Source organism: Stegodyphus dumicola, chromosome 4, assembly GCF_044657685.1.
Source record: "Stegodyphus dumicola isolate Sdum_Otavi_A_Nest chromosome 4, ASM4465768v1".
Taxonomy (NCBI): domain Eukaryota; kingdom Metazoa; phylum Arthropoda; class Arachnida; order Araneae; family Eresidae; genus Stegodyphus; species Stegodyphus dumicola.
This window is the reverse complement of record NC_140771.1, coordinates 177,678,994-177,751,082: the sequence shown is the minus strand read 5'-3', so window position 1 is coordinate 177,751,082 and position 72,089 is coordinate 177,678,994. Positions and strand designations below refer to the sequence as shown.

The 72,089-nt window shown below is 33.0% G+C and overlaps 2 protein-coding genes across 2 annotated transcripts in view; one reads left to right on the top strand and one right to left on the bottom strand.

The window, feature by feature from the left end:
• LOC146997757 (uncharacterized) overlaps nucleotides 1-6,622 on the top strand; it is a 24,626-nt gene extending 18,004 nt beyond the window's left edge. The window contains exons 3-4 of the mRNA XM_085814391.1: nucleotides 932-1,081; nucleotides 6,354-6,622. Coding sequence (XP_085670517.1) covers nucleotides 932-1,081; nucleotides 6,354-6,622 — 419 coding nt within the window. The remainder of the gene's footprint in view (nucleotides 1-931; nucleotides 1,082-6,353) is intronic.
• A 22,090-nt stretch (nucleotides 6,623-28,712) lies between these two features.
• LOC118198457 (protein shifted-like) lies at nucleotides 28,713-71,789 on the bottom strand. The gene is made up of 9 exons (XM_085815825.1): nucleotides 71,626-71,789; nucleotides 54,455-54,594; nucleotides 52,889-53,135; nucleotides 50,635-50,739; nucleotides 48,510-48,605; nucleotides 46,638-46,733; nucleotides 41,387-41,515; nucleotides 38,789-38,884; nucleotides 28,713-30,151 (listed from the first exon to the last, which is right to left on the bottom strand). Exons 1-9 carry the CDS (start codon nucleotides 71,750-71,752, stop codon nucleotides 30,111-30,113), a joined length of 1,077 nt encoding a protein of 358 aa, XP_085671951.1. The 5' UTR covers nucleotides 71,753-71,789; the 3' UTR covers nucleotides 28,713-30,110.
• Between the last annotated feature and the right edge of the window lie 300 nt (nucleotides 71,790-72,089).

Below are 72,089 nucleotides of genomic sequence, written 5' to 3'. Positions count from 1 at the left end.
GTAGCACACCAACTAGCATCACTGCAGCCTTCACTTACTACTCTTTAGGTGGCATCCGAGGTTGTATAGTTATTATTCATTCTGATTACCATATTGACTGGCTCAGGTTTGAAAATCGGATAAGTCAGGGTTGTTAGTAAGTTTCTATTGTCTGTACGACAAAGAAACACTCACTTTTATATAAAATAATTTATTTTGTAGAGAAATAATTTTTTTAATATGGAATCATGACAAGATGAACATAATATGAAAATTCCATATTTTGTTAGCTGCAAAATCATTTAAGGTACATGTGTATTTATAATTTTTTTTTTTTTTTACTTTCCTCTCAGCATATTATGTTTTGCAGACATTTTGTAGTTATTTTTCATTATCTTCACCTTTACGAAAAAGTCAAAACCAATTGCCAGCTCTTTTGGAAAACATTTACGAACATGCTGTTTTCTAATTCAAGATATTGCACAAATAGTGACTGTGATTTTCAAAATGCTGTCACATTAGGAATTTTATACAAAGGCAAATCAATAAAATTAAAAACCATGGAACATGGGTTAAAGTACTTGCATTTTTTGAGAAATCTTTTCTGTAGTTTTGTTTTCTTCAAATTGGCCGCAATTTATTTCGCTTAAAAAGTATCAGAGAATTGCAGAAACTTGACACCCTCGGAAGCGTTCCCTTTCTTGTCCATGCTTTGTTCACGTACTGCTTTCCTCAGGATTACTTTTTTTGTAATTTTTCATTGGAGATACAGATTATCAGAATGGAGCATTTTTTATATTTGTGAATGGCATCAAATCCTTCGAAAAACATTCTTCATCAATAGGTATTATTAAGTAATAGTTAAAAATGCATTCGTTAAATGCGCATTTTTTTTATTATTTCTGATTTTGGTTTTAAATAAATCTAATAACTTGAGCCTTTTTTAATATAGGTTCAAAAAATGACCCAACAAATATTCTGAATGTTTCTCTTGTGGTGAAACAAGAAGTAGAAACTGAAGATGAGGATGCTGTTCAGGTCTGCATGCCTAAGACAAATGTACAAACGAATTCTGTTCTTCTAAGGAAGAGGAAGTTCATAGGTAAGGATTTGATTGTATCTTGATTATTCTCTCTGAAATAAAATAATAGGAAAATTATGTCAAATATGCACTTAAGTTAGGGATGACATTCTATGATTGCAGTTAAATTTCTCTAGTTTGTATTTTCAAATCTATATTTTGTGTTATTTAAATACCACTGTTTTATGGGACTTTACTACATGTAAGGTTAGGATTGCTTTGGGAATTTAATTATTTTTGCTTGTAAACAAAAATTTAGCTTTAGTTAAAGATTTTGATGCTAGTCTTGGCAGTGTCTAAGTAAAATAAGCAAAATGTTCAGATTTTTGTACCCTGTTGACTCCTGCCACTTTTTTGGGCTTGTTATTAAGTGTCTGTTTTTGCCTGGATATCAGTCAGTTATAATTACAGGCACGTGCAGAGGCGAAATGTCTTTTTATGTAGCATAACTTTATGAGCTGGATTCGGAGGATGTTAATCTACTTTTTATGCGAAGAATTATTACAGACCTAGCAGTCTAATAATTGCAAGGAGTCAGTACAAATGAGATATTTCATTTATTAACAGAAATAATTATCACATCATTCTTATTTTAAATCCTGAATTAAAAGAAGTAGTGAAAATTTGTCTCCTCTGTATAAAGTAGCAATTTTCTTTGTAGCCTTTCTAGAAACTTACTTCAGTGCTTTCTTCCCTCTGTTCTAATTATTGGATTTGTCATAACTTGAATTGCATGTGTGAGATAACCTGCATCCTTCCATCAGACTTGCTAGCATTTCTTCAGCTTGCAGCCAAGGCTAAATCTAATTTAATGTGAATCTAAAGTAGATTTAGCCCTACAATTACTAAATTTAAAGTAGATGAATCTCCAGGTGTACTTAATTATGCATATTGAGCACCAATGATTTGAACCTAGCTACCGTATTTGTAAACTCTAGATCTATGAAAAAAGTGAACACAGTAAATATATGCCTGTTGGGGAGATATTTAATGATATAAGAAATGAAAATATTGTATTGTGACATTGATAAAACATAAACATAAGTATTCCAATGTGGAGAATGTAATACACAAATTACCAATACAAATAACCACTGTAAGTAATGTAATAATGAAACATCACAATCATGTGTGTATGTATGCATGTATATATTATTATTATTATTATTTTACTAGTGGGTTATTGAATGTATTATCTCCTTGGAAAATAAAGTAGTCAATTTAGAATTCTATTGTAATGAATTTAGTCATTGGTGTATTTAAAATTGAGTAATTAAAATTTAAAAAAACCTAAGTGCAACCAGCAAACTAAGTAATTATCGTTATTGACTAGAAATTAGTTGACATTTGGAGGGAAACAAACTGATTTCTGATCACATAACTAATTAATAGATATAAAGTTTTTCGTCTTTTCCTGAAGTAAGAATCAAGACTGAAAAGGCTGCTCAATAAGACTGAGTTTAAGTTATTCAAATTACTAATTAAAGATCAGTAATAATAGTACAACAACATGTGTCAACGTGGACTAGCATCTCACTGCACACCTTACTGTCGAGGGTTTTACATTTTTCCATATACTCTTTGTGGATAAATACCACGACAATCCCACCAGATACGAGTACAAAGCATGATCGTTTTGTTAATCAAATTGCACTTTGCGACACTGCCAACAGGTTCCATCGGGTGCAGACCAACCCCTTTTTCTGCCTGTGTTCTTGAAGTAAATCCACTTTTCATCACAAGTGATGGTCTGCTCCAGAATTTTGTCCTTGCATTGATATTTGAGCAGATTAGTGCAGACCCTAACATGTCTGTCTTTATCTGCTTGAGTCAACTTATGTGACACCCAGCGACTGAAGTTTATGCAATGCATAGCGCAACTAATGTATAGGGCTAATGTAATGTTAGCAAGCTCTCGAGTGGTTGCATACTGATTTTTTTCCAGAACTTCTCCCAGACAGGCTTCATCAATATCATTAGGGCAGCCAGAGCATTCTGCTTCTTTAATGTCATAGTCCTTGTTTTTGAACTTTTGATACCAAATCTTCACAGTGTCATATGGTACAACATTAGTTCCTACAGCTGTACAAATGATTTGGTGGCATTCTGTAGCTGATTTTTTGCATTAGAACTGGAACTGGTTCTAATCTCGTAGCATGATAGTTCCATTTCAGACACCTTGTTCTTAATGATAATGATATTTTTTTTACAAATTGTAGAACACAGAGCTCTAAAGCAAGTCTCTTTCTTTCAAATGCCGAAAATCATTTGACAAAATGCGATTAAATGTGACAGCACGAACTGTTTACTTATCTTCTACCTATACATGTTTCACTATTGAGCTTCATATTTAGTCTACGAAACTATTGAACACTCTTCTGCCAGTTCAGTCTTCATTCCAGCTGTTCTGCCTCTGTTCCATTAGCTGACAGTTGTTGCTATCTTAATGTGCGAGTTTGGAAGTAGTTGTATGATTATGATTCTTATGTTCGAATCCAAAGCTGCATTTGTTGCTGTTTCATTACCAAAAACTCTAGTATGTGTGAAAATCCACTGGAGTTTCAGCCTTGCATCTTTAGGCTTGAAGAATAATAGTCTGAATATTTTTACTAGTTGAATTTTGCATTGTTGTCCCTGAATGATGTGCCGGCTGGAAGCTATATTGCTATATGTTGTCAGAGACTGTTTGAATGCAAAATTGGAAGTCCCGGATCCCTATGGAAGACCGTCAGCAAAGAGGAACAAAAGTAAATAAATAAATAAAATGGCTATTAAAATCATTAATAATTTAAAAATTAAATATTTAATTATTACCAAATTAATAAGTATTTAATTAATTATTATTATTAAAATAGTTAAATAATGAAAATAAAAATTAAATAAAAAGTAAAGAGATAAATTAAAATTTAATAAGCGATTTGTAATATAATTTTATTTCAAAAAATAACATTTTCTAGATCAAATTTCTACTGAAATTGTTGTTCAGTTATATAAACGAAGTGCCGGAGCCTTCTTATTTAGGGCTCCAGCTAGAATTATGATTTATCCCAAAAACTAAGAAGTACTGGAGCTGTGCTCCAGTGGGCTCCGGCACAATTTAAGCTCTGGCTACTTGGACAGAAACCAGCACAACTTGGAAGACTCAGTTGTTTAAGCTTAGCCTTTGTGACCAGGTCTGGATTACATCATTCCATACCACTTCATTGGATCTGCCACCTGTACCTCTTTGGAGCCATCTGTAAACAAAGCTTGATTTCTGGGTACAGTCGATGGTCTGGCCTTAATGTTAAATTCTACCAAGTGTCAGGGAGTTAACACGACTCTTGACTTTTAATCTCTAGTGACAGTTCCATAGTAGTGTGTTCTGTTTTAATGTTTAGTGTCTGAATAATTGGACATTCTCTTTGTACCATGAGATGATGTGTGGGCAGCCAGCTAGCACATTCAAAGGGTTAGAGCAGATTTAAGGGTGCCCCTTGTATTATCGCGAAGTTTTTTGTTTTATTTATGGTAACCTGATTAGTTGAATGCTATGGAATCCCTATTATGACGTAATTGGTTGTGTGATTGCGGTGAATTTGAATGATGGGAAAAGATTTGTAAGAGCTTGTGGTGTGTATTGTTTAGGAAGTATATTGCTGTTTTGTGGTTTAGAGGGTAAAATGGCTGAATGTACTAAGATTAATTTTAAGTTTCTATGTGATTTGGGATGAAAGGGAAAAAGAGCATTAATTGACTGGTGTATAAATGAAGCTTTACTTAGTAAAAGTAGCCATTATTAAGTTTCCTGTTTGTTAGAAGGAAATGTGTATGGTCGAACGCCGAAAGATACTGGCAGTGCCGAGGATATTTTTTACTCTTACCTTTGTGAATTTATGTGGCGACACCAGTATACAGATTCTAGTTGAGATAATTTTAGGCAGTTTTTGGATGCTATTAAGGAATTTTGTTTGTTTGAAGACAGGGAAATTTCTAAATAAGGTAAGTGGATATTTCCTTTATGTATTCCTAAAATGAATTTCCTTTTATATGTTATTTGATTGTTTGATTTAAAATGTAGTTTATTGAGATTATATATTTTGTGTTGGCTGCTCCTTTGACTTTTTAATTGGAAATAGATTGATGTGTACAAAGTCAAGGGAGTGCGCAATGCCAAGTTTGTGCAATTCTCTGATTTTTTTTAAGTGAAAATAGGTGTACATGGATACTGAGTTTGGGAAATTTTTTTATTTGTTATTTTGGCTTTGTGTAGGGGACGATTTTTTGCTTCAAAAATCATCGCTACACAAAGCTAAAATAACGAGTCAAAGAATTGCACAAACTCGGTATCCATGTACCAACAAAAATCGCAAAGTTATGCCAAGGATCACCTGTAAATATATTTTTACCCATTTAAAGAATTAGAGGAAGATGTGTGGTATTCCCAATAGATGCTCTAAAAAATGGCCTATTAGCCTATTTTAGCACATGGCCATTGCTCTGAAGCTATGGTGCCACGCATTAAGAGTACTATTATAGTTGGTGAAATAATTCATTCTGAGCAAAATATCCTTTTCTAGCACTTTAGCCCAAATGATCCAATATAAACTTGACTTATTCAACTTTCAGAAATAACACCATGTGGGGACATGATATTTTGAGTTAGCAATATATTGTGCTGCACGCAGCACATATGTAATGTTGTTGTCAATTCCATCTGGTCCTGGTGCTTTGTTGGGATTTAGTGTTCTTATGTTGCTTCTTATTGTTGGCATAGGCTCAGTATCTGGAATGTAAATACTATGAAATAAACTCGCACGTGTTCTAATTGCCTCTTGTTCGAGTGTAATAGCCAGTTCCAGATACTGAACATATGTTGTGCATGGCAAAATAAGGATTTTGTGCATATTCCATATCCTTAAATGTAAAATCATTCTGGTTACATGAGTTTTATTGCTATTCCTTTAATTTTACCCTCCAGTCTCTTTGTTACGTGCAGCAAAAGTTTTTTCGTACATAATTGATATCAAATCCTTCAAAAAGACCACATTCTTAAGTTGCTACAAATGATTTATATTTATAGATGTAATCATAAAAGTGGTTACTTGTAAAAATAATGTATTAACATTATAAAAATATCTTTTAAATCACACCTATAATTTTCAGTTTAAAGTGGATAATTTGTTGTCTAAGAATAAAAAATTTAAAATATCCAGTTTGCTGTGAAGGAAACAAAAATGCTAGAGTTTGAAGGGTTAATTATACATTTTTAAAAAAAATCTTTAGATATGTATATATTTCTCCCTCCTCTCAGGTATTACCAAAGAAGAGAATAAAGTAACGAAAAATGTAGATGAATATAGATCTAGTAATTGGAGTTTCTCAAATTTAAATTCAAAAAATAACCCAGCTAATATTTTCAATTATTCTGTTGCTATAAAAGAAGAAATTGAAACTGAAGATGAGAATGCTGTTCAAGACTATGTGGCTAACACAAATAATGAAATAAATTCTGATGTAATAAAGAATATGAAATTTACAAGTAAGGAATTTGTTGAATCCCTAGTATTCTTTGTGAATTAAAACATTAAGAAAATTATGACAAATATGCTTTTAAGCATTATTCTTTTGAGACGCTAATTTGCATTTAGATATGCATTTGATTTTCTTTTGCTCCGAATTTGTATTTTCTCTTATTTTGATAAGCTATAACACAATTGGTTTACACTATTTAAGTGTTATTCATTAATTATTTTCAACAGTATATTAATCTTTGAGATCCTAAATAGATTATTTTGCACAGAATAGATATTGATCTTAAAGTTAATTTTTTATATAGTTTCACCAATAGTTAAAGCTATTATTAAAAGTTTATATCATGAGTTGTCCTGAATATAATATATATGAATACAGATGTATATATTTACGAGCTTTTTTACGAGCTTTCACAGGCACAAACAAACCAACTTTCAAAGAAAGAAGTTTGTTGAGAGTTGAAAAGAAAATATACCCACGGAACGTAATAGATGTTGCTGTTTTAACCCTCTGAGTGGCCAGGGTTTTAGCTAAGAAAGCACAAATTTCCCAAACCTACTATGAGAACAAATTATGTTTTCAATTTTAATGTAAAAACTCTCCTGGTATTACATGCCTGGATTTGTGTACTTTTGATATATTGGCTTAATTTTTTTGACATATTTTAATATGCACGTATATATACATTCTTACAGATATCAAAAAATCTTCTAGGCCGTATATATACAGCCTTGCTGCTTAGAGGGTTAAAAAATTTTATATTTACTTGTTACGTACTCCTAAGCGCTAATGAAAACCTCATAAAGGGAGGAGGGGCCAACCCGCGCTAAAAGTGAAGCACTGCTTTGAAGCTTGGGTCACCAGATGGGGTGTTCTTTGTTTACGTTCAGAAGCTCGCTTGACAAGATTCTGATAGTATTTCGACACACGACAGTTCCATAGAAATCGAAAAAGGGACACTTTCGCATGAAAGAAACATTCATAGTGTGATGGATAATAGCAATTTGTATAGTTTAGTGACATATACGCAAAAATCACATCTTGGTTATTTTTCGATAACTAACAACAGCGATTTTGATTATGAATTTGTTTTATAAAATTATAAGCTGTTGCACTACAAAAATATAGATTTTAAGAAAAATGTTATGCTTAAAGAATGAAAAATACCTTACGGTACATTTAAAATTGTATACGTCTTTCGATACCCTTGATAGAGTATTCGCTACTTTTATTTTATTTTCCAAACGTCAAAATGTTTTAACTAAAACAAATTTTTTTCACATCCATATATTATTGTAACATGTACCTTTTAAAATTTTTTAGAGGAGAGGCTTTACTGCTGCTCATTTTAAACCCATCGTTTTAATTTTATATATCTGAAAAATAATCACTTTGGGCTTACACGTTTTATAAATATAAAATTATGTATGTTAAAATGTATTAATGTAAAATGTAAAATTATGTATGTGTAATTAGGCACATAGGTCAGATTAAGTTTTTATTAAATAGAGTAACGCATGCAAGGGCTATCTGCCTAAAGAGAGAGATGCCATCGTGGATGAATTTTGTAGGAAAAACTGACCTTTGAGTGGGTAGTAAAAATAATACTTATAATTTTCATTCAAATTATATTCATATATATTTTTTATGTAAAACTTTTGGATGTATGCTAAATTAGTGTAAATTACTTTACACGAAAAATATAGTGAATGCACAGAAATTAAAGATTTGTACATGCCGGAAATGAAAAATAGGAAATATGTATGGGTATTTATGCATGTGCTTGCAAAAAGCATGTATCTGCCTTTGACAAAATACTTAAATATTCATTAAATTATTTATAAATGTATTTGAAATGAAGAATTTATTCACTTATAAACAACTGTGAAAGCACTGTGAAGAAATCCAATTATTAAATGTATCTAATTTATAATGATTATAAATGTTATCTAAATATATAATAACCTTAATATTGAATTGTAAACATAAATTGAAGTCCTGTTGACAAATACATTATAAAACTATTTAAGCAAGAATTATTCGTATTGGAAAGCAATCTGTTAAAAGGTATTGTAACGCAAATGCTATGAGATGCACACTTAAGAACGTAATAAAGAGTTTGGGAATATGTATTGTTGAAATGAAGGGTGAAAAAAAATCTTATAAGTATAATTAAAAGAATTATTCCCCTTACATTTTATAATAACTCAGTTACAAGTTTTAAATAATACTTTAAAAAAAAAAAAAAAAAAAAAAAACTTATTTTATTCCCTTTTAGAAATGTTCAGAGAAAGTCAAATACTATTTAATACCTATTTAATTTTCGCTAATTCCTAATAATTCTCTAATTTAAAATGAACCGAATAGAGCATTAATTATAAATTGACTTACATTTTTCGATTTAAAAGATGCCTCAGAAGCCAAAAAATCATGTCATATTTAAGAAAGTATTTTAGGAAGAAGCGCTATAAATAGAAAAGATATAATGCATAATTTTAATATTAATAATACAATAAACTTTGATCTTAATTTTTGTACCTTAACCGAATAAAATCGAATTACCTTAACTTTTTTTTCTAATGTAATTAACGAAAACTTGTGAAAATATTTTATTCAAATTAAACCATTCTGAGAAAACTGTCCTGTGAAAAGTATAGCATTTAATTCCGTTCAGAATGAAATGTTGTTTAAAAATGTGTTGTTTTCACATACTTAGGACTCTGAAGTGTTGTAGAAAAAGAAAATATATACATTTATATGTATATTTACGACGTAATTACAAAATATTTACATCCGAACGCGTCAAATCCCATAGAACTCAATGGTAAATGACCTAATGTTTTGGTCACCACGTAGGGATCGCCGGTGCTTCAGAGCAGGATACGGGAGAAACTTGTTTAGGGCGACTCCATCTTACTTCCTACCTCCATGGAAAACCCTGTTATCACTTAGTTTTATTTTTATAAGAACTACAGTAGTGGCATTTTCTAAATTTGATGAAGGTTTCACTTTTTTTGAAAACCCGATCCGAATTCTGATATATACGAGGGCTATCCAGAAAGTAGATTACGTTTTGGAATAAAAAAATAAACAAAGTATAGGAAACAAATTTTATTATATACAGATGAAAGCCACACTCAAATACTACTTTTCTACATAGTCACCATACAAATTAAGGCATTTATCGTAGCGATGTACGAGCTTGGAAATTCCTTCGTCGAAAAATTCGGCCGCCTGCGCCTTCAACCACTTCGTTACCTCTTCTTGCAGCTGTGCGTCGTCATCAAAACGCATTGATTGCAATTTCGTTTCACAGTTCACATGTTTCACCCATGTTTCGTCACCAGTAACGATGCAATCGAGTAAAGAATCACCATCCTTATGGTAAGCGTCCAAAAAGTTCAACGCTGCAGCCATTCGCTGATTTTTGTGGTCCTCTGTCAAGATTTTTGGAATCCATCTTGCACAAAACTTGTGGTAACCAAGCTTTTCGCTGATGATTTCGTGCAACAAACTTCGCGAAATTTGTGGAAAACTCAAAGAAAGTTCCGTTATTGTGAAATTTCGATTTTCACGGACTTTAGCATCGACTTTTTCGAGAAGTTCGGCGGTCACTATGCTGGGTCTCCCACTTCGATCTTCGTCGTGAACATTGGTTCGGCCATTTTGAAATCTTATGACCCACTGACGCACTCCACCTTCAGTGATAATGTTGTCCCCATACACTTCACGAAGCTGCCGATAGATTTCTATCGGTTTACAGTTTTTTGCAGTCAGAAACCTTATTACTGAGCGCAGCTCGCGGGATTTTCAATTAACGCAGACATTTCAAACCGTCACAGTATCTGAACGGAGCACAGCACGAACCTCTCACTAGCACGGCTAGATGCAGACTGAGCTGCGCAACGCTCTGACCCCAAGATGGCCACGCTAGCCCCGCCCCTAGTGGACACAGACGGAAACGTAATCTACTTCCTGGATGGCCCTCGTATATATATTTTTTTAATAAGTCTGCTGTGTATGATCCCATACAATACTGTGCTCTTATTTATGACAAAAGAAAAAGAAAACCTGTTCAAATAGACATTTATTATCTTTAGAAAGATGCTTTAGAAATTAGTGTTGCTGGGCCAACCGCTTACACATCTCCTACAGGCTCCTCTTCGTAAATATTCACTTTACTGAATGATGAGTTTTCAGAGGTAGAGTCAAATCTGACCCATGTAAAGATTTACTAGCTTCAATTCTTAAGCTAATAAATTCCTTTAATTTTAATTAATTCTTAAGCTTTACTTCTGAAGGGCTATTAATTTCATTTTGGCATTTTGCGTCATCCACTATAAAATGGCATCCCTCTTTTCAAACTGTTGCCACCAAATAATATAGCTCTGTATTATATTTGAAGAAAATATATAATGAAAAATCTGCATGGGTGTATGTATGTTTTTTGCATTGTGAAAAAACAATGGTACCTACAGACAAAATTTTGTAGTCCTCCACTTGAATATACGCATCTGGAAGCTCAAATTTGGAATTTGTTTTATTATCTATTTCATATTTTGATTTGATTGTTTTCGATTTTTTTATTAAGAAACTCAACGATTTCAAAGCGAGCAATGACAGCACTGTATGGGGAGTACTATTTATCTCATTGTGCAAGACTATATTGGAAATTCTAAAGATATGCTCTTTTGAAATTATTTTGTGATATTGTTGCTGAATTGAATTTTATAGTTTAAGTGCAAAGTATAACACACGGAACATTAAAGAACCTCTTTGGGCATAATATAAAATCTGAAAGCATTCAGAGTTCTTTTTTTTATTTTTATATTTTACTTATAATGTACAGTGTTTAAAATGCATTATGTATTCGTTTCAGTATTTTAATTGTTTATATGGTAGTTTTTAAAGTCATAGTTCACAAACATTGTTTAAAGAGCATTTTACAAACATATTCATGGTACAGTCATTTGAAATGTAATTAATTCATAAGTGGAGAGCATCTGTATATGTTGTACATGAAATGTAGTAGAGTAGAATGCCCATTTATCTATTTGCAAGTAATATTTTTGGAAACTAATTTTAAATAATACCAAATATATGATGGATATTTTTAATCTGTTTTGTGACCTTGGCTTTTTAACTGTTAATCTGTGTCAAGTAACCCAATAAAAATCTCGAAACGAGCCAAAAAAAAAAAAAAATCTGCAGAATTATTATCTACAATATCAGTAAAATGAGGGTAATTTTGAGGCAATGAAATAGTCAGATGAGATTAATAAGTATTACTTGGAATGCATGTATTTGTAGTCGGGATAATGAAAGGAAGGTAATATAGGTACATTCAAGTCATTATATTTTTAGCTCATTTCGACTTGGTATTCATATTATAATTCCTACAGTATAGTAGATGCTGAATCAGTGAACCCTAGGTTACATTTGTGTGTTTAAATAAATAAAGGTTTTTAAACAAATCATAATTTATTTCTTACCAAAACCAAAAATATAATAACATAATAGTTTTTTTTTTTTTCTTTTCTTTTCTTTTCTTTTTTTTTTTTTTTTCAAAATTTGTTGTGTATCTCTGATTATTTAAACAAATATAAATAATGTTGTGCTTATATATTTATTTATAAATATGTCTGCTATAAAAAATATAATTGTTTCAGCATCTACAGAACTAAAAATGTTTCAAACATAAATAATAGATCTTTTTATTTTTAGGCCATTTGTGAAAAAGAGGATTTCATTTTTTTAAAACCACAACAGATTTTCAACAGAACAGGGAAAGCTTTTCAGCTTCATATTGTTGTTCCTGGCACATGAAGGAAAATATTGATGGAATATAACTGTTTAAGTGCAATGCATTTGCTTTTATATGTAAATACACCATACTATAACAAAGTATTTGTAAATTTTATATTGATCTTTTATTAAATATTTTTGAACAAATCTGTGTTTGTTTTGAGGATATTTTATTTAAATTTATATTGTATAATTAAGGATATAAATTAAGGTATTTATATTGCTTTAGGAGTAGTTTTAAATAGCTGATCCTAATTTAGAAGGCTTTTTTGAGTTAGCAAACACCAAGTGACAAAACAATCTAATCACTATTTTGCTTTTTTCCCCATTGACATCTTTTAAAAAATGTTTCTTATAGTGTGTACTATTAAATAATGAAGAATCTGTATGTATAGATGTTCCTCACATTGTAAAAAACACAGTACGTAAATCTACTCAAATTTTGAATACACATTTGTCCTTCACCCAAACAAACCCAAAGTCAAAATTTTGAATTTATTTATTTCACAATTGTAAGAATTTAAGGAATTTCTTATTAATAAACTCAGCAACTTGAAAACGATTAGTGGCACTGTTCAGAATAAACATTTTTATATCATGCACCAGAGTATTGCCATTCATCAAAATGTAATTCTTTCAATTTTAGTCAAAAAACTGAGCAATTTGCTGACACTATTAGTAATAAAATACTGTAATCTTCCACAAGTCAGCATGCTGTCATCCAGTTAACCATAAGATATTTAACTTTCAAATTTAATGTCACTGTTTACTGAGTGTCAAATTAAACAATTTTAAGCAAATGCAGTTCTTGAAAATATTTTAACTGTGTTTTAATCTGAATTGGTTTAATCTAAATCATGAGATATTTAATCAGAAATATATTTTTAAAATTGCACTAACTGATTAAAATAATTATGTATATATATATTTTCATTTTTATAATAATTACTTTATGCAGCTGGCTGCGGAAACATCTATTTATTTTTTTTTTAAGATGTTTGCCTTTCCGCATCTTTTTAAAAATTTTAGCATTGAATTAGTCATCTCCTTTTCCCAGTGTTGTATATTACCAGTGTTCCCAATTTGTTTATGAGAAATGAAATGTTGGAATTATTTTCTAGAAACCTTTTAGTCAAGTTGCAGAATTGCAATGTTTCGGGTGTTTGAGACATGGCTGCTACCTCAAGTTCTTTTCGTGTATCTTCAAAAAAAGGTGTGTTATACTGACCCAGAATTTTAATATGACAGTATAATGCTTAAAATGAATAAAGATATTAAAAAGTTCCCTCCATCATGTAAAGAAGCATTTAAAAAAGAAGAAGCTGAAAATAATGATGAAACATGATATAGAGTTGCCAACTTTCCCGATTTACAATATATTTCTCCCGACTTTTTCTTATTCTTAAAATTTCTCACGATTTTTATGCAACTTGGCTTAATACTTTGTTATATGAACAAAAAAAAAAGTGCTTTTGGACGTCTGAAAGCAATTGAATTTTCTCTAGATTATATCTAAAACAAAACCTTGCGAATCAGATAACTTCTGCTTTGTGAGTGAGAGCATTATACGTATCCAGAAACGTCGTTCTCCAGTTCTCCAATGGGCATCGAGCTCCACTGCGTGTCAGCTGGCATATATTAGTCAATGAGGACAAAGAGTTATTTTGTTCATTTTGTCCTGAGTTGTGTGAGTACACGTGCCTTCGGGAAATAGTTTTAGAAATTATCATCTTTTGTTACGTCTGCGAGAAATGTGAAATACTTGTGTACGTTTCAAAAATCGTACACAGTGGACTTTCCTTCCATTATTTCCTCAAGGAAATGTAATAAATTTGCGATGTGTACCGCCTGTGGTTGCGATTTTTTGATTTCGCATGGTAAAAGGGCGGATGTTCTCAAACATTTGCATACACAAAAACACAAGGATCACATGAGTTGTTTTTAAAAAAACGAAAAATTAATTTTTTCTTCGGAAACAAAGGACCAAAAAGTTATTAATGTAGAATGTCTGTTCTCTGCCTTTTTACTGGAGCACAACCTGCCACTGAATGCATCAAATCACGCTGCAGCTTTATTTAGAAAAATGTTTCCCGATAGCGAAATCGCTAAGAAATACTCAAATGCAAGAACCAAAACAGGTGCAATTGTTAAAGAAATGGGTTTGAAAAATAAATCTTCAGTTATTGATTGCATTAAAACAGCTTCGTACAGCTGCATTAAAACAGCTAAAATACCATTTACACTTTTAAATTGTAGTTCAGTCTGAAGAAGAGGATCTTTAAAAATAATAGCACGATATTATTGCTCACCAGTGGTTGAGCGGTAATGTTGCTGAACACTGGTACTGGTCTTTGATTTGAATCCCAGTGAATGGGTTGGCTGCATGGGCTTTTTTGTGGTTTTCCCCATGAATATATAGGGGATACAAGCCAGTTTCTCTTAAAAGTCTTCCATAAGACATCCCTCCCATTAGTGGATACCATTGTGTGTGGTGTTATAATAAAAAATAATAAGAAGATTCTATAGTACTGATCTAATAGTTTAAATTAGCACCTATTAATACTTAATTTTAATTTGAGTATTTTCCTTCTCTATTCTAAATGTATTGCATCATTTTGAAACTAATCCATGTTATATGAATTTTACATAATGCTGGTGACATGAACAAACTGAAAGAGCCAGCAATAATTTTATAGCATTTTAAATTATCCAATCAAGTGCATTAAAACAAAAAATAATTCATTCTGAATTAAGATGTCATCCTAAACTTACTTTCTTTCTGCACTAGGCCTAAATAAATTACTGCTTCCTGCATCTCTTCTTTCTGCAAAGCTATCAAACATGTAAATATTCTGGATATAAACATAATTAGAGTGCCAAGTGAATTGTGGCCGCAAATATCACTTGAAATAAAAAGGAATATTTAATCTGCTTTGGCTGCAAGTTTGCTTTTTGTTATGGATCTAGATCTTCCATATCTATGCTATTAATGTTAACTGCAACATTATTACTGCTAAATTATTACATTACATATATGTTATATTGTCCAGTTTCATGTAAGCAATTTTCTGCTGCTTCATTAGTGAAAAACAAAGTTTTACATTTTTAAATTGCACATTTATATTTGTAATTAAAACATTATGGGCATTTGATTGATGTATGATAAATTAAATTTCATAATTATTACTATGGATGAATATTTTCTTAACAGCATGTTAACAGAAATACTACTGATTCTGGGCACCTTAAAAGTAAACTAAATCTAGTCATACTTGAAATAAAGTATGATTAGATTTCCCACAGGTTATAGAATTTTGAGGTGGGAACAATTTGCTGTAGTTGTTAATCTTCTTATATATCTCCCAAAAGCTGCAGAAATAGCTATAGCTAAATTTGTGTTTCTAAAACTTTTTCACATTTGGCTACTGAAGTTTCTGTAATCCTTGGTATAGTTGCAAATAACGAGAGCAAAACAAAGAAGTTTGGTTGATCTAGCATTGAAAAGCAAATATAATTTGCATATTTTTCAAGTATCAGTCATGAGCTTATACATTTATAAATAGAAAATAAAATGTAAAATTAAATGTATTATGTTTCTTTTTAATGTTATTTTAGAAAGCAAAATTTAGATGAAAAGAAATATATGCATAGATCAGAACAAAATTCATCCAGATGTTTCTAATCAAATGATAGAAATGGAACATCTATTTCCATCAGTTGATGGAAAAGTGAGCAGGAAACTATTAAGAATCAAATTTTTTAAAGGCTGACCGAAAATAAGGGTTAACATTTGAGTCATTTATTAAACAGATTATTTTAAGTTAAAACTTTTATAAGGGGGAGAAAAATCAGAATTTGTTATCATAAAGCAAATTCTGGTTTAAAACCAGGCCAACCTGTAAATATCATGAGAAGATTCTTGTCACAAAATTTTAAAAATTTCTTTCACAGTCTTCTGCTTTGAGTAGTTAAAAATAAGGTCTTTCCACTGTAAATGCTGATTGCATATTTAATATCTCCATTGTTAACTTATCTGCAGATCAAAAGTTTGAACATATTAATTATAAGTTTTCATAATTTAAAGAACTTTCGAGTCCTAAAATTTTGCTTCCGTACCGAAGGTTTTCAGATTCAATAAAATGCTTGATGATTCATATCTGCATTGTATTTTCTGTGAATTTCAATACTAAATCCATGAATTTTAATCTAAATGTAAAAGGAAAAGCTCTCTTTGTAGCATTCATTCCAGTCCAAGTAGTAGTATTTCCCAAAGCTGCTGAAAGTGGTGAAGTAATTGCTATGATCGAAAATGAATGCATCAACTTTTAAATGAAGGCTCATATAGTTTGAACCATAAACATCCTTTATCCCCAAATCATTCAAAAATAAAAACTATGGTTAAATCTTCATATATTCTCTCTCAGCTCAGTTATAAAAGTACCTTATCCTGTCTCTTGCGAAGTGTATCATATTGTATGCCTACTCCAAAATTCATTAGCTTGGTATTCTCTTCCTTTTTATTTGTTTCAAATCTAAACTTTGCTTCATATCCTGTACCTAAATATTTATTTTCTAGATTCTCTGCTGTATTAATGAACAAAACTTATGTCATAAAATATTTAGTTGAATTGGTCAGTAACCTAAAATGTACTTCATCATGGTTTCTTTCAGTATAAAAAAAAAAAGAGTGTGAATTTCATCTCTCATATATAGAAAATGATGATATTTATCTCATTTAAATTTCTGATAATGAAACATGCCGAAATAATTACTACTATCTGTTGAAATATCAATTCTTTGCTTGAGTGCTTTTTCCCATTTGTTTGAACATTTTATGTGCATCAGTATACATATTTTAAAGTAATTGATATGCATTTATTGTATATGAGGATAATAACAAATTAAGTTGTGAATTCAGAAAGATTGAATTCTCTTAGTTATAAATTATATTAATTCTGTGTCACTTCACATTTGAACTTGAGATACCTAATTCCCTTCCATTCCTTGATATTTTGATGACATGTAATAAATCTGATTTATCAAATAAAATTGAAAGATATTGAATAAAACAGGCTATTAAAGACAATTTCTAATTGTCTGAAAAACTGAAATTGTCAGCTATAAAAAAGGTGCCATGAAGGGAACTTCTGGACGTTTAGTGTCAAAATGACCAAAGACTGCCTGATATTTTTATTGGAAGAGGTATTACAAGGAAATCGAAGATTTTGTATAAAACTTCTGATACTTGTCTGCACGTTGGGAAAGGAAATGATAGAAAGAAAGCTGTAATGGTGTTAGTACCAGTTATTTCTGAAATATTTACTAAAATAAACTTTAATATTGTTGGTGTGCCTACTCCAAGGACTACTGCAAAAAATATATTACGTCAGTTCTGTGTATGCCTTTAAATATAATATGCTTGTGCTATTACTGTGACAGACGTTTCTTTGCTATCTATGATTGGTGCTTTCTTGCAGATCTTCAGTCACATGGGTTTCCTCAAACAAATCAGGGGGACCTCTTATGTCTTTGGAAGTTTTGGAGCCTTGAGGAGCTCTGTTTATCATCCACAAAGTAATCCACTTTGATGATTCCATACAACAAGAATATTAAGAGTTGTATGCATAGAAGCAGCTTCTGATTGGGAGAAATATCTACCAGCTTGCTCTCATAACAGTCATATTGTTGGTGTGCCTACTTCAAGGAACTGGTTTCACATTTCACACCATTAAAAGTTCACACCATTCATGGCAAAACCCTACTAATTCTGGTTACTTTACTAGTGAAAAATGGATAGAACCAACAGAAGAATGTTGTCTGTTATGATTTTGAAATTATTAATCGAATGAAAAAATGTCAAGAACTGAGTACATGAAAGAAGTTCAGCAACGAAGAAAAACATGGTATGACTAGAATGTAGTGAAAAGAGAATTTGCTATAGGAGATTTAATTCTAGCTTTGACTACAAATTGGCAAAATAAACTAGAATTGCACTTGAAAGGCCTTGGACAGATAGAGCAGAAAATTTCAGAAACCAATTATATTGTCAGATTCGAGATGCGAATTGAGCCAGATCAAGTATATCACATTAACATGTCTAAATCATATTATAAAAGAATGGAAATGATTAACATCAGAATTGAAGTGGATGGAAACTAAAGGGCCATTCCCACTGGAGTTTATCTGAACTAATGGATTCAGTTCCATGTGTCGACTAGCTCCGCTCTGCCTGCAGTTCCAAATTTTTAAACTTGCTGCCCTATAGGAAAACAAACTGGTTTTGGATTTGAGTTGGCTACGTCAGTTGTCTCCGTTAGCTCAGATAAACCCCAGTGGGAATGGCCCTTTAAAAATGAACATTACAAATACATATTACAAACAATGCATTAAATTTCTTGACTATCATAAAGGAGAATGGGCTGAAGAAAATATTGCTACCTGAACAAATAGAAGACTTACGGCAGATTTTATGGAAATATTCTGATTGTTATTCAAATAATTGTGTCCAAATAATAGTTTAATCAGCCGTAATACTAAGGTTTTAAATTATGAACTAATGTGAATAAGGCCATACAAACTGTCACAACAGCAGACTAAAATTTAGAAAATTCTTCATCTCAAAATTATAGAGCCTGCGGAATCAGACTACAGTTTTTCCATGATTTTGTTAGGGCTTATCAAAATTTCCCCGCTTTGTACCGACTATCTTAAATGTAATGCTGGTACTAGAACTGAATACAATCTCTTACCTATTACCGAGGAATGTATGGAAACAATGGCAAAAGCAAAATACTATATTATGCTGTTAGACACTACATGTTACTGACAAATTCCATTAACTGAAAGAGCCCAAAGATACATAAGAATTATATCTAATTTTAGGAGCTTCAGACCTTTGTTCTTGCTCTTCGGATTAAAGAATGTCCCATATATTTTTAGCAGAATCATAAACAAGGCTCTGACTGGATGTGAATAATTCACTGTACTATATGTGGATGACATTGCCTTTAATTAGAAACTGGAACGGTCGCATTAAAAACTTAAATTCTATTCTAGACAGAATAGAGAACGGGAATTTACTATTAAAACCATCAAAGTGTAAATTTGCAGAAGATCAGATGAGATACCTAGGCCATTTTGTAGAACAAGAACTAGTATGGATGAAATTAAAATGTTAGCTGTAAAAGATTATCTTACATTTACGAACAAAGCAGAAGAACGTATTTCTTTAGGATCAGTAGCGTATTATCGTGAATGCATACCGAGGTTTTCCAAAATCCCTTCACTTTTCCCCTACACATTGAAAGGGGTAACAAAAGAGGGAAGGATCCAATGGTCTGAAAAATGTGATCAATCTTTTAAAAGAATTACTGTGCAAGAAACCTATTCTTTATGCTCCCGATTTTAGTAAACCATTTATTATACAAACTACCGCCTTTGACAATGGATTGGTTATAATATTATCTTAATTAGATGATGATCCAAATGGAAATCCTGTTTTTTGTGTAAGAAAAAAATTATTGTATTACAGGGAAAGGTTATTTAATTATAGCAAAGCACACTAGGGCTATCTGCCTAAGGGGAGGGATGCCTTCGTGGTGGACTTTCTAAGGGAAACTGACTCGTATTCATGTTACACATGGGGAAAACCACGAAAACGCCCATGCAGCCAGCCCGTTCGCAGGATTCGAACTTCGGACCGAACTACCAGTTTTCAGCGACTTTACCGCACGACCGCTGGGGGCTTTACAGGAAAAGTACTGTGCAGCTATAATCTGTGCCATTAAATAAGTTGCATTTTAATCATGACGATCAGCAAGAGTTTTTGATCAAAACCTTTTATTCTGGTTACAATTTAATACCAGATTTAATTTCGACTGATGCTCTTGGCACTCGCATGACAACCTTATAACTTTGTTAAAGTTATTCATGGTAAGGAATCCCTGCACAAATGAAGTAATGCAGTGTTTCATGCCTTGTATAATCATGTTTATATTATCATTTAATATATGCTGAATTTATGCAATTTGAACATTATCCATTTTCCTCATAATTAGATATTGTATTAACACTTTCGCCGTCCTATCCTGTCCGCGAAAATTTCCCCCCCAGCGGCCGTCTGTTTTTCGTAGCCTGTATTGTTGTTTTCTCTGTACATCATAATTTTTTTTCGTAGTGGCGCGTTTTCGTAGTGGATGAATGTCATTGAATAGTAAGTAAAATTATAAGGAAATAAAGCATAATGGAAAAATAATATCTCTGCTCATTTCCTAACAGCAGGATAATTTGATAACATCTGAACCAGGCGGTTCACTCCTGCCATTTTGTTGTTGTAATCTTTTACAATTATTGTATTTTTTTTTTTTTTTTTTTTTTTTTTTTTTTCCGTATTCCAACATCAATCATCGAGTTATTATGGACTGTACTCATCAAACGTATATCCTTCTTCAGTGAATCTTCGAATTATGGTAACTTGGCGACCAACCCTGCTACAGCAGCCTGCTAGTTTTTTTTTTTTTTTTCCTCTTTACTCAACAGTTTTTCCAACAATCTGCTAGCCGAATTATGCTTTATGCTATGCTAGAACTTTTATCGAACAAAAGTGCTTAGTCATGACGAAGATTAGGTGCGAAATTGGGAGAAAGTGCAGAATCGCCCACTGCTTCGCGCGTTTTTAAGAATTGCACATACGCGGTATCCATGTACACGTCGACCTATTTTCACTTTAAAAAAAAAAAAAAGTGCCAGAATTGCACAAAAATGGCATTGCGCACACGCTTGACTCTATCCATGTACACATCGACCTATTTTCACTTAAAAAGTCAAAGAAAATTGACAAAAATCCAATTCTTCTTACTCTTGTAAAAAGCGCGAAACAAATAAGTGGGCGATTCTGCACTTTAGCTGCGAAATTGTTTCTAAGTGCTTATTAGCTAAAATCCCGATTGGAATTTTCCGGAAAATGTCACATGACATGTCTCATGATCTCTCATTTCTCTGAGACAAAATAATCTGTGATTCGAACTGTGTACTTCTCAGATTATTGCTAAAGTCCTACCTAGTAACCTTTATCACCTTACCAAAATGTCGCCAAACTACCTGTTACCATATTCCAAAGATCAGCCCCTTCTTGTCTTTCCAATTCACAACCTCATTTTTTCTCTTTTCTACTGAGTAGACGTTGAAGCCATCTCTCACTGTCTTGTATATTATGTAATATGGCGCGAATATTCATAAAACCCGGGGCAAATTCAATTAGAAATAGAATGCCTGAATAGTGTATAGAACTATTCAGGCATACTCTAGGAGGTGCTCTAGGAGGCATACTCTAGGAGGTCTAGGAGGTACATTCAGGCCTACTCTAGGAGGTATTAGAACAAACAAAAATAAAAACTCAAACAAGTAAACATTTAGAAAGCGTTTTAAACGTTTAAAAGTTTCCAAATGTAGAAGAGCGCTCGAGGCGCGTTACGGCCGCCCTGTGGAAGTTTCACTTGAACGCCCTAGACGCGTTACGGACGATGAAGAGGTTAAAATATATGCTTAAAATTTAATTTTTGCCTGGAATTTGGAAAAGTTGAGAGACCTTGCCTTTTTTATACAAACTTCTTACTAGCCGAGAGAATTTTCAATCTTTTCGTCGGGGGGAGAGGTTGTAATAGCGCTTAGATAACGAGCCTTGCTTGGGCTTTTCGTGATTTGATTTTCTGCTGAGGGCTTCGTGATGATCTCTTATGGTCTCCTTGCTTAGAGCAGTTTGATTCGAGCAGTTAACTGGCCGATGGTAACTTTCGAGTGTTTCAAACAAAAAAAGGGGAAAAGATAATAACAGAGGGGGTGAAGTGGTATCGTTGCAAATGCGGTCAAGAAGCGAAGAATGACGTTAATTACGAAGGGGACAGTAAACGGGTGCGTTAGATGATATAAGGGGAGATATAATGTAAAAGATTTTTTTAAATCTCGTTCAGTATTAGTGTATAAGGAATAGAATCTTGAATGGAGCTAGAAGTGGATGATTATAAAACAATTACAGATACTTTTCATGTACACTGCGGGGGAAAAAAAATGCGACATTTCTATATCTCCCGTTCTACTGGGACGATTGACTCGAGTTTTTCATGTCTCGAAAGCGCGACTTAGGATATGTATTAGATTTATATATAGCACTGTTCTAATATAGGTATTTTGACACAAAAATTTGATTTTTTTTCTGAAATAACATGCCAATTTTTTTCCATATTTCGATGCTACGACTCAAATTACGCCAAACTATCAAGTTTCGTAAAAATGTCACGAGTAGTCTTTAAAAAAATTAGCTCTCAAAATTTTAGCTCCTCAATGTTAATTGAGTTTGGTAGATATTTATTAATTTCTCTTTTGTTATTAAACTTATTTGATTCTTCCTTTCTCATTTCGAAATTCAGGTTCATTCCAAATAAAATTCACCCATTTTTTATGATTTATTTTCAAAATTTGTATTTTTAAATTAAGTTTTATAAATTTTTCAAAAAAATTTTTGAATTATAATCTATAAAATTGCCATCATTTTAAAGTAGACGGATTTCTAAGCATACCTGCAAAAAAGTACAGTTTTTTATTCAAAATATCCGAAGATATACGTGAATTTATATATTGGCGCGTTTTGAAATTTGGCATATTTGTTGAAAGCGATAAAACATTAAAAAATGTGGTTTAGACACTTTGCTAGAATTATTTGAAAGTAGGAACGAAGTGACTTTTTTTCCGCTCCTGCATAATGTAAAAAGGTAAGGAGGTGCCTTTTTTTCGCTTCAGCATAATGGAAGGGAAAGGAAAATTGGTTGCGATATATTAAGGAGTTCGCCAAATGAATTATTCATGGCGCAAACTAAAAAAATTATCCCAAGATAAATTTTTGAATTTCTCCGCAAATTCCGCATTAAATTTTTTTAGTACCTAGGCATAATTTGAATCGTAGACTCGAAATAGGGAAAAAATTGGCATGTTATTTCAGAGAAAGTCCGATTTTATGTTAAAATACTATGAGTGTACATTGCCTGATGAAATTTTCCCGACTATCAGCGAATAATTAATTTATATCTGTTGTTCTTTCATATAATAATAGTTTATTGTTTATCAGTACAAAAACTGAGGAAATTAAAAAAAAATAATTATAGTACATTAACATCAATAATAAAGTATTTATAACTATTTTTACTAATAGTTTCTTTAAATATCAACATCATTAATGTAATTAATGAAAACCATTTGAAACCAAAATAAGATTTGCGTTAGTATAATGGCCCCATTGCTCTGAATATTATTGGAATAATTTAAAGGTCAAATCCGATGGTATCTTAAGATGGTTTTGCAGTTCGAAAAACGAAAATATAATTCATTTTGATTCATCTTTCTTTTCTTTACAAATGCCGAACATCTGTCTGCAGTACACTTCATCAAATAACGAATAAGTGTTTAATCCAGAGGGTAATAATGAAACATTGAATCTTAAGAGGTTATCACACTTTGCTACAGGCCCTGCGAGATGGGACTTTTCTGAGAAACGATGTTCTGGTAGCACTGATGTAAATGGGAAGAAAAAAAAAAGCCCCGCCTGAAGCGAAGTACCGCCTAGCTACGGAAACGATGTTGCGGCTAGGCGGGATTTTTTTCATACCTCACTGAAAATGTCTCGACTGGACCTCTGTCTCGTGTAGAGACAACCAATCAGACGAAAGTTTTGCTTCTGAAGCATCACGTGATCCCAATCTGAGCGATAATCGATTAGTGTTTGGCGTTCAAGTCTTTGTAGTAAGTGAAAATGGTAACCTAGCTACGTGGGTTTCCTGGAATTATGCTGGTTCTGAGAATTGTCCCTTTCGGCGTCAAGTCCCGCGTAACCGAAACATAATGTGATTGAGGTTTTAGTGTAACTAAGAATCATTTTCTGGATTCCCATATTGAATTTTTCCCAGAGGTATTAAAAGTTGCAAGTAAAGAGTAGGAGCAACGTGTATAAATATATATAACGTAAACGTACTATAAAGGAAAACGGACAGGAAAAAATGATGATTGACTGCTACTGAACTCTAAAGGGATGAAATGACAGTTAAAATCAATTAAAATTGAGGTAATTATTAAGCAGAGATGAAATGACAGTTAAAATCAATTAAAATTGAGGTAATTATTACTTATTATAATGGAATGTAATATTCGAATATGAATTATTTGAATATGTAAGGAAAAATTTATGACTGCGAAAATAGAAAAAGGTTTTTGGGGGGGGGGATGTTTCCTTTCTTACAGAATGCAGATGAATTCATTTTTACTCACTAAAGTTCATTAGCTAATTAATCTGTCTTGTATCTAGTACCTTAGTTTAGTGATTTGTATTAATGTGGCATTCTCTTAAAAACTTTAAATGCTCCAAGAATAATTAGAAAAAGGCCTAATTCTCTTCTTACCCTTAAATACTTCATTTATAAAATTGCATTTTCAGATATAATCATGTGAAATAATTCTCTAAATATCACTCACTGCAGAAAAATAAGATACATAAACGGGTTGGAAAAGGAATCAGCTTTGAGATTCTTTTAAAAATATGCTGAAGCTTACAAAAAAAGTCTAGGAAGCGAAGCAATTCCGTAGAATATTTTATAATTCTTTATCACTGATTTGCACTGTGGCAACATGTAAATATAATTTAATGTGTATGTATGTACTACATATAAACATACATACACATTTATATACGTATATGTGTGTGTGAGAGAGAGAGAGAGAAGGAGGTCCGGGGTTCGAATACCGGGTAAACGGAGACCAAACCATTTTATAAGTATATATAAAATAGGGCAATTTTCAAGTCATGTATATAGAGAGATAAGTAGCTATTACTATATTTTATTTATACTTATAAAATGGTGTGTATAATATGCATGTATATATGTAATTGAAAAACTTCTAATTGTTTCAAAAACCTAACCATTTACATTGATATTACATAAATATAATTACATGAATGACCATTGTATATTTAAGATTTTTTCATAGATATTTTATACCTTGTTCCATTTATATGTATCAGTATACATACAGATATAATAATTTAAGGATTCCAGAGTAACGGATATGTATATAACCAAAAACAGCATCAATAATGTATTTTTCAGTATTATTAACTTCATTCTTAAGAATTTTCTGCAGTTTAGTTTGCGTTATTTAATTCATAAGTCCCGAATCAAAAATAATTAAATGTTTACATGACATTACAAATTTAACTAAAAAGCTGCGACCACAATGTATTTGTAATTTGATACACGGTCCTTACTCGTGAAGAGGCTGAAAGATATTTGAGTTAAGACTATTTTCTCAGATACTTCGTATACATATAACGTAGCACTTCAAGTGCAAAACTCAATATTTATACTACAGATTCCTTGATGTAACAAATATGTAAAAAAATGTTATTTGCCTTGCAGTTTATCGTTGAATAATCCATTTTCATTGTATAAAATTGCATTCATTCAACGAATTCATTTCGTTTTCTTATTTTCCTTTCTATAAAATTGAATGCAGAGAAGTTAGATGTTTAAACGACCCCCACATTCCGACTCCGAAGTGGGCAATCTCCTCGTTTTCATCATCCCCCGTGTTTAGGGTCATTTGTAATTTATGAGTTGACCGCATTTGATCAGCATTCACTCATTCGTGTTCTTTTAATGCTAATAATGCTGTTTATTTAACATTATGGGGAAGTTTCGGAAGTAATTATAAGTAATAGTGAAGATGTTAAGTGATTGCTCTCTGCCAGCAATAATCTTTGGGAAGTAAGAGAACTTTGATGTAAAAGGAAAATACGGAGTAAGTTTTTATTGATCAAATAAAGCTTTAAATAATTTGTTTTAATTAGGTTAACTACGAGGGCAACCCCAAAAAAAAGGTCTCCTATATTTTTAGATATACTAAGAACCGTTTATTTTCTATAATTGCTACATCTCTTTAAAGATTGAAGAATGCTTTATTTTTCAACATAATCACCATTTCAGTCGATGCATTTTTGTAGACGCTGTGGCAGTTTTACAATGCCCATGTCATACCAGCTTGCCGCCATGCCCTTCAGGAAGCGTTGACCCTCATCTTTCCAAGAAGTTCAAGAAGTTGTCCTTTTCGTCTCCATAGCGGCGAAGAAATTTGCGGGAAGAATCAACCCGTTGCTGTTTGTGGTCTTCTGTCAACATACGCGGCACCCATCTTGCACACACCTTCCGATATTGCAACTTTTCCGTTAAAATCCTGTGGATGGTGCTTCTGAAAACCTCAGGAACCAAAATGCAGAAAGCATCCAGAGTGATCCTCCGATCTTTACGCACGAGTTCCTTAACTTTCGCGATTGTCTCGTCGGCAATTGACGGCCTCCCGCTCCTTCTTCGTTATGAATTTCAGTACGACCGGCTGTAAACTCTCTACACCACTTGCGAACGTTTTTGACATCCATGCACGACTGTCCATGCACTTCCGTCAATAAGCGGTGAATTTCAACCAGTTTAACGCATTTTGCATTCAAAAATCAAATAACTGCGCGCACTTCGCACTTGGCGGTAACGTTTATCGGGAGCTCTATTTCGAATGGCTGCCAAGCCAAGACTGAGCATCCGAGCGAAGCGCCTGCATGCTTATGTGGTAGTGGAGAAAGCACCACTCACAACAGTGTTGCCAACTACCGTATTAAAACTTTCTCTACGTCCCCCAAAAATAGGAGACCTTTTTTGGGGGATTGCCCTCGTATATAAAGCTCATAAATCAATTATTATAAAAAAAAATTATTTTAAAGAAAAGTTACACATCATCGACCCTTTTGACTTAGGAACATTTCTCCTTAATTAATATTACGCATACCTATCAGCTATGTGTTCTTAATACATGTGAAATTAGTATTAGATTATTCACTGGAATTATAATTTGAAATAAATATAAAATTATTATTCAGTATCAAATGACAGGCATGGCCAAAGTGTGGCTCTTTGACTTGCTAAACGCGGCTCTTGTGTTAAGCAGTAGTTTTATTTATTAAATAATACTATAATTTGACATATTGGCCTACGACACACCTTTATAACAGTTAATAATTTAATTTTTAAGACTTGAAATTTCTGAATTCTAGCATGTGGCTTCGACTCAACTGCAGTTTGATTACCCCTGTCATATGATATATAAATTAGCGACAGAATTCGAAATTCAACCAAATCGGGGCTCAGCTGCCTTAAGGGAAATAATAACAAATGCTAAAATGTATTTCGCAATACATTAACTTTCTGTTAATTTATAGTTTTCAATAGTTAAAATAAATTTACCATATTGTTTATTAGAAAATTAAATACTTTGATCAAAAATTTAAATACCAGATCTCTCGATACGGGTTTCAAGGGTTTGTCGCTGGTAAAAGATTGAATTTTATTGCTACCTTCTGTCTTAAGTTATATTTCCACAAGAAATGTGAATAATATACAATACACAAACATCTAAAAAGCTGTACTTAAATCTGCCTGAAATTATATTAAAACGTGAGAGTTAAATCTGCTAAAATATAAGCTTCATGAAGCAATATGTAGAAATTGTTCCTAGTATTCTTATGTATTTTAAAAAAATTTTCCTTCTTTTTTTTCCCTCAATGCACAAACATCTTAAACATTGTACTTAAGCCTACCCGAAATTACCTTAAAACATGAGGATTAAATCTGGTGAAATATGAGCTTCATGAAGGAATATGTAGAAAATGTTCGTAATATTTTTATATGTTAGGGAAAAAAAGGTGTTCTTTTCTTCCTTTTCCATCTTGTTTCCTCTTTTTTCCCCAAATGCACAAACATCTAAAAAATTGTACTTAAACCTGCCCGAAATTACCTTTAAACATGAGAATTAAATCTAAAATATGAGCTTCTTCATGCAATATCTATAAAATGTTCATAATTTTCTTATATATTTTAGGGGGAATTTTTTTTTTTTCCTTTTTAAATTGATCGTAAGGTAAAATAAAACAATTTCTTTTTTTCTTTGAATTTCTTTTTTCATATTTATCCTGTTCCATTTCTTAATGAACTTTATTAGATAAACCTTTCAACAGCAAACTGCGAGCGGATAACAGAATTGTGTTTCAGCATGTATGCATGACACACATGTAAAGTATGCAACGAACAATTTCATATTTTTCTGGAAAACTCGAATTCAAATAGCATGTGAAAAAAAAAAGTCGTACCATAGTACGAAGTCCAAGATTCGGACACCTCAGGACTTCAGCGATTCCGGAATTTTCTGGTGTAGAAATTATAAAATTAAAAACATGAAATGATTTTTATGAAACAATAAAGCATTTATGGTCTTAAGGGAATCAAAATTTACAAAAAAAAGCTCGGTATTTATTTATTTGATTTATAAACATTTCTTTCTGTGCAAGTTATTAAATATTTCATATAATTTCTTGTTCCGTTGCAAAGTTTCTGTAATTTGCCGAGTCAAAGATTTCCATTAAATTGGGAATCGCAATTTTTTCCTTCTCAGCAACTTCTTTGCCACTTTCTTCTCTGTCGGTTGCTTAGCTGGCAACGCCTATACTCTATTGGCGATATATCATGAAACTGACTACTAAAAACATGCTGTTCCACTAAATTTTGTCTTTCTTCTGTCACATACTGCGGGAGTTGTGCCTGAATTCTATAAGCTGAGTTACTGAGTATACTTACATCTATTTCTTGCATGTACTTAAGGCTTATCTGAGTCTCGAATAAATTCATTCCCGTATATACTTAAAGCTTATGTGAATAACAATTCAGTTCTTACTAATTCAAACAACATTAAATGTAACCTTTTGGCATATGAATATCATTTACGGAATCTATTTTTTTGCATGTGGAAACAAATTTCTGTTAAATTCCTCTTTTTCAACAAAAATGCTGCGCAAAGTAGCTGGCTAAAGTGTTCATCCTTATGTGTTGTTCACTATTGGATTTCACCGTGCTGTTGGGTGTTCCATTACTAATATTAAAAATATATATATATATCGCTGCATTCTCAAATTGTCATGAGCTGATAGTCACGTGGTGATGAAAGTAAAAAATGATTGCCAGATTGGCGTCATAGATGTAAGTTATTTACCAGCGAATCCATATTAAATCAGCCATGAACTTTTGTAGAAAGTTTCTGTTTGAAATTTATGCTGAGCGAAAAGGCAGTTACAGAGCCATCAAATTATTGATCATATAGATTTAAGCTAATAAATGATTATGTTTCTTCAACATAAGTGTTTTAATTAGTATCGAAATGAAATTTAGAATCGGGAACTCTGACATACTTTTATTATGAAAAATGACTGCCGTGCAAGCTTGAAACATTAAGCATATACTAAAGCAAGAAACTACTTCTGGAATCTTTCTCCTCTGTGTTAGAAAAAAAATGCTGTTGACCCGGAGATCTGGATATTAGATCATTCTAGATTTCGGACTTTGTGTTATATACGAAAATACAAATATTCAAAAGGGAAATCTTCGTCCAATTTTGCTTTTCTTAAAACTGCCGCAATAAGGTATTAAATTCAGCACATTTAAAAACCTGCAAAACTTGATAGGCGCATTTTTAAGTGGCGAAGCTTTTCCTCTTTGAAAATTGTCTTGAACATCGTTTAACTTGCATCAACAAATCAACACCATATGATGTATTGCAGAGCAGTCAGCTGATGAATCCTACGTACTGGAATTAATATTTAATGTAAGAGTTTTCTTTGCCACCTTCTTTTTGGCCTTCCTGAAATAAAACCATACTGTCAAAATAAAGCTATGTTTTCTTTTATTAAGATTACAATAAAATTGATTTTTAAATTTTTTTTATACAAAATTGTATTCCACAGCTGAATATTCTATGTAAATTTTTTAACCCTAAAAGTTCACAAAAGCGATTCATTTACTACATTAAGTGGCCATTTTATTATGATCACCCCATAAAAAGTTTTTCGTGTCGTTGATTTCCTCATAAGACTTAGACTCGATTATTGACCGAACTATTGCCAAGAGCAACGTTGCCGGTTCCAGAAATAAAGCCCTGGGGCACATGACGTAATGAAATCTGGATGTGGAAGCAATCTCAAAAGAAAAAACGGAGAAAAGAGAAGTACCAAAAGGAGCAAGTCAATTTAGTCAGACCAGTTCTTAAAACGTGACGAGCGATCAGTTTTCTAGAAGAATCCAAGACAATGCAAGTTCAATGACAACAATATAATACACTACACTACAGCAATGGCTTCAATGACAAACTCAAATTCTTCAATACAACCTCAATCAATACAACTAAATAACACAATTCAATGCAAGGATACAACACAATTCGCTACAGCAATTCTACAACAACCTAGGCTACAAAGTTACAACACAACTATTTGATCACAACAATGCAAATTATATCACAGCAATAGCTACCACAATTTCTAAGAACAATATTTAAACAGCAGAAATACTTCTATCAAGATCAGATGCATTAGAAGTATAAACAGCTACCAACTGAGAACTAAGTGATGAAGTTGTCATCTCCTCCCAGGAAGGTGTGTGCTGCCAGTGGCCTGAAGCTTCGATCTTCGAAGAGAATTTCTTAATTAAAAGCTTGAGAGTAATTTACAAAGTCACACGGCACAGCTTTGTTGAAGAATTTTTTATTGGATCTTCTGATATAATCTGGAATTGTCTCAAGCTTTAAATCTCTATGTAAAAGTTCATTACGAATAAGATAGTGGGAGTCAGTAACTATGCACAGAAATTTGTTCTGTACAACTTGCAATTGATGAAGCTGAATTTGACTTTTAATGTGGTTGGACCATGTGAGTCTTTGATTTAGAATGATTCTTAAATATTTAGCCTCTGTGACCAAAGGAACAGGTTCTTGGAAAAGGAAGAGTTCTTTAAAAACAATGTGTAAAAGTTATTTCCTCAATATTCGTAGAGAGCTATTTATGCAAGCTTAGCCCTCTATCGGCCACAATGTAATGCCATAGCTAATTTGCTTCAAACTATCAGATGGTCATAATAAAGTGGTCTGTCGGTGTATAAATTATTTAAATAAAGAAAGTTGTAACTCTGCAAAAGGACCAACTAAAAAGTACGATTAGTAATATGACATTTGTAAATAAAAGACAAAAGCTGTTTTTGTTCTTAATACAGTTATCCAAAATATAATTTGACCTAAATTTTTGTTTTATTAGTCCAAAGGGGCTTTGTCTCTGAAGGACTATAGCTTTTGTTTTGCGATTTTGCGTTGAATCACTATAAATGTCCTTTTCACTTTTCAAACTGTTGCCACCAAATGTTAGAGTCCTGCATTATATTTGAAGAAATTAAATAATGAATAATCTGCATAAATGTATGTATTTTTCTCGCATTCTGATAAAACAACGGTACATAGAGCCATCGATTTTTGAATGACGTAATCCTCCTACGAATATGGGCGTGTGGCACACCAAATTTGAAATTTGTTTTATTATAGATTTCATATTTTGTAAAACTTTAACGAATTTTTGAGTAACAAACTCAACGATTTAAAAGCGAGAAATGGCAACACTCTACCGGGGAGGGGGGAAACCTTTTTATCTGCACCGCGCGAAACTGTGTATCGGAAATTCTAAAGATATGCTCATTTTAAAATTATTTTGTGACATTGCTATTGAACTGAATTTCATGGTTTAAGTGCAAAGAACGTGATATTTAATAAATAAAGGTAACACACAAAACGTTAAAAAACTCCCCTTTGGACGTAATTTAAAATCTGAAACCTTTCAGATTTTTTTTCCTTTATAATTTCATGCCTCAACGAATAAAAAAATACCGCATTTCTTAGGTTCAAAGACGCAGTTTTCCCCTGCGTGCGATCTTTAAACTCGAGGTGACTCTGATTAGCGATGGCGTCTTCGAAATGCAGGATGGTAACTAGTAGCTGCTGATTCAAAATTCTCTACATGCTCAGTGAAGACATCTAAAAGCCTAATTTTGTACTAGCATTTATCCATATCCAGCCCCCCCCCACACTTTTTTTAAAGATGCCAGAGAAACAAATTTTTGAGGGAAAAAAAAAACCTGTCTTCCGTAACTCACTTTGGTATGTTTAGTCATATTCAGCCACCTGACATTTCAATCATCAAACCATTCGAACTCGGGCCTGCGATACCGAAGGGGCCGAGTTCGAATCCTGAGAAGACATGGATGTAAACTGTCTCTCCCCTCATAAGAGGTAGCGGTGGCGGCCTAATAGGTGCGCACATAATAAAATGATCACCACTTCTGGCCTTAGTAGTGTCGCAAGCCTAAAAATAGCTAAAACCCGCCATTTAAAAAAAAAAAAAAAAAAAAAAAAAAAAAATTCTTGAATCAGCAATATGGATCATAGCAGTTTCATTAAATCAACTACTGCAACAACTTTCTGCCTAATTTCTGGTAACGTGATAGAGTAAAAAGGGTCCTCAAAGGTTATCATTAACGAGTCTCAGAGAAAAAAGTTCTATGGAATCTGGTTTGGAGATCCGAGAAGCAAAGATTTATAACACAGATTGATTTTGCGGACTTTGACGAATGCAATTATGAGTCATAATTATGTTCAGGTTCACTGAAATTGAGAATGTATCTTTTTCATAATATGTGAGATGACTGTAAGAAAGACCGTTTCTTCTTAATCTGCTTTTACTTTATAAAACACCCTTCATTATGGCTGCTAATAGTACATTTTATCCGTTTTTAAATTACCTGAATCAGGGATCTATATCCCTTATATTTATTCTGTTAGTCATTATAGTTTTAATTTAGAAATTTAATGTTGCGAGCTATGATTTTGTGACTCACTTTAAATAATCATTCTCAATGAGTAAGAAAAAATTAGAAATCTGGTGTAAATAATAACGACACACAATAAAACAAACAGCTGTATAAAGCTCAAGGGAAAAGGAGATATAAGCAATTCCTTAGCACTCAAAAAGGATCGTTCCCAAAGCACTAAAACAATAAACACTAAAAAGCAATTTGCTGAATTTTTGTGCAGTTGAGTTGAATTTTTGTGCAGTTGAGTAACAATAATTATGAGCTAATTGATAAATTATCTTGGATCTCGGAGCCATATTCATATGGCACTGCACAGGCTTCTGGAAGATTTGAAAAAAGTCGTACCTAGAGCTTCGAAATTGTGTCTTCCCGAGTCTTCCTGGAATTCACCAAGTTTTAGAATAATCTCCAAATGTGTGCAACTTGAAGACAAAAATTTTTGTTAAAGCCCATTAGGAATATTTTCGCCAATATTTCGCATTTTAATTGAGCTAATTTTTATAATCTGAATGTTGTTGGACTCAGCATAGAAAGATATACATTCCTAGACAAGAAGTAAACCCTTATCTACAAAACACAGAGCAAAAAATTGGATTAAACATAAAATAAATTCTAAAACCATTAGCCAAAATGAAAAAATTAATAAATAAAAAAAATCTTAAAAATTTCAGATTTTAAATTACGTATAAAAGGATGTTTTTTCAATGTTACCTTTATTTATTAAATATCATGTTCTTTGCACTTAAACCATAAAATTCAGTTCAACAGCAATGTCACAAAGTAATTTTAAAATGAGCATATTTTTAGAATTTCCGATACACAGTTCCGCACACTGGAGATAAAAAGGTTTTTTTCCCCATAGAATATTGCCATTGCTCACTTTGAAATCGTTGAGTTTGCTAATAAAAAATTTGAAAGTTTTACAAAATATGAAATCGATAATAAAACAAATTCCAAATTTCAAATTTGGGCTTTCAGATGTCCATATTCGCAGTAGGATTACGTCATTCAAAATTGGATGGCTCTAGGTACCGTTCGTTGCTTACATACATTTATGCAGATTCTTTATTATTTAATTTCATCAAGTATAATACAGGGTGATAGTATTTGGTGGCAACGATCTGAAAAGTGATACAGCCTTTTAAAGTTTTCAACGCAAAACGAAAACAGTAGTCCTTCAGGGATAAAGCCCATTTGGACTAGTAAATAAAGCAGTCAAAATATCACAACAGTGCATGAAAACAACAAAGCAGTCAAAAAGATTTAAATATTAGCAACAATATTTTGTGGCATAAAATAATGCAATTATATAAATGCTCGAAGATGTAGAATCGTACTTATTTAAAGAATTTCGAAGCTCGTAGAAAGATATATATATCAGTAAAACTGAAAAGGACCCACAAATGCCACAAAGTGCAGAAGTCACCACAGCCATCAGAATATGAGAAATATGCAATTTTATCTAATGAATGCTATAAATTCAGAAAATATTTGCCTGTATACTAAAATGAAACAACTCGATCTCATTACTAAATTTTTAAATTGTTGTTAACTACTTAGACTAAAAGTCAGGACTTCGGAAATAACAATTTAATAGCAGAAATTTGAATTGAATAAAATTTAATCGCTCGATTTAATCGATTAAATCGCTCGATTTACGCGGTACTCCTTTTACATGATTTCGTCTTTACTCGATTTAAAAATTAACGGATTTATAAAACTTGGTAAAAATGTATATTCGGCTGCATATACGCAAATACATATAGTATTTCATTTTGAATTCATTTGAATTATAAGTCATTTTTGAATTTCATTTCTTTGGTAACACTGGGTACAACAACAAGGATTGGGATTTCACGTGTAGTAAACGTGTAATCCCCGTAAGTATGTATATGTATTTCACAACAGTAAAGCTATTTGGCTGATGTGAACTAGTGTTTTAGCAGCAAAGCTTTTTATCTCAATATTTGAATGTTTATTGGTCAGTTTTTAACATTTATAATTTCCGTAAATTTTTTAAGGCTTTATAATGCCAAATAATTTGGAAAAAAAATTCAAATAAAAAGAAACGTTATTTCTTTAGAAACAAAAATTAAAATGTTAGATCATCTACATAATAGAGAAAGAGTAACAGATGCTGCTAAATTTTACTCCATGAAGGAAGCCACAGTAAGGACAATTTAAAAAAATGAAGACTCTATTAGAAGTGTAGCAGCTGGAACTTGCAGCAGTAAAAACAAAATTTCATATGTAAGAGATGATACAATGGAAAATATGGAAAAAGCATTAGTGATATGGATAGAAGACCAAATTCCAATTGATACTAATGCTCTTACAAATAATGCTTTAAAGATTTATAAAGCACTTAAGAATCAGTTACCGTCGACTTCGTCAAATGAAAAAAAGGTATCTTTTTCTGCAAGTTATGGTTGGTTTGAGAGATTTCAGTGGCGGCTCGTGGCTAAAATTAGTGGAGGTGCTGTTCCAAAGAAATTTAACCTTTGTTTTAAAATTGTCTGAAAGGAAACAAACATGTATAAAAAGAAAATTTATTTTGAAACATCAGGAAATCTTACAATAAAAAAATTAAGCATTTCTTAATTACTTTAACCAAAATTTTTACAGTTCACTCTTTGTCTATTCATTTAAAAATGAAATCCATTCTTCTTGTTTTACTTTGCGCGAAATAATCATTAATTTTCTCCTTGATCTCTGGATGACAACTGAGGAGATTTTTCTTTAGTGAAAGCAATGCAAGCGTATTTAGTCTTTCCGAATTCTAGTGCTTCTTAGAAAAGTTTTTAATGTTGAAAAGCAGCGTTCTGCCTCTGATGTAGTCATGGGAACTCTCAAGAGAATTTTTATCAGTTTCGTAATTCCACTAAGAACATCATCTAGAATATTTTCGAAGATAAATTTCAGTAGCTCATTTAGTTTGCAGTATTCATGGATATCACACCTACAATAGAATACTTTTAGTTCAGTTTCAAGCTTTTCTTTGTCAATCATTGGATATGCTTCAGTGGTCAGTACTATTTCTTCTGTAGAATGTTCATTCCTAAAACTAGCGAAGCATTTCTTGTGTAACAATTTAGAAGCTGCTAAGTGTTTAGTGGAAGAATATCTCTGCATTATATCAGTACATAGTATAAAGTCACATATTTCCTTCTTCTATTCTTCTGCCATCGGTGTCTTTAGAAAATTCTCACAGTACTTTGAGTTTCTTAATTCTAAGATAGCAGTTTTGGAATTTGTTATATATTCGTTAACTTTAAACACACTAATTTCTCTGAATTGCATTTGATTGTATATTATTTCAGCATGAGGTATCTGATGAAAAAGCTCTAACCAAAACTGGAAATTATCATCATTTAGATATTTTAAAATTCCTATTGCTTTTGCAATAGGAACAGTTGTTTCATTTGTTGTTGTTCTGCATTGGATGTTGATTGAATTTCAGAAAGACAATTTTTTAAAAGGTTGCAAATTTTCATGAACTCTGTTTATGGTCCGTATGATGAAGTTCCACCTTGTGGAGGACTACCACTCGCGCGGAGTAAAAAGAAATCACTTTTCGAACAACATGCCAGAATTTCGGCGACAAAGTGGGGGATGGCTACTGACATAAAGCTTAAGGATTATGTATTGTCAAAGTATAAAGAAAGAATTAAAGACTAAAGGGCACACTATATTAAATATTAAAAATAATAATAAGTGGAAATTGGGAGTGCTGCAGTTCCACAGTGCTTATTACGAGTCGCCACTGAGAGATTTAAGCAAAGACATCCTTTACATAATCTAAGATTGAAAGGAAAAAGTGCGTCTGCTGATTCGGATGCAGCACAACAATATCCAGCAAAATTTGCTGAAATCATTTCCACCAACTCTACACTTCTTATCAGATCTTCAATACTGACGAGTCTGGGTTGTTCTGGAAAAAACATGCCTGAAAGAACCTGTTTAGCTAAAGCTTGCAAATTAGCTAGTGGTCATAAGGTAGCGAAAAGTCGTATAACAATTCTTTTCTGTTGCAGCGCTTCAGGCGATTATATAATGAAACCATTGGTTATTAACAAATCAAGAACACAACGCTCATTTAAAGGAATAAATATAAATAACCTTCCCGTTTATTGGATGGCTAATAAGAAAGGGTGGGTCACTGCCATAGCTTTCAATGAATGATTTCATAATATGTTTGTCCCATATGTCAAAAATTATTTAAGTAAAAAGGCATTGCCTTTTAAGGGCTCTTCTATTAATTGATAATGCACCTGATCATCCTCAAGATTTACAACACGAAAAAGTAGAAGTTGTCGTTTTACGAAAGAATACAACTTCCTTATTTACAGCCGTTAGAACAAGGAATAATTTCGACTTTAAGTCATTGTATATCAAACAAAACTTCAAGTATATTTTAGAACAAATGGAGAATGATGAATCTCTTACTCTTATGGATGCCTGGAAAATTTACAGTCTACAATCTTAGATTACAATTTACAATCTTAGATTGTGTAAAACATGTTGGACTGCCATATATTCAGATTAAACAATCAACGCTCAACGTATGTTGGAAAGCAATATGGCTGGATGTTGCTAAAGATGAGAATGATAGATTACCATTAGAGCATGAATTTTCTCAGATCACTAAATTGGTCCAAAATATAGGAGAAGGTTTTTGAGGATTTAGCTCAGGCAGATATAGAAGAAATAATGGCTGATGAAGAACTAAATGAGGATGAGTTAGTTAACATGATTCATGAAACAAATAAACATGATGAAGACAATGATTCTGATGAAGAGCAATCTGAAACAGTTGCGTTCACAGCAAGAGTCATAAGCGTAGGACTTATAACAAAAATTAGGTAATCATTTTTTACAATATGACACGAATGTTGAACGAGCTCTCTTATTCCAACGGGAGGTTAGTAAGTGCTTAAATCAATATGAGGAGGTTTACAAAGATTTAGGGGGGGGGAACCTAGGCTGTTGTTAATTACGGATTTCACCACAAAGTCTTCCCTTATTCGTCAACCATTGAAGCTGAATCTCGTCAAGAACGCTCAAGTGACATCGTACCAATCAAGAAGAAAAGACTAGGTTCATGAAAGTGATGACAGTGATTAAACCTATAATAATTTTTTGGATGATCTTATATTTCTCTAATATAAAATAAATTAAATATGTACTTCTATTACCTACATATATTTGTTATTTTATGAACGATGTATAACTGTATTTATTTTAAGATATCTTACTTTTGTTTTATGTAAATAAATAACTAAATTATGCATATTTAGTGTGTTTTTCGTTTTACACGGTTTTACATAGCAAAATCAAAGATTTCGATTTACACGGTTTTGTGCGGAACCTATCTTCCGTGCAAATCGAGGGATAATTTAGATACATCAAAACAAATATTTTATTTTTTATAGTAACACCAGAAAAGTAGTATTTTTTAAAAGTTTTTATACATTTTGGAGAGTGTGCGTATATCTACTATCCGCGTTTTGAGAATTAGATAATAGTAGAAGATAACAGGTAATAGAAAAAAATGAAGATTTGTTGCCTTTGTTGTTGCACAATCACTTACTCCTATTGCACTTGTTGCCGAACCAGCCTTTGTCACAGACACATCTCTTGTTGTGGCAAATCCCGTTGGCACATTTCTTCTTGCAACTTTCTGAAACTAATAGGTATAAAAAATTAAACTGCTGAGTAGCTATGATTTTGTGAGCATGCCATGCAACTCGAAATCACTAAGAAATTCCTGTAAGCTCTTAAGCTGGCAATAAAATAGCAAAAAGTAAAATTTTAATGCAAATATAGCTATAGGATGACTCTTAGAAAGGACTTCAATTGGTTTAAAAAGTAGATTAATTCTTAAATAAATGGAAAGGGAGAAAAAAACTTAATTCAAATTAATAAATATGCATTTTACAAAACTACGCAGAATTACGTTGTAGCAAATTCAAGCATATTAAATTACAGGTTTTTAAAAATTCATAACTTACTTAATATATATCAGCATTTATTATTTATACGAAATATGAAAATTATGCAAATAATTAGTAATCACAAACCAGATTAGATAAAATTCTTCGGTTGCAGATTAAAATAAAAATTTCTGCTACAATGGGCAAATGCATGATAAATAAAGAGATTTTTGGATCAATTTAAGTGGTAGGAAAAATATAATTATTCTTACAACTACACTAAAATTTTCAAAATTGTTTAAATAACCAAGGTAGGAAACAGATTAATTATATTTCTCTAAATAAACTGGTGTGCTTTGTTACAACAAAGAAATACTCTAAAAATAACACATTCTTTAAATAAAATTAAATAATTTACCACATTACTTAAAGTAATCTCTAAAGTAGTTCATTTCAGTCTAAAATAAGATGAATTTTCTTTTTTGGTAACTCTAAAATGCATAAAATATTTTTGTGTCATGCATAAAGGTTTTGGACTAAATTTATGAAATTTATTTAAATAAGAGAAGACAAATGCATGAACTTTTCTTCGATTGAACTACGTACAAATACACTTTTCGACTGAACTTTTTACACTGAACTTCATACAACATTTTTGAGTTTAATATGAAAGTAAAAGAAAATGACTAAAAATCAAATAACATAAGTTTAATTTAACATAAATATAATTTTTTCGTCGGGGGATGGCCAGAAAAAATGTCAAACTTAGCAATTCAGATATTGTTTTTAGCATACAGTGTAGCTAGAAGAGATATATAAGTAATGACCAACAATTAGCGCTTTGTTTCAAAATCCGCTTTTTTGTCAAAAAACAAATGTTACTCTCCTTTGAATCAATCTTCACAGATTTTCCGTACCGACAGACATTTAGAGTGTTTTTGATGTTGTTTTATTAATGTAAATATCATTTTTAAAGTTTTTTTTTTTTTTTTTTGTCTGGTTTGCTCTAAACATACTGCCTTTCTCAAAACAAGTAAATCTAATTTTCAAAGATATTGATATGAAGCTCTCTGAGAAAACCATTTATGTCCCTATTTTTGTTGAAAATTGAAATAATAATGCCATCTTACGGTCAATAGGAATAGCTTTTGGAAAATCGTGAATCACTTTTGGAAAAAAAAGTATTCATATCCATTGAAGGAAAGATTTTGGATGCTGGTGAAAAACAAATTTCGTCTACGCGTCAAAAGGGAAGAAGCATTTGCGCCCAGCTTCCTCTTAGCAATCTTTTTTCGTTTTTATCTCTTGTAACGACGACCTGTTGGTCAAATAACGTGTGTTAAGAACGAAAGCCGCAGCAGACCGCAGAGGGGAAAATGTACTGGAAGTTTACTTTACAGGGGCTGCCAATCCAGCCTTAATACTTTTTTTGCGCATGCGCGAAATAGATGTCGAATCGGTATCGAAGCTGATCGAGAGCCTTACTACCTTTTTGCAACAGTTACCGAAGGTCGAAGCTCACGTTTGTCAAGAGTTCAGATTTCTGAGATATTCCCCTGCTGTATCACCGTAAATCACATCAGTGATCCGCTCAAGTAGGATTAAGATTAATCCTATAAGTTCTTTGACTTTCTTACTATTTATGAATTTTATGTTTACTTGGCGATTTGGCAACGGGACCTGAAGACGAGAATGTCTCCCTCGGGATAACAGAGGCATGGAAGGTAAATTAGTTTACATTACGTCTATGGAAGCTTTCTTTCTTTACATGCACATTCTTTGCGCTGATTTCATCCATTAGTTCTTCAACAGTGCTTGTGAACATGGGAAGTGAAGATTCCAGTGCAGACGCTGGCTCAGTGGTAGAGCTTTCTACCAAGAAGAGGAAAAAAACAGGGAGAATACGCATGTTATGAAAATTTTAAGAGCAATCACATGCAAATGAAAACTATCTGAATCACTCTGGAAAACAAATGCTCTTGCTACGCCACTGCTTTGTTTCATCACGCACAGTGAAATGACTGGCCATGCTAATTTTATTGCAGTCCGAAGTGCCATTATCTGTACAACATAAAAACCTCGCGAAGCTCTTTCTTTTGCAAAATGATCTTGAAAAACCTATTTTGATATACTAATTTATAAAATTATTGCAACATAAAAATCAATAGTTACTGAAAGAATAAATAAATACGAAAAAATACTGAAGGACGATGATATTATATATATATAAGAATATATGATGAAAAATTATGTACCATGTTTTGCAAGACTTGGTCTTTCAAGCAGCCCTTCACATTGAGGACCAGTGTATCCCTTCTTACAACGACATTTATTTATTCCGACACAACGACCTCCGTTTAGACATGGGACGACAGTACATTTACCTGTGAAATGAGGAAAACTTTAATATACCTATTAAATTTATACTAGTACTTCATATACAATGAAATGAATAATGGTTTGATGAGGAAATTTTTTCTCGTATGCATAATAAGTACGAAACACAAATAGAAATGGAAAACTACTATTTCAATTTCGTCTTTATATTTTAAGAATAAAAACATGAAGAGACTAGTCACAGTTTAAGACATGCGAAATGCATGTAAGAACGATTGTAAATTATTTAATTGTTATTAGACAAAATATCTATTGAGAAAATGGCAACAGCTAATTTGTGGATGTCGTTCCATTTATAATTTTAATGGCTTGATCTACCTCACATCGCTTATGTCAGAATAGGAAAAAGATTTCACTTCGGGTATAGGGAAGATGAACTATTTAGTGACCTCCAAATTGATGAAAAAATAAATCGAGTCTGCCTTAAAGCTCTTGAGAAAAATGAATTAGAGAAAAATACGATCAGTCTTGTCAGTTCTCAAACAGATTCTGTAGATAATGGATTAATTATGATAGAAAATCCTTCCGAATGTTTATTAGAAATAAAAAATGGCGAAACTTGTATACCAGTGATTAACGTTAGCGATAGAAGTGTTAAGCTCCAAAAAGAAAATGCTGCAAATAGAAATCGACACTGTGGCCAACTGTTCTCTAAACACCACTTCATGCCAAGGCAAAGACAGAATGACGAAAGTGATGGTAGTCAGAGCCAAAAGAATGTAGATGATAAGCAGCAACTACAACCTCAAAGGCCTTTGCGAAGGCAATTACGTCATCTTTACTTCAGGCAATATTGTAGTTATATATTCATAGGACTTCCACAAAACGTTGAACGTGATGGAAGTGAAGATGAACAAAATGAAAGAAAAAACGAACAAAGAGTTTCAGGAGGTGGAAGAGACAATCACTGGAATCCTAGACTATTTTATCAAAGGTGCTTTAATAGCAAAACCCACTATCATACGAATGACACTCAATGCAGTCAAAGTGGAATGGAAGGAGAAGCAACTAGTAAAGATACTGAAGCAAATGACGAAGAACAGCTGCCACGCGGTCACGGATATAGATCTTGTCCACTTTACAGATCAAAAATGGGTTGTCGAAAGCCCCACCAAGCTGATTCACGTGCTAAAAACAGATCTTCGGAGGCCATCATTTCCAGAAATAACAGAAGATGATGATAATGACGAGGTTGACGGCGAACTTAAAAGGCCCAAGCGAATAGTGCGCAAACCATTGCGCTATAGAGACTTTGTGTAGGACTTATAGAATTTTTTAAAAATTATATTTGATTTTACTTTTTTTCTACCTACTTATTATATTTTATTGTTGTTTACTTGTTTCTTTAATATATGACAAGATTTGGTTCAATTGAGGACAATTGAAAAGTCAGGATGGTCGAATGTAAGAACGATTGTAAATTATTTAATTGTTATTAGACAAAATATCTATTGAGAAAATGGCAACAGCTAATTTCTGGATGTCGTTCTATTTATAATTTAAAAAATATACTTTCAGATGATGTACGCTTCAAATGTTTAACGATACGATGCAGTAAGTACGTTTGTTATGTTATGTACGTTTACGAATACGTTACGTATAGGTTATTAAGATTTATCTTCAAATAAATGTTTATCTTTTACAACCATTTTACGAGTGATTAATTTAACTACAAAAGGAAGTTAACATGCATCTCACTTAAATTTAACCTGGAAATAAAAACGTGCTCACAATTCTTATTTGCAGTAAATTTTATGTGCATGCGCGATTAGAGTTTAATACGATGAATTTTAAAAATGGATAATAATAATAATAATAATAAAATTAAATATTATGGGTATATTAAGAAATGCAAGTTTCCAACTGTTACATGGACGTACTGACTACTACACTATGCTATAAACACGGAAGAATGCCTTTAATTCCTAGCAAATATAAGTGCTGAATTAAATTAGTATACACGGAATCCTTCTTGCTTCCTTGCAAAACGATAATTTCTTGCTCTGCTATAGATATGAGTAATTAGTAGTTTTGCTTAACTCGTACAGCTACAAAATACAGTAACCAGGGTTACCACTCAAAGAGGAAAATGAAATTGCCTGACTTTTCCAGGTATTTTTTTAGAAAATTCCAGTCTGTCTGCGTAGTGCATGTTGGCTGTGCTGAGAGGTGAATTAATTATGGTACCATTTGAAAACACAAATATATATATATGTAATAATTTTGGGCAGTCAGGCACAGGAATTAAGAAGATTGGCATCAGAATTCGGGCTTGGCTGAGTGCAAATTAAGGCATCCAGTGACGACAAAGAAGAATAACTTTATAGCTTCATATCTTTATTCAATGCAAATGACAGATCATTGTTATTTTAGATTAAATTCTCCAAAATTACATATCCGATAACGATTTAAATCCAATAAGATTACTTTAAATTTACTGCACCATACTATTCGAACAAAGGAAGACACAGCAGCAGCAAAGGTCTGATAGCAGCAGAAGGAGAAAGCAGTCTGAGTAAAAAGTGGCGCAAATTCTGTATTTATACAAGCAGTGACATAACATGCCAGAATGTTCTCGAAATTACTGGTCTAGGGAGAAGATTCTGAAATTGCGGAAAGTTAATTAGAGGTTGCCCGTTCGTGTAGAGCAAAGCCATCGTATTTTTTATATTTTACATCTTCCCCCTCAAAGCGAGAGGCCGGGAGAGCAAAGCATTTGTACATTAGTGAAGCAAGAAAAAATTTAGAGTATGAGGAAAGAGATGAAGAACATAGCCTACTGGCTTTAATTATGCCCTATCATAACTCATCATCTTTCTCATATATTAGAAAATACTTAATTACATAATTTTATAATGGAACCTATAATTTATAAATAGCCATATAATTTATAACTAAACATCTAATTTAGAACTATAAGACAATATATGCAAGACTATATATATATATAATTCCCAACGCATTACTATTATAAATATAATAGGAGTTATTTTCTCCACTAAAGATTGAGATTAGAAACTGCCCAATCTAGATTAAAAAATGTCTTTTTTGGAGACATTTTGCAGCTAAACGAAGGAAAGAAATCTAATGAAATTTTAAAATAAATTCAGGTATTTTATATTTATTTAGCAGCATGCATAAGCAAAAAATATTTGCATTAAATTTAGTGATAGGAAATCATACTGCTAGAACTAGTTTCAGGATTATGCCAGAGAAAACTGCCTGAAATTTGAAAGTATTATTAATTAATAAATAAATAAATTTAGATGGAAGAAGCCACATTAAATGATACGAATAACATTAAAATAAAGTTAATTACTTAAAAATTGAATTACAATAATCAGCGATATTTTGGCGAATTATAGTTATATTAAATGGTTAGCCTAGATGACTGATTACTATTTTTTTATTTTACTACAAAATGACAAATTAGGCATTTATTAAAACGAAAAAAAAAAAAAAAGTTAAAATGATTTTGTGATAAAATCCTAGTATATATGCTACCACCTTGGCACGATTTTGAAAATTGTCGCCATCGCCAAAATGACCCGTCATGCTTATCATAATGTCGCCTAATCTCGTGCGTACCATGTACTAGGACAGTATCTTCAGTTGTCCCCGGGCGCTAAAAACACTAGCTATGCCTCTGTACTAGGATTAAACCGGTTTTGTTTTATATGAGAATGAGACGTTATTTTCTTTAGTTCAACATGCACTGCACATGCGCAAGCAAGTCTTTCGATTCTCTGGACCATTCCGGTCAGCCAATGGTCCTGCGTACTTTCCTAAGATTGCCGCCCTCAAATTAAGAAAAAAAGAATGCTGTATGATTAATAAAATTTTTACTTCATACTCTCTAAGCACTTACATATGACAAACTGTACAAAAAGTATTTAAATATGGCAGGTACTTGCAACGAATTTGAACTATTTAGGCGCGGTATTACGAGAGTCCGGCCGTCCGAGTACTTTAACATGCTGCAAACCCACTAGGAACGGGCCTGTCGATTCTCGAGGTTACTGGAAACTTGCTTTGCGTTTCTAAAAGACAATCTGATTGGAGCTGCGAAAATTGGCTCTGCCCGTCAGCTGCCCGAATGACGCTCACGCGATGCATAATTCGCCAAGAAGTGATCACTTCCAAATGTTGGCGTAAAACTCGCTTTTTTATACCCAAAAATCGCCATAATCTAGAAAGCTTCTGGAAATCTGGAAAGCTGAAAATCTAGCTTTTAGTCAAAATCTGGAAAAGTCAGGGAATTTCAATTCCCTGACTTTTCCTGACGTTTAAACTAGTGCTGGTAGAAACTCGTTCCTTGGATAAGTTTCTTATAGCGTCACTTGTTGCTAGATCTGATAACACCATTACGGATGCTGAGTTACTGGACAAGCGGTTCGTGTATGGGTTAGCTAATGGTAATGGACAAAACTGCTGTAAAATATATCACGAAAGGTGCCCAGTTATGTGTCGCATTTATCTAGTATCGATTTCTCTCTGTGGAGAACCGTTAAGACTATCATGTGCAAAGCACCCGTTACTTCTGACATAGACCTCCAGGAAAGAACTGACATTGTCGTTTCTAATATCAGCAAAACTACAGGTATCTTAAAATCTTCGGCAGTCTAATACGGGATCTGTATTACGCAAGAATCACTGCGAATATTAGACACTTTTAACACTTCTTGTGAAACCGGATATTCTAAATTTCTCATCTATTCTACTGTTAGTTTCGCCTAGTAAAATACTGTACACTGTTTTCTGTACTGTATTTTTGGTGTATCTTTGCGTCGCCTCCATTACCTTCGGGTGGAGTTGTCCGTTTATACTTTCTGATGTGAATATTTTTCATGTAAATTCATAAGCATATTTTTCATGTAATTTCTCATGGGTGTCCTTTTACGACGAAATATAGAGACATCATATAGTCTTAATTTCAAAAACAGAGAAAGCAGAGGAATATTATTTGTATTAAAAATATGCAAAATTTTCTCTCCAAACGAACATATAAAGTTACTGTGAAAAGTGTCTAGACACTAGCATTTCACTGATAGAAAAATATGGAATATTCTCACTGTAAATAGAACATATGCCATATAGAAGTATACTTACTGTATTCACATCGTGCCCCATAGTACCCATTTCTACACAAGCAAGTGTCTTTGTTTATACACTTACCGCCATTTAAACATTTTTCGAGACACATTCCTAGATTGGATAGAAAAAAAATTAGCATTTTTATAAATCATTTTTAAAGCTATAACTGAAAGTGCACACACATACAAACACATATATATATAATTATACGGAGATCTGGGAGATTGTGACTGCAGGTTTTATTTTCTCAAACATTGATCGTATACCTAAACTTGTATTTCATATTACAGACTCACTTATAATAAGATGGAAACTCGCAGTGGCCTTATAGGGACTCTGTAAATATAAAATTTCGTTTTATATATAGTTTTACAGAAAAAAATCCAAACTGGTGAATTTATTATTAAACTAAATACAGAGAATTCTAAGCCTTAACGTATATGTTACGGTGAAACATCGAAATCTGGAGAATGTCGACTTCCATCGGTGAATGTCAACATTCACATAGTCGCTTGGTGTATGTCCGAAATATTTTCCAAATACTCTTATTTCTGACTTACACCGGTAAATGTCGACATTCATCATGTACTAATGGTGAATGTTGAACATATAAGAATATTATATTTTCTTCTCCGTCATTCAGTCGCGAAAAAACGCACTTGAGACTTAAAATAAGAAGTTGTGAATATAAGAACTTAAAACATATAGTACAATCAAAATGAGAAAGGAAAATAATAGAAGTTAAAAACTTAACTAAATTATGTGATTCAAATCTTATTTATTACAACAACTTAAACTATTATGATACTTTGAATTGCACAAGAGGCCCTTGCTTTTACTACTGCTTTTATTTGTGGAACACTTCCTTTTGCAATGACAAGCGTGTACATATACTCTTCTCTTTTCGACCTACACCAGAGCATATCTGTGATTGTCGATATACACCGGTGAGGGTCCAAATGTATAAGAATGTAATGCAATATTCGATCTTTCACTGACGTATTTGGTGAATGTTGACATTCTCCGGTGAATGTCGACATTCTCCAGTTTCGGTCTTTCACGGTAACATATACACTAGACAGTAGTTGAAGATGGACAACACTATTGTCTATAGCAACCACAAGATGAAAGGAAACAAAATATGGAAAATTATAATAAATGCTGGATACAGTAAGAATAGGTTGTGCGTGTAGAAATTTAGATTTCTTCGCATGGTCAGCACGTGATAGCGCTGTTAAACGATTTAGAGAATTCGACACGTGCAGGCACTTGTTACACAAAGTTGTAGTAGTAGTAGCACATAATAAGCGGCTGTTTTTGCCAGTGAAGACTATTAGCCTGTTTGCTTGTTATATGGAGATTATCTACAATGAGCAAGACCCAGGCCAGGGCATAGCCAGGAGACCAGCGGAATTTATTTAAATAAACTTCTCTCGTACATAATTTTATTATATATTTCGTTACATTTTCCGATTGCCATTTTGTTACATACATTGTTATAATTTTAGATTTCTATCTACATTTCTTTTTACAATTTCTCATCACATTCGCATTTATCTTTCCGGTTTCTTATTACATAATTACATTTTGTTATATATTATTAGAGTATATTTTGAAAGAATCTGTGAAAGCAAATTATTACAACATTGTAATGGTTTTCTATTCTATCCCTTGTTATACTACCTGCTGGGTGTTCTCTCGGTTACTGTAATAAGCATTTAATGTAATAAGTAACTATCCATAATGTGCTATCGCAAAACAGCATGCTGTTGACAGACTTTTCCCCAGCAGTATGGACTACTCAATTTCTAAGCATAATATCACAGCATTTTAAATGAATATACATATTACAAACTGGATATTTGCATCATGAAATAAAAACATTACCGCCTTCACAATGGGGCCCTATATAGCCATCGCTGCAGGCGCATAGTCCGGGTGAGATACAAGTGCCTCCATTCATACACTGTGGATAACAGAGAGCTGAAAAAAAGACATACAAATATTATTTGAGACGAACATTTAATAAATTTTGAAATAAATATGAGCTATAGAATGCTGTACGATATAGAACTCGTTTGGTTTCTCTCGACATACTGCAGACCAAAGAATAAGACAAAGGCATGCATACTGCCAAGTATTCAAATGTTGCAACTTGTGCAAAATACTTTAAAAACTTGAAATCTTAACAAGAACTTCAAGGTACATCCCTTGTTAAAGTACAGGGTGGTTATAATTAAAAAATCCGCTTTGAAAAGGTCATAAAAAGAAAACTACTGGACCAAATGTTATCAAACTTGGTGATGGTGTAAAGATGTCATGAGAATTTATTTTCCTAAAAAAAGTTCAAAAACTCACCACCAGGGTAAAATGGCGCTGTTTGTAATATTGTTAAACGAAATAAGACATGAAGACATCGGTTTAAAATGTGTTTAATCATTTCCGAAAGGTGTTGCGAAGCATGCTCAATGTAGAGTCCACCATTTTCCGAAAGTTAAATCATTACTGCATTCTCAGCTCTCAGCTTATCAGAAGGAATGTTATTGACATGTCGGTGTATCGCATCTTTCAATTCCGACAAATTGTTTAGATTATCACCATAAATAGTGCTTTTGAGATAACCCATAGCCAAAAGTCCCAGGGGGTAACCGGGGTGGCTAAGAAGTGTGGAAGTGTCGGCCTATAATACGTTCATTTGTGAAATGTTGCCTATGTAACTGTGTGACACATGTACCAATGTGCAGTGGGGTCCGTCTTGAATAAAAATCCTGGTGTCTAAAAGGCCACGTTGCTGCAGTTCAGGTATCACGAAACCATTTAACATTAACGCTAAACGAGCTGCAGTCACAGTGCATGTAACAGGTCTAGCTGTCGACTGCTCTTCAAAGAAAAATGGTCCAGTTATGAAAGTAGTTGTCATGTCACACCAAACAGTCACTTAAAGAGAATGCAATGGAACTGGGTAGATAATATGAGAGATTTGTTTTTTGTTTGGCCCATGTCCTGCAGTTATGAATGTTGACATCGCCTTTTAGCTAAAAATGGGCCTCATTTCTCCACAAAATGTTCCATGGTCAATGTTCGTCCACTTCCATCAGTGCAAGAAATTCTAAAGCGAAGGATTCTCTTGCAGCAGGATCGTTAAGTTCAAGTTTTTGAACATGTTTGATTTTGTATGGGTAGAAATACAGCACTTTAAGGACAGTTTTGTACAACGTACCGCATGATACGACCATTCGGCATGCAACAGCCCGTACACTGCACGTATTGTGCGTGCTTTCCGTTGTTGCTTCCTCCACTGCTAATGCGACAACCTCCTTGGTTTCCTCAGAAGAAGGTTTCCTTCTCCACCTAGGTGCAACAGATAACAAACCCGATAACAACCTTCAAACTTTCCCATCATTTTCCCCAAACCTTGAGGAGTCATTGGCCCTCGGCGTATTCCTCTTACTTAACGATATCTTTGCAAAGCACGTCATTCATAATATCATTTCACAATAAAAGCAAGGTCTTGCATGGTTAGAGACATTGTTTATTTGTAACAATAAGAACTCTGACAAATACCCCCACTTTTATCTGAAAAATCAAATGACGTATAAAGCGCATTTACATAAATCATTTGCTTCTTCCTTCCGTAAGCCAATTACAAGGCGTTGCGATTTTGCATAACCCCACAAACAGTTTCGCTTTAGAAACGATTAAACCGATATCTTCATGTCTTAGGGCCATGCGATCTGTGAGAAAACGATTTCCGGAATGCGCACACTTTTGCGAGTGATTTGCGATCTCACATTTTCTAATCGCTAATTTGTGGATTTTCACGGACGGATTTCTCCGTTACACGGATGTTGCACTCGACTTTTATCGCCTTTAAATGGTAGTTTTGCTTGGGTTCGTGACTCTTAGCCCACGAGACACTTAACCAATACCAATTAGCCGAATAACTCAGAATAATTCATAATAAAATCTTTTTGTTTCACTTAGTTATTGATTCAGTGTAAAATATATTTACCCGAATGACAGTATTTCCCCATATATCCTTTTGGGCATTCGCATATTCGATGCTGATTACACCTGCCTCCGTTGGCACATTTCTTATCACATTCTGGATCAGGAACTGAAAAAAAAAAAAAAAAAAAAAAAAAAAAAGGAGAATTTTAAAATCAAATCAGGAAATGCTGCTAACTGCGCAAGCATTGTTTATTGAAATACAGTCCTTGCATCAATTCCCTCATGAGGAAAGAAAGAAGCCAATTTCGCTTTGTTACATATAATAAAAGAGGTTACAAATTCAAATTGCAGTGAAATGCAAATTTGTTCCAATTGTCTTACATGTAGCTTTAAGTTTTAGGTGTCATTGGGTTCTGAGCTGAAAATTATTTATAAAATTAAATTTCTAAGTTATTCTATATACAATTTATATTATCTTTAACTAACTCTTTAAACAAGACCTGACACAGCATGTTATAATTTATAGCATTATATGAAACATAGCATGTATTTATACCCCTTAATTTTATTTATTCTTTATACATTTATTACATACATTTTTTAGTATTATTTTACCAGTGATATTTATTTAGTATTATTATTATACCCGTGGATATTCTTCGCATTCAAATGATCCATTTTTGACAAAAAATACGCTTTCATGTCCGCCCTCTCTTTGAAAGTGAACATTTTAATATTTATTGGCTAAAATGCTTTTTAGAATCTTTCAAATTTTGTACTTTAAGTTTTAAAAATTTTAAGTTTTCAGGTTGTATTACTTTTTCTAAATTACTCTTTCAGATCTAGAATACCGTATTTTCCCTTGTATAAGGCGCTTCTATGAAGACGAACTTTAATTTTCGGACCCTAAAATTGAAGAAAAAAAGTAAAGTTATTCGGATTGTCGGACTATTTTATAATAAGCTGCTAAATTATAATATAAAAGGCAAAAAATATTACATAAAGTTATTGAAATCATTCGGAATACAACTCATCATTACTGTCAAAACTGTCATTCATTAGGTGGACCTATCTGTATAAGTATAAAATAGCCTAAGGTGCAGTTTTTAGAAATGCATTGTATCATTTCATATTTATTGTAGACAGTGTTGTCTTAAAAAGATTCTTCTGTGACTATTTATTTTTATGTTAAAAGTGACTTAGCATACACTCAGGAAAAGCTCCTTTGTTAGGAACTAGAAACGATATTATTTGAAACCTTCACACCTCTTTGTTAAGGAAATCGTGTTGTGAATCTCAAATGGAGAGGTGTATTTAATTATGGCAAAGCACACTAGGGCTATCTGCCTAAGAGGAGGGATGCCTTTCGTGGAGGACTTTCTAAGGGAAACTGGCTCGTATACACGTTACACATGGGGAAAACCACGAAAACGCCCATGCAGCCAGCCTGTTCGCGGGATTCGAACCTCGGACCGAACTACCAGTGTTCAGCGTCTTTACCGCTCGGCCGCTGGTGGGCCGCGAAATCTCAAATGGAATTTCAGATGTTTCGGTTTTTTAAAGAAATAGGGGAGCGAAGACCTCGGCATTCTATGGGTTAACGTGCAAGCCGCAAATGCGTCATCAACAGACTTTCACGCTTTGTTTCGTTCGCCGCAACGCCACTGTTGCACAAGATTCACCAGTTTTCAGACACGAAATTTTTAAATGATAAGTGATCTTATACATTGGGAAATACGGTACTTTCTGAGCTTATCGATAATTCATCCCAGACCTGAATCTCGTAGAGCACATATAATACTCGTATAATACGAGTAAATATTTAAAACCTAGGTTAAGTTTACATTTTTGAAACAGATCTTTATATAAAAAGCAAGATCTTGTGCGTGATAGATTTTGCAAGGAGAGACAAGCGATGTTTGAATAACTTAAGTTCACTTTTTAGTAACACAGAAGCAAGCGAAATCCTGATTATCTAGGAAATCTGCTTGGAGAATGAATATATTATATGGGGAGGAGTGAATTTTTAAAGGATGGGTTGAAACAAAACAACCAAGGCTAAACTATCTACTAAACAGCCATATTTATCACACATCAGCTCAAGACCTAAATCTATTTTCTGGACAATACAAAACTAAATCGGTACAAAAACTACTACTAAATCATGCAAATTTAAATTTACTTAGCATGTGTTTGCATACTAAATAGGCAATATGTGAGGTACAGACAACTTAGAATTATGTATGTTCTTTAAGCTGCTTTTCATAAAAGAGAATTGCGAAAAAGAGAGTTGCGAAATTCTTTCTGGCACTTACCATGATTGTCACATTCCTTCCGTAATCGAAATTTTAAGGGCGTCCCTGGTAGAAAGGCTCCTCTGTCGTTTTGTATCCTTAAGTCAATTCCAATTGATGCCATCCCACTCTGGTTTCCACGGCAGTGTAAGAACAACTGAAAAACTTTGGGCTTCCTCGGTACTTTTCCCCTAATGTCAATCGATACTGTAGGATCCCGAAGAAGGCTTTCATTAAAGGATTTCAGCTGCTCAAAATCGTAGTAGTACTGGAAATATATAAAAGCTAAAATTTCATACAGCTAAAAGTTAAAAATATAAACAAAGCCTACCTAAAATACGGATTTTAATTTAAGTTTCCGTAGGAATATCATAGTTTTTCACATTCTGATTATTATTTTCCTCCACAGATAGCTCTATATTTGTTTTCGTCTTGTTTTAACTATTATTTTCAGTTTAAAACGGTTGTGCTCTTCCTATTTCGTGCAAAATGTTTTTTGCTCCTAAAAATGAGGGATCAGTGCTTGACCGCCCTTGAAATCGATGAGGCAGAGTTTAATTCAAAATCTATGCCAAACTAAAACTGCTTTCTGCCTAATATGAATTACTGATTATTTGAAATGCGTGTTATAACCGCGATTTCTGTTTCACACTGTAATTATTTTGCAAAAATAAAATTATTTCACTGCGAAACGCATTTAACAGCTAAAAGAGCCACGATCAGGCCATATAAAGAGGTAGATAGATATCGTTGAGTATAAGCATATTATGCAATCTAGATATGATTCTGTATTTGCGCTCACCAGCAGCAGAGCGGTAAAATCGGTGAATGCTGGTAGTTTGACCTAGGTTCGATTCCAGGCGAAAGGATGCATGTTTGCATGCAATGCTGCATGGGCATTTTTCTGGCCTTTTTCCTTGCAACGTGCCAGTTTCTCTAGAAAATCCTCCACGAAGGCACCCCTTCCTCTTAGACAGATAGGATTAGCGGGCTTTGCCATAATCAAATAAGCCAAAGAAACCAAACTTTTATTCGCCCCATCCGCGTAACATTCAAAAAATAATTTTTCAATTCGTAATGACGAATTTGTTCAAAGAACTATATGCTAACTTAAGATAAAATTATATTTGAGAACTGTCTCTTGTATGATTAAACTCATAAATGATGAAATATCGAGCAATGAAATCTTAAATAAAGTTTGAGATAGTAACTGGAAGTGTATGTTCAGTATTGGATTTAATCTTTAGAATAAATATATCTCAAATAGTAGCGTTTATGATGTCACTTTAAAAAAAATTTTCATTACTGCCTACATGTGAAATTTTTCAACCAATTGCAAAGCATGCAAGGGGTAGTTATCAAACTAAGAGACGAAATGCGTTTTAAGGAATCTCAGTCATTTCTGGCCATATGACTAATCTTAAAGCATAGATTTCTAACGTTTCTCACCCTCCTAATAAAATTAATTATATTTGTCTGTCACATACATTAGAAGTGTTGTTAGTCAAATAATAATATGGAGCAAATAGCCTTCAAAATTCAATTATGCATACTTATGAAATGCTCCTGAATTCGAATTTTTTTTACCTTTTGATCTCCAGACCGCCACGTGAAATTGACGCTTTGGATTTCTGTTGGAATGATAGGTAGGTAGTTTTCGAAGTTGGGGTCTAATATGTAAGTTGAAACATCTCCGTTCGCAATGGCAAAGATCTCCATCGGAACTCCTAGAAATACGAATAATTTTAGTCTCCACATTAAGAATAAAGTTTCGATTGATTTATCATATTTAGTAAGTTTACAACATTTAATTCAAATGACAAATAGCTCGTTTTCGAAGTTGGGGGTCTAATATGCAAGTTGAAACAGCTCCGTTTGCAATGGGAATCTACATTGGAACACCTAAAAATAGGAACATTTTTTAGTCTTCACATTAAGAATAAAGTTTTGATTGATTTATCATATTTAATAAGTTTCCGTTGGAATGATAGGAAGCTAGTTTTGGATCTTGGGGTCTAATATATAAGTTGAAACAGCTCCGTTCGCAATGGCAAAGATCTCCATCGGAACTCCTAAAAATAGGTATATTTTTTTAGTTTCCACATTAATAATAAATCTTGATTGTTTTATCATATTTAATAAGTTTATCATGTTTAATTAAGTTTCTGTTGGAATGATAGCTAATTTTCGGTGTTGGGGATCTAACATGTAAGTTGAAACAGCTCCGTTCACAGTGACAAAGATCTCCATCGGAACACCTAGAAACGGGAATATTTTTTAGTCTGTACATTAAGAATAAAATTTTGATTGAGACTACTGCAAAGATATGTTAAGGATACATTCCTAAAGCGCTTTTAGTTTTAGTTTTGGATGGTTGATTTAACTGTATCTTTTAGGTCGCAGTGTTCGTGCACATATTACTTTCTTTAGCTTTAAAAATACTACATTTATCTGAAATGATGAGCAAGCGGTAGTAAATTGTGCTAGAAATTTAAATTAGGCTCTCCGGAATTAACTGAATATTGAGGAAACGCCTGGGAATGATTGATAGGAAAAAAGTCTGAAATCTCCTTCAAAATTTCAGTAAGCAAACAGAGTCGGGAAAAAACTCAAGGCAGTACACTATGAAGAAACCCGCATTGAAGTCGCTAAAGAAATACTAACAAGATATATCTAAAACTTGTATATAGACGGCAAAACAATCAATCTGCCATCGATTAATGAAAAGAGGAGTGAATGTCCTGCAAAACAAAAACTGAAACTAAGGAGGAGGGGATACTAATTTATCTAACTAAAATTACGAATTGTAACAAAATAACACGCTGAAAAACAAATATTAAAAATGTTATAGCTACAATAATCAGGGTAAGTTGCGTAAATTTACAGGACTATACTTTCAAAGATTAAATAGAATCCTCATCTTCAGTTGCAAGAGTGAAATTGACGAAGATGAAGCATGGGCGCACGTGATAAAAATAGCTTGTAACGCTTATAGTTTTCTTCTGAATTTTTTTTTCAGCCTTGATTTATTTTCCTTCAAAAAGCTTTTTTGTTAAAGAGAAGCAATCGATATCTTCCTTTCCCATGCATTTCAACCTATTCATAATTTTAATCTTAGAATTTAATCAAACTGTATTTTTTCTTTGCAGTGATATACATTCATTTTTTTTAAAATATAAGCTAAATATGCCAGTTTTTATACACAAGTTTCACTATTTAAAACCGTCGCAGTACATTTCATGAAATTTCTTGATATCTTTCCCTCGAGACAACCAACTTATAGCAGGAGCAGTGGCGTAAATAGGTGTATGCAAAGAAAACAGCCGTTTAGGGGCCTAAGGCCTTAGAGAGCTCTTAGTTGTTGTTGGTATCGTCTTTAGTTGTCCATATTATATTTCCCCCGGGGGTTGACTCAGGAGACGTCCTGGGAAGTACTGGTTAGGATCAGTACCTAGGCAGTCTCAATCACGGGGGTACATAAACACTCTTCACAGGACTAGAACCCGAGTATTGTACTCAGGTAGGCTCGGGCTTGGCAGGGACCGTACTGGTACTGTCGTCTCCGTTCCATCGGCTGTCGTGAAGCAGATATGTAGATTTAAGTGGGTCTCTTCGATGGGGGTTCGGCCATCATAGTCCCAGTGCTGGGGACTGACAGAGTAAGGCAAGGCACCGATCACGAATTAACTGATGCTGAGGAAGTGGTGCCCGGAGGCAAAGGTGACTGAGTGTATCATTTTTCGTCTTTGTATTTTTGATTTCGACCTCGCTGAGGCTATGTATAAAGCCGGGCAGGGACTGTTGGGTTTGCGCCGCAACGGATGAGTCCCTTCCAGAGCCCGTTTCATCTAACTTTGTATGGCAATTCTAACACCAGGTCGAAGGTTCGGTCTCTGGCGTACTGTCCATATTATATGGAACGATGGTTGCCAGAACCTAATCCAACGAACGGTTGGACTTCTATTTTCCACCCCCAGTTTTGAGAGAAAGCATCTAGGAAATCATCCCCCTCATTTCCACCACCAATTCACAGGAGAGGACCTTCGGCTCGCCTCCTATTTAGAGTGCCGCCATGCCGCACAAACACTATACATATACAAATACTCCTGCCTTCTCCAGGATTCGGACCCTTCGGCATCATAGTAGGCTCCCCTAACCACTATACCGTCTGGGCAACAGAGGGCTCTTAGTTATTAAATTATTTGATTGAATTAAATTTATCATGTTTAAATTTGGAAAGAAAATTGAAATAGACTGGTTATTTTTGCTTCCACATAAACGCATGTATGGTGTTTTTAAAGAAGCAAAAGCAGAAGTTTGCGTAGTTATAGCTAGGAGGAATATAGGGTTTCTTAAGCTTTCATTTCAACCCTTTAATATTAAACTTGACTCCAGTTGCGTTTTTTTTTTTTTTTTTTTTTTTTTTTTTTTTTTTTTTTTTTTTTGTAGTTCTAGATGGGTAGCATCCGAAATTGCTTGAAAAGGAAGTTGCATGTTTGTCATTTAAAAGCAAACTCGAATACAAAGCAATTGAATATCGTTATTCTCATTCCCTGCGACCAGAACACTTCCAAGTCGTTAATGATGAAAGCCATTAGCAATTCTACACTGTTGACAATTTGGCTATCAGGCTTATTGTGAAAGAATTTCCGAGTTTCCTGACGCAAGCATGGACCTTATAAGAAATAGACTAATCCAAACCGGTTTTCTCCCTTGTCTGAGGCGTTGCCGGCTGTCACCTTGATTACATCCCGGAGGAGTAGGGACGACTTGCAAAAATTTAACATTGGTTGCCTATTGCAGCGTGTATAATTGTCAAGAAAAAGCTGGTTGTAGCGTCTCATTTCACAAATTAGAATTTCTCCATATTTTTACTTTTGAAATTGAGATTGATTTTTAAAAATTTAACATATTTGTCAAGCATAATTAACGTTCCAAATAATTATAAAGCTATTGCATGCTTTCAGGACTGGATTTTTTTTAGCTTATCCTATGCTGTAAGGAAATTTGTAACTACTTCTTTTAGAAAATAATATTTTAAATCTGCACTACTAGAAAATTTCAAACAAGCAATTTTCTCTTGCAATTTTTATGCTTTTTATTCGTGTAAATAATTAAAAAATACTAAAATATTTAAAAACGAATTTTTGAAAGTTTTGTTTAAAATTCTAAATTGTGCTGCATTTTTAAAATTATAGATGACTACTATAGCACAATTTCTATAAAGGAATTTTATTTCAATTATATTTCATAATACATCAGAGTGATAAAGACATTTGACTCCTTAAAAATTTTTATACATTTAATTCTAATATTAAAATTGTATTTAACCGTAATAATTAATTTTGCTTGTATTTTATAGTGATTATTTTTTAAAATTTTTTTTTAGTTCTGTATAAGATTTTTTAAATTTACTGTTAATTTATTAGCCCAAAGAGGCGGTAGCCTAGAAAGGCTGTTAGTTTCGAAACGGCATTTTGCGATGTTTTACTATAAATGCCCGTGTTTCCTTGCAAATATTTGTTACCAAATATTATCGCCCTGTATTATATGTAAAGAAATTAAATAATGAAGAATCTGCATGAATACATGTATGTTTCTCGCATTGTGACAAAAACGACAGTATCTAGAGCCATCAAATTTTTAATAATGTAATCCTTCAGCCGAACATAAGCATCTGGACGGCCGAATTTCGAATTTGTTTTAATCTATTTCATATTTTGTAAAACTTTAACGAATTTTTGATTAACAAACTCAACGAGTTCAGAGCGAGCACTGTACGGAAAATAACAGTTTTATCTCCAATGCGGAAATTCTAAAGATATACTGTTTTCAAATGTATGTGGTTTATGGGCGAAGGACATGATTTTCAATAAATATAGATAACACACAAAACTTTAAAAAAAAAAAAAAGTTTCTAGATTTTATTTTATCTTTTTTTTTTTTTTTTTTTTTTTCTTTATTACGCTCAGAAAATTTTATGCTCCGAATTTTATGAATTAATAAAATAACTGATCCACTTTAATGTTAATAATTCAATGATCATATAATCAAATAAATATGATCGTTTTGTAATGTTATTATAGTTTAGAAAATCGCTGCCTGAAAATGTTCATTAAATTTTAAAAAAATTATCAGATCTTGTTTAATTTTACCTTATTTATTTCAAAGCATCGCGTACTATCAACCTTATTTAATTTTACTTTATTTTTACGCAAAATTAAGTTCATAAATTTTGTGCTTAGAGTTTTTACCGTTTTACCAAAGTAAAGATGTTTGTACAAGAATTACGCATAAAAAAAAAAAAAAAAAAAAAAAAAAAAAGGCGCAAAATGCAGTAAAAAGTGCTTTAATGAGATATGTTAAATCCTATTTGGAAAAAAACTGTGGCTTTCATAATCTCATCACTATACAACGTATCACATTTAATAATTAAAAAGAGTTATGTGATACAAACGCCATAGGTTGTTAAAGTAAACCAGATCGTCCCTACTCTTTCTTGCTGACATGTCGGTGACGCGCGCCCCGCCCACTGGGTTATAGTCTCTCTCTTATTATAAGGTCCATGGACGTAAGTCTGTGAAGTAACCCTCTGTTATTCATTAGATGTCTACGTAATAAGGAGATCCAAAAAAATGCTTTTGCATTATTGCCGCTATCAGAAATTTTCCTGGATAAGTAGAAGTTAATTAGTTTAGGTTAACGATTAATAATGTTGCTAGGGTCATTGTTAGATACATATCCGTTCCTGCTTTTAAGGTGTGGTTAGATAATTAAATTATTTACGTTGCTTTCATTCTACTCTTCAACTATTTTCGAATCTTGCGTTTTGAATAATTAGTTTTAGCTAATATTTAATGTTTTACTGAAGCATGTCGAGAAATGTTTGTTTCATAAGATAATTGAATTCTACGTATATTCATTTTTAATGCCGCTGGCTTCCAAATATTAAATGGTTAATATCATAAAATAATATTTGAGGGTGATAATGTACTATATTTAATACAAATTCTTAATATGATTAATAATATAGTTCTTACCATAACTGGCAGTTGTATATAATTTAAAAGCGTAAAAACAACTACATTCATATCCCTCTGAAAATTTTCCACCTTTTTATAGAGACTTGTGCACATAATTAATGTATTGTTATTATCTCATTAGATAATTTCGATGTAGAGATTCTCTGAGGCAAGGAAAATGCATTCTGTGTAATGTGTGTGTAATTCTGTGTCTGGGAGATGCGCATTCTGTGTAATCTTTGAAAGACTAAATTAATTTCAGGAAACAGGAATAGCAAGAGGTCATTATAATTTGAATGAAAAGAAATAATCAAAAGCAGTTCTGTTTTAAATGTGTGAGCCCACAAGAGTAGAATTGTATTTCATTATCCACTTAGATGAGGGAAAAACATTTTTGGCTAGAGTTCGTGAAAATATGTTCGCGTGATTTTTCTCGGAACACCAATCCAATGGAGAAGTTCCAGTCTTAAAAAAAAATAACCTATTTCATACGTGCTCTTTATTTTGCCGGCAAATAAATGATATTTTTAATAAAAGTAAGCCAAGAATTCTGTAGTCTGTCTGTGTTCTAAATTAGTACCGTAGTCCACTGAGTGAGCAAGTCGAAATATGTGTTCTAATTTGGCAACTTTTACAGCAAAGGTACGGAAGAGTATTAAGATTTTAGTAAAATAACTAAAACATGTCGAGTATTTTATTAATTGGATATTTTACTCAAAGGAGCGGGATATTTTACTCAAAGGAGCATAAAAAGTTAGATTATTTGACTATGGCAAAACACACGAGAGCTATCTTCCAAAAGGGAGAGATGTCATCATAGAGGACTTCCTAAGTGAAACTGACTCATATTCAAATTGGAGTTCAGATGGTTGAAAAATTGGGAGATGTCCAGAGAATTTAAAAGTGATTCGGCAGAAGTAAACTTCCACAAGATGCAAATTTTAATAAATCAGGATTTTTTAATTATTTATTTATGGAGCCTTTTATCATCAGTTTTATCAATCACACTCTAGAGTTGTTTTTATCGAAGCAAGAAACATAAAAAATCAACTATGCCCTACAAGGGATTCGATATGAGGACCTTATTCCCATTGTAGCGAGACATTGCATCCAATAGCAGCCAGTTACAACATAAAAGCATGCGGTAAGCAACGAGAAAATACCTAACAACATTAGTCAATCAGAGTGTTACCTTAATTATGGAAAAATTAGATCTGCTGGAAAAAAGAAAATTAGGGACAATTGAAAAATTGGGAGATGTCCAGAGAATTTAAAAGTGATTCGGCAGAAGTAAACTTCCACAAGATGCAAATTTTAATAAATCAGGATTTTTTAATTATTTATTTATGGAGCCTTTTATCATCAGTTTTATCAATCACACTCTAGAGTTGTTTTTATCGAAGCAAGAAACATAAAAAATCAATTATGCCCTAGAAGGGATTCGATATGAGGACCTTATTCCCATTGTAGCGAGACATTGCATCCAATAGCAGCCAGTTACAACATAAAAGCATGCGGTAAGCAACGAGAAAATACCTAACAACATTAGTCAATCAGAGTGTTACCTTAATTATGGAAAAATTAGATCTGCTGGAAAAAAGAAAATTAGGGACAATTGAAAAATTGGGAGATGTCCAGAGAATTTAAAAGTGATTCGGCAGAAGTAAACTTCCACAAGATGCAAATTTTAATAAATCAGGATTTTTTAATTATTTATTTATGGAGCCTTTTATCATCAGTTTTATCAATCACACTCTAGAGTTGTTTTTATCGAAGCAAGAAACATAAAAAATCAACTATGCCCTACAAGGGATTCGATATGAGGACCTTATTCCCATTGTAGCGAGACATTGCATCCAATAGCAGCCAGTTACAACATAAAAGCATGCGGTAAGCAACGAGAAAATACCTAACAACATTAGTCAATCAGAGTGTTACCTTAATTATGGAAAAATTAGATCTGCTGGAAAAAAGAAAATTAGAGACAATTGAAAAATTGGGAGATGTCCAGAGAATTTAAAAGTGATTCGGCAGAAGTAAACTTCCACAAGATGCAAATTTTAATAAATCAGGATTTTTTAATTATTTATTTATGGAGCCTTTTATCATCAGTTTTATCAATCACACTCTAGAGTTGTTTTTATCGAAGCAAGAAACATAAAAAATCAACTATGCCCTAGAAGGGATTCGATATGAGGACCTTATTCCCATTGTAGCGAGACATTGCATCCAATAGCAGCCAGTTACAACATAAAAGCATGCGGTAAGCAACGAGAAAATACCTAACAACATTAGTCAATCAGAGTGTTACCTTAATTATGGAAAAATTAGAGCTGCTGGAAAAAAGAAAATTAGGGACATGGTGAAATTAAATGGACAGGGAGGGGAAAATTTTCAGCAAGTACATAACGAATTACAATATATGTTCCAAGATAAGCCGATCCGTGTTAAACTAAAAATGCGCTTTTTATCAAAAATTTCCTCAAAATTCAAAACCCATATAGAAACCGAAATAAAAAGAAAAATTCTCAAACATGTCGCAAAGAGGACGAAGATGTTGCGAAGCAGGTAAAACGGTTGGAATATTTTCCAATTAAATTGTTGTAGCTTCTTTTACCAGGCGATTTTAAAATCATAAGTGGTCTAAGCCGAGCTTCGTTGCTAGGCAACCCGACCTTGCTACGTCAGAAACTGGGTTTAAGGATTTTGCCTAGATTTTTCTACATTTTTAAGTTTATGCACTTGGTATAAGAGCCAAACAATCACAGCGAAGCAAACATTGGTCGACGGTTTAGTTAAGTCACCTACTATCTGTCTACGACAGGTGTCGGCAACCTGTGGCTCGTGAGCCGCGGCTCAGTAAAATCATACTTGTGGCTTTTGAGTAGCATAAAGAGGTTATCACATCTAGTGACGGTCCCCGATAGCCGACACTATTCTGAGAAACGAGATTCTGGTAGCATTGATTTAAACGGGAGGATTCCTAGAAGAAACTGGTCCGGTGGAAGAGAAGTCCCGCCTAGCTACGGAAACGATGTACCGGCTAGGTGGGATTTTTGTAAACCTCGCCGAAAATGTTTCGTCTGCTGCTCTGTCCCGAGTAGAGATCAACCAATCAGACGAAAGTTCTGCTTCTGAAGGATTACGGGTAATTTCCAGTTTGGCGATGGCTGGTGTAGTAAGATCGAGGAAAGTAGAAATAGAAGCCGATTTTATTGACGACATACATGCGTAAAAGGGAGGATAGCAATGTTCAGGACACGGTTTTGGGCGCACTAATGAATGTTATTTAAAAAAATAAACTGACTCTTCCCCACTCTTCCGCAAGATTTTTTCCAAGTGTTCAACTTGCATCGCAACGGGGATTACCATGGCGAAATGAACTACGAAAATTTCGAAAAATGGGTGTTGGAAAAGCTTTTCCCAAATGTGCAACCTCAAAATGTGGTATGCATTAACAATGCACCATATGACACGAAAGTTAAAATCCGACACCCAAAGTATATACTACAAAGCAAAGAATGGTAAATTGGCTGATGAATACAGCGATATACTGCGATCGCCAAATGCGAAAAGCGGAACTGTTAACTAGACAGAACGCAATCGACCTAAAAGATTAATCTATAAAATTGATAAAACTGACAGTCTATAAAATTGACAGCATTCTAAACGAAAATGGGCGTTCTGTTGTGCGGTTCCCTCGTGCCACTGTGGTCTAAACGCAATAGAATATATTTGACCACCAGTTAAAAGACTGATCAGGGAAAGGAATATAACTGGTGACTTTAGCTTAGAAAATTTAAAAGTTTATTGCACAAAGCTTTGGATGAAGTCTCTTCTCAAGAATGGAAAGCGCACTGCAACCACGTGAAAAAACTTGAAAATTCTTATTGGGATTCTTGTTGTGAATTCTTATTGGGACTTATTTTATTTGGAAGACTGATTTCCAGAAGAGTTAGCGAATGAATTAATAATTCTGAATGGCAGCGGCGACTCTGATTCAGAAGAAACGGAATCTTATGACAGTGGTTTAGACGACTTTTCAGATATTTTATCTCTGTGAACGCCTTTAAATGTTAAATTAGTTTTGCAAAAGTGGATAAGATTACTAAACCAAAGTAAGGTGCTGTTTGTTCGTGTTGGCTCCAGTTCTGGCGAACGGGCGTCTCCGTTGTTTATTGCGTGTGCAATGTGACTACGAGCCATGTTCCATTATAAAGCTGCGCAAAGATACTCCTCTTCTTCAACTGATAGCCCTCGCATGTTTTGCCATAATCATATTAAACCAAAAGGAATCTTTCAGATATTAGAAGACTGGAGAGAATAAATATTCAAATTGCTGTTGCTAAGAATTTCATGGATGATATTTCAGAATTCAATATTTTCTTTACCACCATTTAAATGAGCAACCAAATTTACCATTTAAATGATACCCAAAGTGAGCAACAACCAAAGGCATAACCTGTGGATAATAAGGAACACTGTGTAGTTTTTATCTTCCAATATTGTCTTTTTTAGGACCCACAAGCCATGGCAAGCTTTATGTAATCTTTAATAAAAATTTAAACAGTTTTATTTTGTTATAAAAATGTCAAAGCAAAAATGTTAATGCAACCAAGCTGTGTTATAAAATTCAAACTTTATATATCTATACATCAGTAACGCACATTTTAAATATAAAATACGTAAATGAATAATTTAAAAAACCTTATCTTTATTCTTATTTTAGTATTTTATTTTATTATTTGGTAGTATAGCATCTTTAAAAACCTGCATAATACGTAAATCGTAAATAATATAAAAGTAGTTTTGATTTCAATTCAGCTTCCCCGCTGCCTTTTCCCATCGAAATGACCCAGCTTTTGATTTAGTCTGAAGGTATGGGAAAAGAAGTAATGTTTCCCAAAAAGTATTTATGCTGTTGTTTTTGTATTTATGTTAACGAAACAGGAAAATGGAAGTGCAGTACTTCTGAATTTTTTTAGTTATTTTAAAATACAATATCAAGAAATTTTTTTAATATTGTAATGCTACCGCAAACTTACTAAATTGCTGTAAATGCTGCCGGTTAGGAGAAAAGCTTTCTAAATAAAAAATTTAGGAAGTGTATTAGAATTATAATGTTAATTTTGCATTTAGGAGGTGTTTAATAACTGTTAAAATCTATTTTGCATTTAAGAAATGTGTCTATTATATCTACATTACTGCAACTGGGGCAAACAAGTAGACCTCTAAAATGTCATCCATAGTTTTGCAAACAAGAAAACAAGCAATATAACATAATTTTAAAATGTTGGAATTAAGATTTTTTTTCAAAAATAAACATATATGTGTAGATTTATTTCCCTTTAACTTATTTTGACATATTTTTAGTCATTTGTATATCAAGAAGGACGGCAAATTCAGGAACTGCCTTAGGCGGCAAAATCAGAGACTGCTTCTGGTTGCAAAAGCTCTAGCTATGCTACTGAATATTAAGTTTTGGAAATTGGATGTAATAACAAGTCTCAATGACATTTTGCTTAAAACTAAAATGAAAAGCGATTATCGCTGATTCGTCATCATTAAATGCCCCAAAATGGAAGGCAATTCTTCTGGAAGCTTCTGGAAACTGAAAGGTAGTTCTTCATGATATCCCTACAAAAAAAAAAAAAAAAAAAAAAAAAAAAAAACTCGTTTCTACTCCAACAGACTAGCTGGTGAGAGCTTTTCTTATAGATAGATTGTTTACATTTGCGCATGCGAGGTTTTCCCTTCCATGAGTGGTTATGGCTTAAATCCTCCTAAATAGTTGCGAATTCGATTAGACTCTTACCCCCTAACACACAAAGCTTTATGACTACAAACCCGTCGTCTCTCGTCAGACGCCAACGACAATAGTTTTAACTCAGGTAACCCGATTTGAAGGTATTTCAACCTCCTTCTCAGCGTGCCTTCGTGGTGTAGTTCATTGCACACCGGGCGCGTTTTCCAGAGGTCCGTGGTTCGATTATCGGCTAAGGCGTAGCTTATTTTTCAAATCTCCTGCTTCCAAAATACCTAATGTCTCTACAGTGTCGCCCGAACTAAAAGGGTGGTGGATGATGGTTCTCCACACCTAGGATTTGGCGATTGGGTCCCTTAAAAACCCCAGTCGCCCTTTAAAAGGGGGTATATAAGGTATTTCTCGTGCCTTCTTAGCGTGCCTTCGTGGTGTAGTGGTCTGCATGCTGTGCGCGTATTCCAGAGGTCCGTGGTTCAATTTCCGGCGAAGGCGTTGCTCATTTTTCATTTCATCCTCTTCCAAAAAGTACCTAATATCTCTACATAGCTAGTACATTTTTCATTTAGTTTGTTTATTATCTTGTATACGATCTGTGGTATCTGTGCTAGAGAACTTAAAGGATGCGACATTTTTTTTTACTTTTTTGTCTGAGAGGGGATGAGAAATTTAACAGAATTCTTTTTTTCAATATGCATAACAAATTTTTAAGCATTATTCAAGGGCCAAAAAAAGAAATATTTAGTACTGTTTAGATAAAGAATTACTGATTTGCTATTCAGATATGCGGGGAATTATTTACCTCAAGCCTTAAAAGGCATGTGCGGAAATATATTGCTTTTTTCCCTCGCTTTTATATTTTTGAATTGCTTTAAATTTATATTGTAATTTTCCATAACGTTAGTTATCAATTATCTTAAACTTATTTCACATTTGTTTTTAATCTATTTTTGTTTGATATCTCATCCCATATTTACTGCTATCATAAAAGTTCTTTTTCAATTTATTTCAGTTTTCAGGTATTCTGTTTCAGAGTTGGCAGTGCAGGCTTTATACTAGCCACTTCACGGCTCAAAACATATTAAATGTCGTTGTAGAATAGTCAAAAATAATCAAAATTCAGAAAATAAAATTACAACTACGTACATCATCAGGGATAAATCGTACATCCATAGGAATGTGAGAGAAAAGTTAAAAGACCTAAATCAGTATGTTGAGTGAAGCTTATGTGTTGAGTCAGAACTTCATATATTTCGAATTTTTAAAAATTAGTTGAAGCAACAGATGCGGGAAGAAATATTGATTTAGTTGAGATGACATTGCTTACAGATAGTATTACTTGTAATTGCAGAGGTTTCCGCAGCAAGCTTCCCTGCCATTACTTCTGGGGTCCTTCATTAATTTTTGCTTTGCAAATACACTCAAAATTTCTTTCATACTAGTAAGCCCTCGATTCTCTATTGAATCGAATAAGCCAACGCCTAAACCTCGCTGTGGTATGAATGATATGGGAATAAGAATGGGAGAATCAACACGTAGAGAAGTGAGGTTTTTTTTTTTTTCTTTTTCCTTTGAGTGTGTGAGTAGGTGTTTTTACATGCTATTGAGTTATCATACGTAAATTCACGATTTTATTCATTTTTATACTTTGAACATCAGATTATATTAATTCCGGATAATCCTTAATTTTTTCTTATTTTGTCCAATAATATTATTTATTGGCTTTCAATTTATTAAGATAATTGTAAATTTTAGTACACAAAGAAGTTCGCCTTCAGTTTTTAAAGTTAATAAAATGGCACAAAAAAGTGTTTCAACTCCAAAATGTATCAATACGTAATATACAAATTTAAAATGCGCTCTATGTATCATCTACTGTTTTCTTTGAACTATAGTATAGTATTGCTGCATTATAAAAGCCAAAAATTTGAACAATAGGTACCAAATCTTCTGTAGCAAGAGTCTGGATAAATGCATTCTTCGGTTGTTTTATTTACAACCAATACATCATGAGAAATAGGGTAACTCATTGTGGAGGATAATTGTTCCTAAAATTAAGTTGACATCTAATTTAGCCACACTATTTCCTAACTCCCCTTCATGGGTAAACAAGACCATAATATTCGAAAAGACGACTGCGATTCCTGCTGCGGAGTACTATAGAATCTATAGTACTCCGCAGCTATAGTACTATAGAATGTAACATGGAAGGGAGAAGAACGATTTAAGCATGTTTTGGGGAGGGGTTCAACAAACCGAGCATCGTAAATTCCCTTTCATAGCATTTCATGTTCTGAAAACCCGCCTGACAGTTGTTTTGTATGTGGTTCGGTTTGAAAGTAGCGGTAGTCATCAGCTCAATATGGTGTTCGTTACTAAAAGAGAAAGAAAGATAAGGATCCCTTTGAAGGGAATAATGCCGCCACGAACCCCCATTGGTAAGCATACTGGTTGCTATGTCATGTGACTGATTTCGTCACTTCGCCTACTGACCAGAGCTTCCCAATCTTTTAGTTCTTAGACTCATAGAGATATTTATTTCATACGAAAATTGTCACAAATTGAGTATGAAATAATACTTATCGATTTTCACCTAGAAACATTCAGCGAACGAAAGAATGACTGCACAGATGTTAACCAGCGGCTATTGTGAAGACAGAGCATACTAGAATATCAAGTAATTATTTCAGTGAACCTGATTTTGAGGATGATATGAAAAATATGTTGCTAAAATTACCAACAAAAAATAAATAACTGAATAGATAAAAATCTGAATTACGCCCATAGGAGCGTTTTTAACGTTTTGCGTGTTACCTTTACTTATTAAATATAATGTTCATCGTACTTAAATCATGAAATTAAATTCAACAGCAATATCGCAAAATATTTAAAAGAGCATATCTTTGGCATTTCCGATACACATTCACGCGCGCTGAGATAAAAATGTTCCCCCCCCCCTGTACAGTGTTGCCATTGCTCGCTTTGAAATCGTTCAGTTTCTTAATCAAAAACGCTTTAAAAAATATGAAATAGATAATGAAATAAATTCCAAATTTGGATTTCCAGATGCCCGAATTCGAGTGGAGACGTATGTTATTCAGAATTTGATGGCTATAAGTACAGTTTATTTATCACAATGCGAGAAACGTACGTAAATTAATGCAGATTCATTATGATTTAATTTCTTTAAATATAATACAGGGCTCTAATATTTGGTGGCAACAATTTAAAAAGTGATTCGCCGTTTATAGTGAATCGAGCAAAATGGCAAAATGAAAATAATAGTTCTTCTGGGCAAATTGCCCCTTTGGATTAAAAAAGGTGCTGAAGTCAACTGCTAACACCTTACTTGTTATTTATCAGAATAATCCAAGTAGCAAGTGTAACAGAAAGAACAAAAATTACGAAGTTCACTTGATAGAATTTGGAATTTAAGTCTCAAAAGGACATATCTTGAACTTCAAAATGGTAACAACAATAGCCCTGAGGATCTAAGTAAATGCAATGATACTGAGCAATGTTATAATCGTTCCAGCCTCCAAAATGATGTGAATGATTTAATGTTAAAAGTATTAGTTCTTGAGAAAAAAAAGTTTGATTTGCAGAGTGGGAGAAAGCATCATTTCGAAACTATTTCCCAAGGAAGGAAAGAAAACAAAAAAGGATTATAAAGAACAGAAAGTTGAAATTTGAAAAACTGAATGAATGAAATTCTGCGTAAAGATAAATTAGTATCAGTATATATACTTATAAATATGAGAATATATGAGTAATATTTTCATTATTTTATGAGTAATTGACGCTGACAATAATACTAATGATCCATAATAATGTTTTTATAATAGTCATTGCATAAGCTTACAGAAATCTGATTAACACATTCCAAGAGCTAATTTAAACAGAGAAATAAAAGAAGCGAAATTTGTTTCAATTTAATGTCTTATGAAATCTAATATTAGCATTAATTAATTTTAAACGAGATAGATTCATAAGGCCTTTCTAGCATGTAGTCTGAAAATGTAGCACATGCATGTTTTTATTTAATACTTCTATAATGCAAATTATTTTACGATTAACAGTAAAAGCATTATTTGTGATATTTTAACGGGGGGGGGGGGTTGAAAAACTGAACTACATTTAATGTAGTATATTCGACCTTAATTTAGTCCAAACTTTAAAATGTGTACTAAATATTATATATATATATAATAAATATATTTTAAATGTTTTTCCAAACTTTTTAATGTATATTCGCACTAGTATAACAATATTTCGAACTATAATCTGAAGAATGTATTTTAAAAATGTTTAAATTATTATTAAGTGTAATAAATGTTGTTTAAATTATTATTAAGTGTAATAAATGTTGTTTAAATTATTATTAAGTGTAAAAATTCAAAAGGACTGCCCTTCCACGTTCATGTTTCGACGTTCCTGGTAATAACGGAAATAAAACGCTGCAGCACTTCTTTTTAATAAGGGGCCGAGCGGTAAAGTCGCTGAACACTGGTAGTTCAGTCCGAGGTTCGAATCCCTCGAACGGGCTGGCTGCATGGGTGTTTTCGCCATGTGTAACGTGTATACGAGCCAGTTTCCCTTAGAAAGTCCTCCACGAAGGCATCCCTCCCCTTAGGCAGATAGCCCTAGTGTGCTTTGCCATAATTAAATACACCACCACACCTTTTTAATAAGGAATTCTTAATTAAGAGTGTCACCGTGATCATAATTTAGTTTATATTCGCAATTTGAATTCAAAAATTTCAACGGAATAAAAAAAGTTACAACAAAAGTATATTGCTGTTGAAATCACGTGAGTATCTCTTTGAATCTAAAATAAAAACTCGCTTCTTAGTTTGATTCCGTGTGGCAGTTTAGAAACTATTTATTTTTCATCTACTTTGACGATCCACTTAACTAACTCCCTAAATGATGTTTCACACAAAAAATGCCTCCCGCGGCGGACCTCCCCCCCCAATTTAATTCCGCCAATGAAATTGCTTGATTTTTTTGTTATCCTCCTCCTCGTTAAAAACAAAAAGTATCGTTATATAAATTAAGGAAAATTTTAAACTTTTATAAAATTGTTGAATTGAGCACACCATCTCAAGTTACTATACTCAAGTTCTCAAGTTTTTGAGAGAAATTTTGATAATGCCGCTATGTCAAAATAAAAGCAGGCTTTATATTAATATGATACAATAACTTTTTATATCCGATTTGTTTTTCTCTTCGACTCATTCCATTTGTTAAGAATGCAACTTCAATGCTTAGAAAACAATATTTATCTTAAAAATATGGTTGAAAAGAATTAACATATGCTTTCCCTCGGTATACCTGCTGTGAAAATTCTAATCACACAGTTTATTGCATTTGAATAAAATATTATTAAAGTATAATTCTGTCGACATGTTTGTGGTAGGGTAGAAAAATTTTAATGCACATCAAATCAAGTATGCAGACTGTTACTAAGTATTTGGAATAACACAATATTTTATGATAATGATGATGCATTACTATATTAACTGAAAAGAAAAAAAAATATTTTCATAAAAGCACCCTCTTATGTGGTCCTGCAAATAAAGCACTCTTTAAAGGCACTTTTTCTTCATTTCTCTTGTCAAGAGATTTCAACTGAACTGAATTTCAAGAATTCAGGTTATTAAACTCATTATTTTTAATGCTTTTCATTCGTGCATTTTATGTGCTTAAAATTATACTCTAGCAACTTCTGACGAAAAGTACATTTTTCCAGAAAGTCATGAGCATTATTAACCAGGATCTGACATAAAATATATTTTACAACTCTTATCGACACTCTGTGAGTTGATGTTTGATTTGAAAATTATTTTATTAAGATACGTATGTGCTAAAACAACAAATTCGACTAACAAATTCGATTAACAAATGGAATACAATTTGGTAAAATTTTTAGCGATATTTTATATTCTTATACTGGAAAAAAATTTTAAACTCACCGCTTAACTCTTTGACCTGTTTTTCATCAATCCATAACGAAATATCAGATCCACGAGATTTGTGCTCTCTCGATGCCAGGAACAGCCGCAAGTGCAAAAACACAACAGTCACGAAAAGGAAATTCATGATCCTCACCTGCACCACTTTTCGAATGTCTTTTAGATCACCCACTTCACTTTTCCCGCGCAAGGGATGCACTGGTTTGACGTCATCTCCACTCCTAACCAATACCTAGCTCAAAGCCTCAGGGGTCTTTGCCTAGCCAAGTATGTGACATTAAACGAGGGTATCCACATTTGGCAGGAAATCAGACTTTCTTGGTAACGTCCAAGAAAACTTAATAAAGTTATTATTACACTCGGTTGTAGAAACAAATCCTTCCTCGACAGATTTTTGAAAAATGAAAACGCATAAAATGACTTCTGAATCATTGTTGTTTTAAGCTACAAAATTCAGTTAATGC

Coding starts and splice junctions, on each gene's coding strand:
- LOC118198457 (XM_085815825.1), bottom strand. CDS start 71,752: ATGAATTTCCTTTTCGTGACTGTTGTGTTTTTGCACTTGCGGCTGTTC. Junction 41,516..46,637: donor TGGGGCACGATGTGAATACA/GTAAGTATACTT, acceptor CTCATTTCACAG/GTAAATGTACTGTCGTCCCA. Junction 30,152..38,788: donor CGGCAACAAGTGCAATAGGA/GTAAGTGATTGT, acceptor GTTTTATTTCAG/GAAGGCCAAAAAGAAGGTGG.